The following is a 69566-nucleotide window of genomic DNA, read 5'->3' as shown; positions in this document are numbered from 1 at the left end:
ACTCAAACCTCAACGCTAGGAAGGAAAATCAGCCTATGGTTGGGGATGGTCTCATGGAAATAGCAGTGGAGGCAGCCAAGTTGTGTCACATTTGCCCTCCCTTTCGGATGCCTTGAACAGCTGCAGTGTGCCTGGAGCACAGGGCTTTCTGGTTTTAAAAGTCCTAGGCCTAAGCTTAACAGTAACCCTAGGAAGGTAAATCAGCCGGGTATGAGGGTTCTTCCAAAGGAAAAAGCTGTGAAAGCAGCCATGTTGTGTCACTTCTGCGCTCCCTTTGGGATGCCTTTGGCAGCTGCAGTAAGCCTGGAACTCAGGGCTTCCTGATTCAAAAAATCCTAGCCCTAGGCTGAACCCTAACCCTAACCCTAACCCTAGGCAGATAAATCAGCCTAGGTATAGGGATGGTGCAAAGGAAAAAGCTGTGAAAGCAGCCATGTGGTGGCACTTTTGCACTCCCTTTTGGATGCCTTTCACAGCTCCAGTGTGCCTGGAGGTCTGGGCTTCCTGATTTTAAAGTCCTAGGCCTAAGCCTAATAGAAACCCTACGTAGGTAAATCAGCCGGGTCTGAGGGTTCCTCCTAAGGAAAAAGCTGTGTAAGCAGCCATGTTGTGGCATTTCTGAGCTCACTTTGGGATGCCTTTGGCAGCTGCAGTAAGCCTGGAACTCAGGGCTTCCTGGTTCAAAATATCCTAGCCCTAGGCTGAACCCTAACCCTAACCCTAGGCAGATAAATCAGCCTAGGTATAGGGATGGTGCCAAGGAAAAAGCTGTGAAAGCAGCCATGTTGTGGCACTTTTGCACTCCCTTTTGGATGCCTTTCACAGCTCCAGTGTGCCTGGAGGTCTGGGCTTCCTGATTTTAAAAATCCTAGCACAAGTCCTACCTAACCCCAGCCCGACGACGAGAAAGGCAAATCAGCCAGGAATTAGGGATGTCCCCAAGGAAATAGCTGTGGAGGCAGGCATGTTGTGGTACTTTTGTGCTCTTCTTGGGTAGTCCTTCGCAGCTGCTGTGTTCTTGGAACTCAGGGCTTTCAGGTTAAAAGAACCCTAACCCTAGGCCTAACTCAAACCTCAACGCTAGGAAGGAAAATCAGCCTATGGTTGGGGATGGTCTCATGGAAATAGCAGTGGAGGCAGCCAAGTTGTGTCACTTTTGCGCTGCCCTTGGGATGAATTGAACAGCTGCAGTGTGCCTGGAGCACAGGGCTTCCTGGTTTTAAAAGTCCTAGGCCGAAGCCTAACAGTAACCCTAGGAAGGTAAATCAGCCGGGTATTAGGGTTCTTCCTAAGGAAAAAGCTGTGAAAGCAGCCATGTTGTGTCACTTCTGCGCTCCCTTTGGGATGCCTTTGGCAGCTCCAGTAAGCCTGGAACTCAGGGCTTCCTGATTCAAAAAATCCTAGCCCTAGGCTGAAACCTAACCCTAACCCTAGGCAGATAAATCAGCCTAGGTATAGGGATGGTGCCAAAGAGAAAGCTGTGAAAGCAGCCATGTTGTGGCACTTTTGCACTCCCTTTTGGATGCCTTTCACAGCTCCAGTGTGCCTGGAGGTCTGGGCTTCCTGATTTTAAAAATCCTAGCACAAGGCCTACCTAACCCCAACCCGACGACGAGAAAGGCAAATCAGCCAGGAATTAGGGATGTCCCCAAGGAAATCGCTGTGGAGGCAGGCATGTTGTGGTACTTTTGTGCTCTTCTTGGGTGTACTTTCGCAGCTGCTGTGTTCTTGGAACTCAGGGCTTTCAGGTTAAAAGAACCCTAACCCTAGGCCTAACTCAAACCTCAACGCTAGGAAGGAAAATCAGCCTATGGTTGGGGATGGTCTCATGGAAATAGCAGTGGAGGCAGCCAAGTTGTGTCACTTTTGCCCTCCCTTTCGGATGCCTTGAACAGCTGCAGTGTGTCTGGAGCACAGGGCTTCCTGGTTTTAAAAGTCCTAGGCCTAAGCCTAACAGTAACCCTAGGAAGGTAAATCAGCCGGGTATGAGGGTTCTTCCTAAGGAAAAAGCCGTGAAAGCAGCCATGTTGTGGCACTTCTGCGCTCCCTTTGGGATGCCTTTGGCAGCTGCAGTAAGCCTGGAACTCAGGGCTTCCTGGTTCAAAAAATCCTAGCCCTAGGCTGAACCCTAACCCTAACCCTAGGCAGATAAATCAGCCTAGGTATAGGGATGGTGCCAACGAAAAAGCTGTGAAAGCAGCCATGTTGTGGCACTTTTGCACTCCCTTTTGGATGCCTTTCACAGCTCCAGTGTGCCTGGAGGTCTGGGCTTCCTGATTTTAAAAATCCTAGCACAAGTCCTACCTAACCCCAACCTGACGACGAGAATGGCAAATCAGCCAGGAATTAGGCATGTCCCCAAGGAAATCGCTGTGGAAGCAGGCATGTTGTGGTACTTTTGTGCACTTCTTGGGTAGTCCTTCGCAGCTGCTGTGTTCTTGGAACTCAGGGCTTTCTGGTTAAAAGAACACTAACCCTAGGCCGAACTCAAACCTCAACGCTAGAAAGGAAAATCAGCCTATGGTTGGGGATGGTTTCATGGATATAGCAGTGGAGGCAGCCAAGTTGTGTCACTTTTGCCCTCCCTTTCGGATGCCTTGAACAGCTGCAGTGTGCCTGGAGCACAGGGCTTCCTGGTTTTAAATGTCCTAGGCCTAAGCCTAACAGTAACCCTAGGAAGGTAAATCAGCCGGGTATGAGGGTTCTTCCAAAGGAAAAAGCTGTGAAAGCAGCCATGTTGTGGCATATCTGAGCTCCCTTTGGGATGCCTTTGGCAGCTGCAGTAAGCCTGGAACTCAGGGCTTCCTGGTTCAAAAAATCCTAGCCCTAGGCTGAACCCAAACCCTAACCCTAGGCAGATAAATCAGCCTAGGTATAGGGATGGTGCCAAGAAAAAAGCTGTGAAAGCAGCCATGTGGTGGCACTTTTGCACTCCCTTTTGGATGCCTTTCACAGCTCCAGTGTGCCTGGAGGTCTGGGCTTCCTGATTTTAAAGTCCGAGGCCTAAGCCTAGCACTAACCCTGGGAAGGTAAATCAGCCGGGTATGAGGGTTCTTCCTAAGGAAAAAGCTGTGAAAGCAACCATGTTGTGGCACTTCTGCGCTCCCTTTGGGATGCCTTTGGCAGCTGCAGTAAGCCTGGAACTCAGGGCTTCCTGGTTCAAAAAATCCTAGCCCTAGGCTGAAGCCTAACCCTAACCCTAGGCAGATAAATCAGCCTAGGTATAGGGATGGTGCAAAGGAAAAAGCTGTGAAACCAGCCATGTGGTGGCACTTTTGCACTCCCTTTTGGATGCCTTTCACAGCTCCAGTGTGCCTGGAGGTCTGGGCTTCCTGATTTTAAAAATCCTAGCACAAGGCCTACCTAACCCCAACCCGACGACGAGAAAGGCAAATCAGCCAGGAATTAGGGATGTCCCCAAGGAAATTGCTGTGGATGCAGGCATGTTGTGGTACTTTTGTGCTCTTCTTGGGTAGTCCTTCGCAGCTGCTGTGTTCTTGGAACTCAGGGCTTTCTGGTTAAAAGAACCCTAACCCTACGCCTAACTCAAACCTCAACGCTAGGAAGGAAAATCAGCGTATGGTTGGGGATGGTCTCATGGAAATAGCAGTGGAGGCAGCCAAGTTGTGTCACTTTTGTGCTGCCCTTGGGATGAATTGAACAGCTGCAGTGTGCCTGGAGCACAGGGCTTCCTGGTTTTAAATGTCCTAGGCCTAAGCCTAACAGTAACCCTGGGAAGGTAAATCAGCCGGGTATTAGGGTTCTTCCTAAAGAAAAAGCTGTGAAAGCAGCCATGTTGTGGCACTTCTGCGCTCCCTTTGGGATGCCTTTGGCAGCTGCAGGAAGCCTGGAACTCAGGGCTTCCTGGTTCAAAAAATCCTAGCCCTAGGCTGAAGCCTAACCCTAACCCTAGGCAGATAAATCAGCCTAGGTATAGGGATGGTGCCAACGAAAAAGCTGTGAAAGCAGCCATGTTGTGGCACTTTTGCACTCCCTTTTTGATGCCTTTCACAGCTCCAGTGTGCCTGGAGGTCTGGGCTTCCTGATTTTAAAAATCCTAGCACAAGTCCTACCTAACCCCAACCTGACGACGAGAAAGGCAAATCAGCCAGGAATTAGGGATGTCCCCAAGGAAATCGCTGTGGAGGCAGGCATGTTGTGGTACTTTTGTGCTATTCTTGGGTAGTCCTTCGCAGCTGCTGTGTTCTTGGAACTCAGGGCTTTCTGGTTAAAAGAACACTAACCCTAGGCCTAACTCAAACCTCAACGCTAGGAAGGAAAATCAGCCTATGGTTGGGGATGGTCTCATGGAAATAGCAGTGGAGGCAGCCAAGTTGTGTCACATTTGCCCTCCCTTTCGGATGCCTTGAACAGCTGCAGTGTGCCTGGAGCACAGGGCTTTCTGGTTTTAAAAGTCCTAGGCCTAAGCTTAACAGTAACCCTAGGAAGGTAAATCAGCCGGGTATGAGGGTTCTTCCAAAGGAAAAAGCTGTGAAAGCAGCCATGTTGTGTCACTTCTGCGCTCCCTTTGGGATGCCTTTGGCAGCTGCAGTAAGCCTGGAACTCAGGGCTTCCTGATTCAAAAAATCCTAGCCCTAGGCTGAACCCTAACCCTAACCCTAACCCTAGGCAGATAAATCAGCCTAGGTATAGGGATGGTGCAAAGGAAAAAGCTGTGAAAGCAGCCATGTGGTGGCACTTTTGCACTCCCTTTTGGATGCCTTTCACAGCTCCAGTGTGCCTGGAGGTCTGGGCTTCCTGATTTTAAAGTCCTAGGCCTAAGCCTAATAGAAACCCTACGTAGGTAAATCAGCCGGGTCTGAGGGTTCCTCCTAAGGAAAAAGCTGTGTAAGCAGCCATGTTGTGGCATTTCTGAGCTCACTTTGGGATGCCTTTGGCAGCTGCAGTAAGCCTGGAACTCAGGGCTTCCTGGTTCAAAATATCCTAGCCCTAGGCTGAACCCTAACCCTAACCCTAGGCAGATAAATCAGCCTAGGTATAGGGATGGTGCCAAGGAAAAAGCTGTGAAAGCAGCCATGTTGTGGCACTTTTGCACTCCCTTTTGGATGCCTTTCACAGCTCCAGTGTGCCTGGAGGTCTGGGCTTCCTGATTTTAAAAATCCTAGCACAAGTCCTACCTAACCCCAGCCCGACGACGAGAAAGGCAAATCAGCCAGGAATTAGGGATGTCCCCAAGGAAATAGCTGTGGAGGCAGGCATGTTGTGGTACTTTTGTGCTCTTCTTGGGTAGTCCTTCGCAGCTGCTGTGTTCTTGGAACTCAGGGCTTTCAGGTTAAAAGAACCCTAACCCTAGGCCTAACTCAAACCTCAACGCTAGGAAGGAAAATCAGCCTATGGTTGGGGATGGTCTCATGGAAATAGCAGTGGAGGCAGCCAAGTTGTGTCACTTTTGCGCTGCCCTTGGGATGAATTGAACAGCTGCAGTGTGCCTGGAGCACAGGGCTTCCTGGTTTTAAAAGTCCTAGGCCGAAGCCTAACAGTAACCCTAGGAAGGTAAATCAGCCGGGTATTAGGGTTCTTCCTAAGGAAAAAGCTGTGAAAGCAGCCATGTTGTGTCACTTCTGCGCTCCCTTTGGGATGCCTTTGGCAGCTCCAGTAAGCCTGGAACTCAGGGCTTCCTGATTCAAAAAATCCTAGCCCTAGGCTGAAACCTAACCCTAACCCTAGGCAGATAAATCAGCCTAGGTATAGGGATGGTGCCAAAGAGAAAGCTGTGAAAGCAGCCATGTTGTGGCACTTTTGCACTCCCTTTTGGATGCCTTTCACAGCTCCAGTGTGCCTGGAGGTCTGGGCTTCCTGATTTTAAAAATCCTAGCACAAGTCCTACCTAACCCCAACCTGACGACGAGAAAGGCAAATCAGCCAGGAATTAGGGATGTCCCCAAGGAAATCGCTGTGGAGGCAGGCATGTAGTGGTACTTGTGTGCTCTTCTTGGGTAGTCCTTCGCAGCTGCTGTGTTCTTGGAACTCAGGGCTTTCTGGTTAAAAGAACCCTAACCCTAGGCCTAACTCAAACCTCAACGCTAGGAAGGAAAATCAGCCTATGGTTGGGGATGGTCTCATGGAAATAGCAGTGGAGGCAGCCAAGTTGTGTCACTTTTGCCCTCCCTTTCGGATGCCTTGAACAGCTGCAGTGTGTCTGGAGCACAGGGCTTCCTGGTTTTAAAAGTCCTAGGCCTAAGCCTAACAGTAACCCTAGGAAGGTAAATCAGCCGGGTATGAGGGTTCTTCCTAAGGAAAAAGCCGTGAAAGCAGCCATGTTGTGGCACTTCTGCGCTCCCTTTGGGATGCCTTTGGCAGCTGCAGTAAGCCTGGAACTCAGGGCTTCCTGGTTCAAAAAATCCTAGCCCTAGGCTGAACCCTAACCCTAACCCTAGGCAGATAAATCAGCCTAGGTATAGGGATGGTGCAAAGGAAAAAGCTGTGAAAGCAGCCATGTTGTGGCACTTTTGCACTCCCTTTTGGATGCCTTTCACAGCTCCAGTGTGCCTGGAGGTCTGGGCTTCCTGATTTTCAAGTCCTAGGCCTAAGCCTAGCACTAACCCTAAGAAGGTAAATCAGCCGGGTATTAGGGTTCTTCCTAAGGAAAAAGCTGTGAAAGCAGCCATGTTGTGGCACTTCTGCGCTCCCTTTGGGATGCCTTTGGCAGCTGCAGTAAGCCTGGAACTCAGGGCTTCCTGATTCAAAAAATCCTAGCCCTAGGCTGAACCCTAACCCTAACCCTAGGCAGATAAATCAGCTTAGGTATAGGGATGGTGCCAACGAAAAAGCTGTGAAAGCAGCCATGTTGTGGCACTTTTGCACTCCCTTTTGGATGCCTTTCACAGCTCCAGTGTGCCTGGAGGTCTGGGCTTCCTGATTTTAAAAATCCTAGCACAAGTCCTACCTAACCCCAACCTGACGACGAGAATGGCAAATCAGCCAGGAATTAGGCATGTCCCCAAGGAAATCGCTGTGGAAGCAGGCATGTTGTGGTACTTTTGTGCACTTCTTGGGTAGTCCTTCGCAGCTGCTGTGTTCTTGGAACTCAGGGCTTTCTGGTTAAAAGAACACTAACCCTAGGCCGAACTCAAACCTCAACGCTAGAAAGGAAAATCAGCCTATGGTTGGGGATGGTTTCATGGATATAGCAGTGGAGGCAGCCAAGTTGTGTCACTTTTGCCCTCCCTTTCGGATGCCTTGAACAGCTGCAGTGTGCCTGGAGCACAGGGCTTCCTGGTTTTAAATGTCCTAGGCCTAAGCCTAACAGTAACCCTAGGAAGGTAAATCAGCCGGGTATGAGGGTTCTTCCAAAGGAAAAAGCTGTGAAAGCAGCCATGTTGTGGCATATCTGAGCTCCCTTTGGGATGCCTTTGGCAGCTGCAGTAAGCCTGGAACTCAGGGCTTCCTGGTTCAAAAAATCCTAGCCCTAGGCTGAACCCAAACCCTAACCCTAGGCAGATAAATCAGCCTAGGTATAGGGATGGTGCCAAGAAAAAAGCTGTGAAAGCAGCCATGTGGTGGCACTTTTGCACTCCCTTTTGGATGCCTTTCACAGCTCCAGTGTGCCTGGAGGTCTGGGCTTCCTGATTTTAAAGTCCGAGGCCTAAGCCTAGCACTAACCCTGGGAAGGTAAATCAGCCGGGTATGAGGGTTCTTCCTAAGGAAAAAGCTGTGAAAGCAACCATGTTGTGGCACTTCTGCGCTCCCTTTGGGATGCCTTTGGCAGCTGCAGTAAGCCTGGAACTCAGGGCTTCCTGGTTCAAAAAATCCTAGCCCTAGGCTGAAGCCTAACCCTAACCCTAGGCAGATAAATCAGCCTAGGTATAGGGATGGTGCAAAGGAAAAAGCTGTGAAACCAGCCATGTGGTGGCACTTTTGCACTCCCTTTTGGATGCCTTTCACAGCTCCAGTGTGCCTGGAGGTCTGGGCTTCCTGATTTTAAAAATCCTAGCACAAGGCCTACCTAACCCCAACCCGACGACGAGAAAGGCAAATCAGCCAGGAATTAGGGATGTCCCCAAGGAAATTGCTGTGGATGCAGGCATGTTGTGGTACTTTTGTGCTCTTCTTGGGTAGTCCTTCGCAGCTGCTGTGTTCTTGGAACTCAGGGCTTTCTGGTTAAAAGGACCCTAACCCTACGCCTAACTCAAACCTCAACGCTAGGAAGGAAAATCAGCGTATGGTTGGGGATGGTCTCATGGAAATAGCAGTGGAGGCAGCCAAGTTGTGTCACTTTTGTGCTGCCCTTGGGATGAATTGAACAGCTGCAGTGTGCCTGGAGCACAGGGCTTCCTGGTTTTAAATGTCCTAGGCCTAAGCCTAACAGTAACCCTAGGAAGGTAAATCAGCCGCGTATGAGGGTACTTCCTAAGGAAAAAGCTGTGAAAGCAGCCATGTTGTGGCACTTCTGCGCACCCTTTGGGATGCCTTTGGCAGCTGCAGTAAGCCTGGAACTCAGGGCTTCCTGATTCAAAAAATCCTAGCCCTAGGCTGAACCCTAACCCTAACCCTAGGCAGATAAATCAGCCTAGGTATAGGGATGGTGCCAAGGAAAAAGCTGTGAAAGCAGCCATGTTGTGGCACTTTTGCACTCCCTTTTGGATGCCTTTCACAGCTCCAGTGTGCCTGGAGGTCTGGGCTTCCTGATTTTAAAAATCCTAGCACAAGTCCTACCTAACCCCAACCTGACGACGAGAAAGGCAAATCAGCCAGGAATTAGGGATGTCCCCAAGGAAATCGCTGTGGAGGCAGGCATGTTGTGGTACTTTTGTGCTCTTCTTGGGTAGTCCTTCGCAGCTGCTGTGTTCTTGGAACTCAGGGCTTTCTGGTTAAAAGAACACTAACCCTCGGCCTAACTCAAACCTCAACGCTAGGAAGGAAAATCAGCCTATGGTTGGGGATGGTCTCATGGAAATAGCAGTGGAGGCAGCCAAGTTGTGTCACTTTTGCGCTGCCCTTGGGATGAATTGAACAGCTGCAGTGTGCCTGGAGCACAGGGCTTCCTGGTTTTAAAAGTCCTAGGCCTAAGCCTAACAGTAACCCTAGGAAGGTAAATCAGCCGGGTATGAGGGTTCTTCCTAAGGAAAAAGCTGTGAAAGCAGCCATGTTGTGTCACTTCTGCGCTCCCTTTGGGATGCCTTTGGCAGCTGCAGTAAGCCTGGAACTCAGGGCTTCCTGGCTCAAAATATCCTAGCCCTAGCCTTAACCCTAACCCTAACCCTAGGCAGATAAATCAGCCTAGGTATAGGGATGGTGCAAAGGAAAAAGCTGTGAAAGCAGCCATGTTGTGGCACTTTTGCACTCCCTTTTGGATGCCTTTCACAGCTCCAGTGTGCCTGGAGGTCTGGGCTTCCTGATTTTAAAAATCCTAGCACAAGTCCTACCTAACCCCAACCTGACGACGAGAATGGCAAATCAGCCAGGAATTAGGCATGTCCCCAAGGAAATCGCTGTGGAAGCAGGCATGTTGTGGTACTTTTGTGCACTTCTTGGGTAGTCCTTCGCAGCTGCTGTGTTCTTGGAACTCAGGGCTTTCTGGTTAAAAGAACACTAACCCTAGGCCGAACTCAAACCTCAACGCTAGAAAGGAAAATCAGCCTATGGTTGGGGATGGTTTCATGGATATAGCAGTGGAGGCAGCCAAGTTGTGTCACTTTTGCCCTCCCTTTCGGATGCCTTGAACAGCTGCAGTGTGCCTGGAGCACAGGGCTTCCTGGTTTTAAATGTCCTAGGCCTAAGCCTAACAGTAACCCTAGGAAGGTAAATCAGCCGGGTATGAGGGTTCTTCCAAAGGAAAAAGCTGTGAAAGCAGCCATGTTGTGGCATATCTGAGCTCCCTTTGGGATGCCTTTGGCAGCTGCAGTAAGCCTGGAACTCAGGGCTTCCTGGTTCAAAAAATCCTAGCCCTAGGCTGAACCCAAACCCTAACCCTAGGCAGATAAATCAGCCTAGGTATAGGGATGGTGCCAAGAAAAAAGCTGTGAAAGCAGCCATGTGGTGGCACTTTTGCACTCCCTTTTGGATGCCTTTCACAGCTCCAGTGTGCCTGGAGGTCTGGGCTTCCTGATTTTAAAGTCCGAGGCCTAAGCCTAGCACTAACCCTGGGAAGGTAAATCAGCCGGGTATGAGGGTTCTTCCTAAGGAAAAAGCTGTGAAAGCAACCATGTTGTGGCACTTCTGCGCTCCCTTTGGGATGCCTTTGGCAGCTGCAGTAAGCCTGGAACTCAGGGCTTCCTGGTTCAAAAAATCCTAGCCCTAGGCTGAAGCCTAACCCTAACCCTAGGCAGATAAATCAGCCTAGGTATAGGGATGGTGCAAAGGAAAAAGCTGTGAAACCAGCCATGTGGTGGCACTTTTGCACTCCCTTTTGGATGCCTTTCACAGCTCCAGTGTGCCTGGAGGTCTGGGCTTCCTGATTTTAAAAATCCTAGCACAAGGCCTACCTAACCCCAACCCGACGACAAGAAAGGCAAATCAGCCAGGAATTAGGGATGTCCCCAAGGAAATTGCTGTGGATGCAGGCATGTTGTGGTACTTTTGTGCTCTTCTTGGGTAGTCCTTCGCAGCTGCTGTGTTCTTGGAACTCAGGGCTTTCTGGTTAAAAGAACCCTAACCCTACGCCTAACTCAAACCTCAACGCTAGGAAGGAAAATCAGCGTATGGTTGGGGATGGTCTCATGGAAATAGCAGTGGAGGCAGCCAAGTTGTGTCACTTTTGCACTCCCGTTGGGATGCCTTGAACAGCTGCAGTGTGCCTGGAGCACAGGGCTTCCTGGTTTTAAAAGTCCTAGGCCTAAGCCTAACAGTAACCCTAGGAAGGTAAATCAGCCGGGTATGAGGGTTCTTCCTAAGGAAAAAGCTGTGAAAGCAGCCATGTTGTGTCACTTCTGCGCTCCCTTTGGGATGCCTTTGGCAGCTGCAGTAAGCCTGGAACTCAGGGCTTCCTGGCTCAAAATATCCTAGCCCTAGCCTTAACCCTAACCCTAACCCTAGGCAGATAAATCAGCCTAGGTATAGGGATGGTGCAAAGGAAAAAGCTGTGAAAGCAGCCATGTTGTGGCACTTTTGCACTCCCTTTTGGATGCCTTTCACAGCTCCAGTGTGCCTGGAGGTCTGGGCTTCCTGATTTTAAAAATCCTAGCACAAGTCCTACCTAACCCCAACAGGACGACGAGAAAGGCAAATCAGCCAGGAATTAGGGATGTCCCCAAGAAATAGCTGTGGAGGCAGGCATGTTGTGGTACTTTTGTGCTCTTCTTGGGTAGTCCTTCGCAGCTGCTGTGTTCTTGGAACTCAGGGCTTTCAGGTTAAAAGAACCCTAACCCTAGGCCTAACTCAAACCTCAACGCTAGGAAGGAAAATCAGCCTATGGTTGGGGATGGTCTCATGGAAATAGCAGTGGAGGCAGCCAAGTTGTGTCACTTTTGCGCTGCCCTTGGGATGAATTGAACAGCTGCAGTGTGCCTGGAGCACAGGGCTTCCTGGTTTTAAACGTCCTAGGCCTAATCCTAACAGTAACCCTAGGAAGGTAAATCAGGCGGGTATTAGGGTTCTTCCTAAGGAAAAAGCTGTGAAAGCAGCCATGTTGTGTCACTTCTGCGCTCCCTTTGGGATGCTTTTGGCAGCTCCAGTAAGCCTGGAACTCAGGGCTTCCTGATTCAAAAAATCCTAGCCCTAGGCTGAAACCTAACCCTAACCCTAGGCAGATAAATCAGCCTAGGTATAGGGATGGTGCCAAAGAGAAAGCTGTGAAAGCAGCCATGTTGTGGCACTTTTGCACTCCCTTTTGGATGCCTTTCACAGCTCCAGTGTGCCTGGAGGTCTGGGCTTCCTGATTTTAAAAATCCTAGCACAAGTCCTACCTAACCCCAACCTGACGACGAGAAAGGCAAATCAGCCAGGAATTAGGGATGTCCCCAAGGAAATCGCTGTGGAGGCAGGCATGTTGTGGTACTTGTGTGCTCTTCTTGGGTAGTCCTTCGCAGCTGCTGTGTTCTTGGAACTCAGGGCTTTCTGGTTAAAAGAACACTAACCCTAGGCCTAACTCAAACCTCAACGCTAGGAAGGAAAATCAGCCTATGGTTGGGGATGGTCTCATGGAAATAGCAGTGGAGGCAGCCAAGTTGTGTCACTTTTGCCCTCCCTTTCGGATGCCTTGAACAGCTGCAGTGTGCCTGGAGCACAGGGCTTCCTGGTTTTAAATGTCCTAGGCCTAAGCCTAACAGTAACCCTAGGAAGGTAAATCAGCCGGGTATGAGGGTTCTTCCAAAGGAAAAAGCTGTGAAAGCAGCCATGTTGTGCCACTTCTGCGCTCCCTTTGGGATGCCTTTGGCAGCTGCAGTAAGCCTGGAACTCAGGGCTTCCTGGTTCAAAAAATCCTTGCCCTAGCCTTAACCCAAAGCCTAACCCTAGGCAGATAAATCAGCCTAGGTATAGGGATGGTGCAAAGGAAAAAGCTGTGAAAGCAGCCATGTGGTGGCACTTTTGCACTCCCTTTTGGATGCCTTTCACAGCTCCAGTGTGCCTGGAGGTCTGGGCTTCCTGATTTTAAAGTCCGAGGCCTAAGCCTAGCACTAACCCTGGGAAGGTAAATCAGCCGGGTATTAGGGTTCTTCCTAAGGAAAAAGCTGTGAAAGCAGCCATGTTGTGGCACTTCTGCGCTCCCTTTGGGATGCCTTTGGCAGCTGCAGTAAGCCTGGAACTCAGGGCTTCCTGGTTCAAAAAATCCTAGCCCTAGGCTGAACCCTAACCCTAACCCTAGGCAGATAAATCAGCCTAGGTATAGGGATGGTGCCAAGGAAAAAGCTGTGAAAGCAGCCATGTTGTGGCACTTTTGCACTCCCTTTTGGATGCCTTTCACAGCTCCAGTGTGCCTGGAGGTCTGGGCTTCCTGATTTTAAAAATCCTAGCACAAGGCCTACCTAACCCCAGCCCGACGACGAGAAAGGCAAATCAGCCAGGAATTAGGGATGTCCCCAAGGAAATAGCTGTGGAGGCAGGCATGTTGTGGTACTTTTGTGCTCTTCTTGGGTAGTCCTTCGCAGCTGCTGTGTTCTTGGAACTCAGGGCTTTCAGGTTAAAAGAACCCTAACCCTAGTCCTAACTCAAACCTCAACGCTAGGAAGGAAAATCAGCCTATGGTTGGGGATGGTCTCATGGAAATAGCAGTGGAGGCAGCCAAGTTGTGTCACTTTTGCACTCCCGTTGGGATGCCTTGAACAGCTGCAGTGTGCCTGGAGCACAGGGCTTCCTGGTTTTCAAAGTCCGAGGCCTAAGCCTAGCACTAACCCTGGGAAGGTAAATCAGCCGGGTATTAGGGTTCTTCCTAAAGAAAAAGCTGTGAAAGCAGCCATGTTGTGGCACTTCTGCGCTCCCTTTGGGATGCCTTTGGCAGCTGCAGTAAGCCTGGAACTCAGGGCTTCCTGGTTCAAAAAATCCTAGCCCTAGGCTGAACCCTAACCCTAACCCTAGGCAGATAAATCAGCCTAGGTATAGGGATGGTGCCAACGAAAAAGCTGTGAAAGCAGCCATGTTGTGGCACTTTTGCACTCCCTTTTTGATGCCTTTCACAGCTCCAGTGTGCCTGGAGGTCTGGGCTTCCTGATTTTAAAAATCCTAGCACAAGTCCTACCTAACCCCAACCTGACGACGAGAAAGGCAAATCAGCCAGGAATTAGGGATGTCCCCAAGGAAATAGCTGTGGAGGCAGGCATGTTGTGGTACTTTTGTGCTCTTCTTGGGTAGTCCTTCGCAGCTGCTGTGTTCTTGGAAATCAGGGCTTTCTGGTTAAAAGAACACTAACCCTAGGCCTAACTCAAACCTCAACGCTAGGAAGGAAAATCAGCCTATGGTTGGGGATGGTCTCATGGAAATAGCAGTGGAGGCAGGCAAGTTGTGTCACATTTGCCCTCCCTTTCGGATGCCTTGAACAGCTGCAGTGTGCCTGGAGCACAGGGCTTCCTGGTTTTAAAAGTCCTAGGCCTAAGCCTAACAGTAACCCTAGGAAGGTAAATCAGCCGGGTATGAGGGTTCTTCCAAAGGAAAAAGCTGTGAAAGCAGCCATGTTGTGTCACTTCTGCGCTCCCTTTGGGATGCCTTTGGCAGCTGCAGTAAGCCTGGAACTCAGGGCTTCCTGATTCAAAAAATCCTAGCCCTAGGCTGAACCCTAACCCTAACCCTAGGCAGATAAATCAGCCTAGGTATAGGGATGGTGCCAAGGAAAAAGCTGTGAAAGCAGCCATGTTGTGGCACTTTTGCACTCCCTTTTGGATGCCTTTCACAGCTCCAGTGTGCCTGGAGGTCTGGGCTTCCTGATTTTAAAGTCCTAGGCCTAAGCCTAATAGAAACCCTACGTAGGTAAATCAGCCGGGTCTGAGGGTTCCTCCTAAGGAAAAAGCTGTGTAAGCAGCCATGTTGTGGCATTTCTGAGCTCACTTTGGGATGCCTTTGGCAGCTGCAGTAAGCCTGGAACTCAGGGCTTCCTGGTTCAAAATATCCTAGCCCTAGGCTGAACCCTAACCCTAACCCTAGGCAGATAAATCAGCCTAGGTATAGGGATGGTGCCAAGGAAAAAGCTGTGAAAGCAGCCATGTTGTGGCACTTTTGCACTCCCTTTTGGATGCCTTTCACAGCTCCAGTGTGCCTGGAGGTCTGGGCTTCCTGATTTTAAAAATCCTAGCACAAGTCCTACCTAACCCCAGCCCGACGACGAGAAAGGCAAATCAGCCAGGAATTAGGGATGTCCCCAAGGAAATAGCTGTGGAGGCAGGCATGTTGTGGTACTTTTGTGCTCTTCTTGGGTAGTCCTTCGCAGCTGCTGTGTTCTTGGAACTCAGGGCTTTCAGGTTAAAAGAACCCTAACCCTAGGCCTAACTCAAACCTCAACGCTAGGAAGGAAAATCAGCCTATGGTTGGGGATGGTCTCATGGAAATAGCAGTGGAGGCAGCCAAGTTGTGTCACTTTTGCGCTGCCCTTGGGATGAATTGAACAGCTGCAGTGTGCCTGGAGCACAGGGCTTCCTGGTTTTAAAAGTCCTAGGCCGAAGCCTAACAGTAACCCTAGGAAGGTAAATCAGCCGGGTATTAGGGTTCTTCCTAAGGAAAAAGCTGTGAAAGCAGCCATGTTGTGTCACTTCTGCGCTCCCTTTGGGATGCCTTTGGCAGCTCCAGTAAGCCTGGAACTCAGGGCTTCCTGATTCAAAAAATCCTAGCCCTAGGCTGAAACCTAACCCTAACCCTAGGCAGATAAATCAGCCTAGGTATAGGGATGGTGCCAAAGAGAAAGCTGTGAAAGCAGCCATGTTGTGGCACTTTTGCACTCCCTTTTGGATGCCTTTCACAGCTCCAGTGTGCCTGGAGGTCTGGGCTTCCTGATTTTAAAAATCCTAGCACAAGTCCTACCTAACCCCAACCTGACGACGAGAAAGGCAAATCAGCCAGGAATTAGGGATGTCCCCAAGGAAATCGCTGTGGAGGCAGGCATGTAGTGGTACTTGTGTGCTCTTCTTGGGTAGTCCTTCGCAGCTGCTGTGTTCTTGGAACTCAGGGCTTTCTGGTTAAAAGAACACTAACCCTAGGCCTAACTCAAACCTCAACGCTAGGAAGGAAAATCAGCCTATGGTTGGGGATGGTCTCATGGAAATAGCAGTGGAGGCAGCCAAGTTGTGTCACTTTTGCCCTCCCTTTCGGATGCCTTGAACAGCTGCAGTGTGCCTGGAGCACAGGGCTTCCTGGTTTTAAATGTCCTAGGCCTAAGCCTAACAGTAACCCTAGGAAGGTAAATCAGCCGGGTATGAGGGTTCTTCCTAAGGAAAAAGCTGTGAAAGCAGCCATGTTGTGCCACTTCTGCGCTCCCTTTGGGATGCCTTTGGCAGCTGCAGTAAGCCTGGAACTCAGGGCTTCCTGGTTCAAAAAATCCTAGCCCTAGCCTTAACCCAAAGCCTAACCCTAGGCAGATAAATCAGCCTAGGTATAGGGATGGTGCAAAGGAAAAAGCTGTGAAAGCAGCCACGTTGTGGCACTTTTGCACTCCCTTTTGGATGCCTTTCACAGCTCCAGTGTGCCTGGAGGTCTGGGCTTCCTGATTTTAAAAATCCTAGCACAAGGCCTACCTAACTCCAACCCGACGACGAGAAAGGCAAATCAGCCAGGAATTAGGGATGTCCCCAAGGAAATCGCTGTGGAGGCAGGCATGTTGTGGTACTTTTGTGCTCTTCTTGGGTGTACTTTCGCAGCTGCTGTGTTCTTGGAACTCAGGGCTTTCGGGTTAAAAGAACACTAACCCTAGGCCTAACTCAAACCTCAACGCTAGGAAGGAAAATCAGCCTATTGTTGGGGATGGTCTCATGGAAATAGCAGTGGAGGCAGCCAAGTTGTTTCACTTTTGCGCTCCCCTTTGGATGCCTTGAACAGCTGCAGTGTGCCTGGAGCACAGGGCTTCCTGGTTTTAAAAGTCCTAGTCCTAAGCCAAACAGTAACCCTAGGAAGGTAAATCAGCCGGGTATGAGGGTTCTTCCTAAGGAAAAAGCTGTGAAAGCAACCATGTTGTGTCACTTCTGCGCTCCCTTTGGGATGCCTTTGGCAGCTGCAGTAAGCCTGGAACTCAGGGCTTCCTGGTTCAAAAAATCCTAGCCCTAGGCTGAAGCCTAACCCTAACCCTAGGCAGATAAATCAGCCTAGGTATAGGGATGGTGCAAAGGAAAAAGCTGTGAAACCAGCCATGTGGTGGCACTTTTGCACTCCCTTTTGGATGCCTTTCACAGCTCCAGTGTGCCTGGAGGTCTGGGCTTCCTGATTTTAAAAATCCTAGCACAAGGCCTACCTAACCCCAACCCGACGACGAGAAAGGCAAATCAGCCAGGAATTAGGGATGTCCCCAAGGAAATTGCTGTGGATGCAGGCATGTTGTGGTACTTTTGTGCTCTTCTTGGGTAGTCCTTCGCAGCTGCTGTGTTCTTGGAACTCAGGGCTTTCTGGTTAAAAGAACCCTAACCCTACGCCTAACTCAAACCTCAACGCTAGGAAGGAAAATCAGCCTATGGTTGGGGATGGTCTCATGGAAATAGCAGTGGAGGCAGCCAAGTTGTGTCACTTTTGCGCTGCCCTTGGGATGAATTGAACAGCTGCAGTGTGCCTGGAGCACAGGGCTTCCTGGTTTTAAAAGTCCTAGGCCTAAGCCTAACAGTAACCCTAGGAAGGTAAATCAGCTGGGTATGAGGGTTCTTCCTAAGGAAAAAGCTGTGAAAGCAGCCATGTTGTGTCACTTCTGCGCTCCCTTTGGGATGCCTTTGGCAGCTGCAGTAAGCCTGGAACTCAGGGCTTCCTGATTCAAAAAATCCTAGCCCTAGGCTGAACCCTAACCCTAACCCTAGGCAGATAAATCAGCCTAGGTATAGGGATGGTGCCAAAGAGAAAGCTGTGAAAGCAGCCATGTTGTGGCACTTTTGCACTCCCTTTTGGATGCCTTTCACAGCTCCAGTGTGCCTGGAGGTCTGGGCTTCCTGATTTTAAAAATCCTAGCACAAGTCCTACCTAACCCCAACCTGACGACGAGAAAGGCAAATCAGCCAGGAATTAGGGATGTCCCCAAGGAAATCGCTGTGGAGGCAGGCATGTTGTGGTACTTTTGTGCTCTTCTTGGGTAGTCCTTCGTAGCTGCTGTGTTCTTGGAACTCAGGGCTTTCTGGTTAAAAGAACCCTAACCCTAGGCCTAACTCAAACGTCAACGCTAGGAAGGAAAATCAGCCTATGGTTGGGGATGGTCTCATGGAAATAGCAGTGGAGGCAGCCAAGTTGTGTCACTTTTGCCCTCCCTTTCGGATGCCTTGAACAGCTGCAGTGTGCCTGGAGCACAGGGCTTCCTGGTTTTAAAAGTCCTAGGCCTAAGCCTAACAGTAACCCTAGGAAGGTAAATCAGCCGGGTATGAGGGTTCTTCCAAAGGAAAAAGCTGTGAAAGCAGCCATGTTGTGGCATTTCTGAGCTCCCTTTGGGATGCCTTTGGCAGCTGCAGTAAGCCTGGAACTCAGGGCTTCCTGGTTCAAAAAATCCTAGCCCTAGGCTGAACCCTAACCCTAACCCTAACCCTAGGCAGATAAATCAGCCTAGGTATAGGGATGGTGCAAAGGAAAAAGCTGTGAAACCAGCCATGTGGTGGCACTTTTGCACTCCCTTTTGGATGCCTTTCACAGCTCCAGTGTGCCTGGAGGTCTGGGCTTCCTGATTTTAAAGTCCTAGGCCTAAGCCTAATAGAAACCCTACGTAGGTAAATCAGCCGGGTCTGAGGGTTCTTCCTAAGGAAAAAGCTGTGTAAGCAGCCATGTTGTGGCATTTCTGAGCTCACTTTGGGATGCCTTTGGCAGCTGCAGTAAGCCTGGAACTCAGGGCTTCCTGGTTCAAAATATCCTAGCCCTAGGCTGAACCCTAACCCTAACCCTAGGCAGATAAATCAGCCTAGGTGTAGGGATGGTGCCAAGGAAAAAGCTGTGAAAGCAGCCATGTTGTGGCACTTTTGCACTCCCTTTTGGATGCCTTTCACAGCTCCAGTGTGCCTGGAGGTCTGGGCTTCCTGATTTTAAAAATCCTAGCACAAGTCCTACCTAACCCCAACCTGACGACGAGAAAGGCAAATCAGCCAGGAATTAGGGATGTCCCCAAGGAAATAGCTGTGGAGGCAGGCATGTTGTGGTACTTTTGTGCTCTTCTTGGGTAGTCCTTCGCAGCTGCTGTGTTCTTGGAACTCAGGGCTTTCTGGTTAAAAGAACACTAACCCTCGGCCTAACTCAAACCTCAACGCTAGGAAGGAAAATCAGCCTATGGTTGGGGATGGTCTCATGGAAGTAGCAGTGGAGGCAGCCAAGTTGTGTCACTTTTGCCCTCCCTTTCGGATGCCTTGAACAGCTGCAGTGTGCCTGGAGCACAGGGCTTCCTGGTTTTAAATGTCCTAGGCCTAAGCCTAACAGTAACCCTAGGAAGGTAAATCAGCCGGGTATGAGGGTTCTTCCAAAGGAAAAAGCTGTGAAAGCAGCCATGTTGTGGCATTTCTGAGCTCCCTTTGGGATGCCTTTGGCAGCTGCAGTAAGCCTGGAACTCAGGGCTTCCTGGTTCAAAATATCCTAGCCCTAGGCTGAACCCTAACCCTAACCCTAGGCAGATAAATCAGCCTAGGTATAGGGATGGTGCCAAGGAAAAAGCTGTGAAAGCAGACATGTTGTGGCACTTTTGCACTCCCTTTTGGATGCCTTTCACAGCTCCAGTGTGCCTGGAGGTCTGGGCTTCCTGATTTTAAAAGTCCTAGCACAAGTCCTACCTAACCCCAGCCCGACGACGAGAAAGGCAAATCAGCCAGGAATTAGGGATGTCCCCAAGGAAATAGCTGTGGAGGCAGGCATGTTGTGGTACTTTTGTGCTCTTCTTGGGTAGTCCTTCGCAGCTGCTGTGTTCTTGGAACTCAGGGCTTTCAGGTTAAAAGAACCCTAACCCTAGGCCTAACTCAAACCTCAACGCTAGGAAGGAAAATCAGCCTATGGTTGGGGATGGTCTCATGGAAATAGCAGTGGAGGCAGCCAAGTTGTGTCACTTTTGCGCTGCCCTTGGGATGAATTGAACAGCTGCAGTGTGCCTGGAGCACAGGGCTTCCTGGTTTTAAAAGTCCTAGGCCTAAGCCTAACAGTAACCCTAGGAAGGTAAATCAGCCGGGTATGAGGGTTCTTCCTAAGGAAAAAGCTGTGAAAGCAGCCATGTTGTGTCACTTCTGCGCTCCCTTTGGGATGCCTTTGGCAGCTGCAGTAAGCCTGGAACTCAGGGCTTCCTGGTTCAAAAAATCCTAGCCCTAGGCTGAACCCTAACCCTAACCCTAGGCAGATAAATCAGCCTAGGTATAGGGATGGTGCCAAGGAAAAAGCTGTGAAAGCAGCCATGTTGTGGCACTTTTGCACTCCCTTTTGGATGCCTTTCACAGCTCCAGTGTGCCTGGAGGTCTGGGCTTCCTGATTTTAAAAATCCTAGCACAAGTCCTACCTAACCCCAACCTGACGACGAGAAAGGCAAATCAGCCAGGAATTAGGGATGTCCCCAAGGAAATCGCTGTGGAGGCAGGCATGTTGTGGTACTTTTGTGCTCTTCTTGGGTAGTCCTTCGCAGCTGCTATGTTCTTGGAACTCAGGGCTTTCTGGTTAAAAGAACACTAACCCTCGGCCTAACTCAAACCTCAACGCTAGGAAGGAAAATCAGCCTATGGTTGGGGATGGTCTCATGGAAATAGCAGTGGAGGCAGCCAAGTTGTGTCACTTTTGCCCTCCCTTTCGGATGCCTTGAACAGCTGCAGTGTGCCTGGAGCACAGGGCTTCCTGGTTTTCAAAGTCCTAGGCCTAAGCCTAACAGTAACCCTAGGAAGGTAAATCAGCCGGGTATGAGGGTTCTTCCAAAGGAAAAAGCTGTGAAAGCAGCCATGTTGTGGCATTTCTGAGCTCCCTTTGGGATGCCTTTGGCAGCTGCAGTAAGCCTGGAACTCAGGGCTTCCTGGTTCAAAAAATCCTAGCCCTAGGCTGAACCCTAACCCTAACCCTAACCCTAGGCAGATAAATCAGCCTAGGTATAGGGATGGTGCAAAGGAAAAAGCTGTGAAAGCAGCCATGTGGTGGCACTTTTGCACTCCCTTTTGGATGCCTTTCACAGCTCCAGTGTGCCTGGAGGTCTGGGCTTCCTGATTTTAAAGTCCTAGGCCTAAGCCTAATAGAAACCCTACGTAGGTAAATCAGCCGGGTCTGAGGGTTCCTCCTAAGGAAAAAGCTGTGTAAGCAGCCATGTTGTGGCATTTCTGAGCTCACTTTGGGATGCCTTTGGCAGCTGCAGTAAGCCTGGAACTCAGGGCTTCCTGGTTCAAAATATCCTAGCCCTAGGCTGAACCCTAACCCTAACCCTAGGCAGATAAATCAGCCTAGGTGTAGGGATGGTGCCAAGGAAAAAGCTGTGAAAGCAGCCATGTTGTGGCACTTTTGCACTCCCTTTTGGATGCCTTTCACAGCTCCAGTGTGCCTGGAGGTCTGGGCTTCCTGATTTTAAAAATCCTAGCACAAGTCCTACCTAACCCCAACCTGACGACGAGAAAGGCAAATCCGCCAGGAATTAGGGATGTCCCCAAGGAAATCGCTGTGGAGGCAGGCATGTTGTGGTACTTTTGTGCTCTTCTTGGGTAGTCCTTCGCAGCTGCTATGTTCTTGGAACTCAGGGCTTTCTGGTTAAAAGAACACTAACCCTCGGCCTAACTCAAACCTCAACGCTAGGAAGGAAAATCAGCCTATGGTTGGGGATGGTCTCATGGAAATAGCAGTGGAGGCAGCCAAGTTGTGTCACTTTTGCCCTCCCTTTCGGATGCCTTGAACAGCTGCAGTGTGCCTGGAGCACAGGGCTTCCTGGTTTTAAAAGTCCTAGGCCTAAGCCTAACAGTAACCCTAGGAAGGTAAATCAGCCGGGTATGAGGGTTCTTCCAAAGGAAAAAGCTGTGAAAGCAGCCATGTTGTGGCATTTCTGAGCTCCCTTTGGGATGCCTTTGGCAGCTGCAGTAAGCCTGGAACTCAGGGCTTCCTGGTTCAAAAAATCCTAGCCCTAGGCTGAACCCTAACCCTAGGCAGATAAATCAGCCTAGGTATAGGGATGGTGCCAAGTAAAAAGCTGTGAAAGCAGCCATGTTGTGGCACTTTTGCACTCCCTTTTGGATGCCTTTCACAGCTCCAGTGTGCCTGGAGGTCTGGGCTTCCTGATTTTAAAAGTCCTTGCACAAGTCCTACCTAACCCCAGCCCGACGACGAGAAAGGCAAATCAGCCAGGAATTAGGGATGTCCCCAAGGAAATAGCTGTGGAGGCAGGCATGTTGTGGTACTTTTGTGCTCTTCTTGGGTAGTCCTTCGCAGCTGCTGTGTTCTTGGAACTCAGGGCTTTCAGGTTAAAAGAACACTAACCCTAGGCCTAACTCAAACCTCAACGCTAGGAAGGAAAATCAGCCTATGGTTGGGGATGGTCTCATGGAAATAGCAGTGGAGGCAGCCAAGTTGTGTCACTTTTGCGCTGCCCTTGGGATGAATTGAACAGCTGCAGTGTGCCTGGAGCACAGGGCTTCCTGGTTTTAAAAGTCCTAGGCCTAAGCCTAACAGTAACCCTAGGAAGGTAAATCAGCCGGGTATGAGGGTTCTTCCTAAGGAAAAAGCTGTGAAAGCAGCCATGTTGTGTCACTTCTGCGCTCCCTTTGGGATGCCTTTGGCAGCTGCAGTAAGCCTGGAACTCAGGGCTTCCTGGTTCAAAACATCCTAGCCCTAGGCTGAACCCTAACCCTAACCCTAGGCAGATAAATCAGCCTAGGTATAGGGATGGTGCCAAGGAAAAAGCTGTGAAAGCAGCCATGTTGTGGCACTTTTGCACTCCCTTTTGGATGCCTTTCACAGCTCCAGTGTGCCTGGAGGTCTGGGCTTCCTGATTTTAAAAATCCTAGCACAAGTCCTACCTAACCCCAACCTGACGACGAGAGAGGCAAATCAGCCAGGAATTAGGGATGTCCCCAAGGAAATCGCTGTGGAGGCAGGCATGTTGTGGTACTTTTGTGCTCTTCTTGGGTAGTCCTTCGCAGCTGCTATGTTCTTGGAACTCAGGGCTTTCTGGTTAAAAGAACACTAACCCTCGGCCTAACTCAAACCTCAACGCTAGGAAGGAAAATCAGCCTATGGTTGGGGATGGTCTCATGGAAATAGCAGTGGAGGCAGCCAAGTTGTGTCACTTTTGCCCTCCCTTTCGGATGCCTTGAACAGCTGCAGTGTGCCTGGAGCACAGGGCTTCCTGGTTTTAAAAGTCCTAGGCCTAAGCCTAACAGTAACCCTAGGAAGGTAAATCAGCCGGGTATGAGGGTTCTTCCAAAGGAAAAAGCTGTGAAAGCAGCCATGTTGTGGCATTTCTGAGCTCCCTTTGGGATGCCTTTGGCAGCTGCAGTAAGCCTGGAACTCAGGGCTTCCTGGTTCAAAAAATCCTAGCCCTAGGCTGAACCCTAACCCTAACCCTAACCCTAGGCAGATAAATCAGCCTAGGTATAGGGATGGTGCAAAGGAAAAAGCTGTGAAAGCAGCCATGTGGTGGCACTTTTGCACTCCCTTTTGGATGCCTTTCACAGCTCCAGTGTGCCTGGAGGTCTGGGCTTCCTGATTTTAAAGTCCTAGGCCTAAGCCTAATAGAAACCCTACGTAGGTAAATCAGCCGGGTCTGAGGGTTCCTCCTAAGGAAAAAGCTGTGTAAGCAGCCATGTTGTGGCATTTCTGAGCTCACTTTGGGATGCCTTTGGCAGCTGCAGTAAGCCTGGAACTCAGGGCTTCCTGGTTCAAAAGATCCTAGCCCTAGGCTGAACCCTAACCCTATCCCTAGGCAGATAAATCAGCCTAGGTGTAGGGATGGTGCCAAGGAAAAAGCTGTGAAAGCAGCCATGTTGTGGCACTTTTGCACTCCCTTTTGGATGCCTTTCACAGCTCCAGTGTGCCTGGAGGTCTGGGCTTCCTGATTTTAAAAATCCTAGCACAAGTCCTACCTAACCCCAGCCCGACGACGAGAAAGGCAAATCAGCCAGGAATTAGGGATGTCCCCAAGGAAATAGCTGTGGAGGCAGGCATGTTGTGGTACTTTTGTGCTCTTCTTGGGTAGTCCTTCGCAGCTGCTGTGTTCTTGGAACTCAGGGCTTTCAGGTTAAAAGAACCCTAACCCTAGGCCTAACTCAAACCTCAACGCTAGGAAGGAAAATCAGCCTATGGTTGGGGATGGTCTCATGGAAATAGCAGTGGAGGCAGCCAAGTTGTGTCACTTTTGCGCTGCCCTTGGGATGAATTGAACAGCTGCAGTGTGCCTGGAGCACAGGGCTTCCTGGTTTTAAAAGTCCTAGGCCTAAGCCTAACAGTAACCCTAGGAAGGTAAATCAGCCGGGTATGAGGGTTCCTCCTAAGGAAAAAGCTGTGAAAGCAGCCATGTTGTGTCACTTCTGCGCTCCCTTTGGGATGCCTTTGGCAGCTGCAGTAAGCCTGGAACTCAGGGCTTCCTGGTTCAAAAGATCCTAGCCCTAGGCTGAACCCTAACCCTAACCCTAGGCAGATAAATCAGCCTAGGTATAGGGATGGTGCCAAGGAAAAAGCTGTGAAAGCAGCCATGTTGTGGCACTTTTGCACTCCCTTTTGGATGCCTTTCACAGCTCCAGTGTGCCTGGAGGTCTGGGCTTCCTGATTTTAAAAATCCTAGCACAAGTCCTACCTAACCCCAACCTGACGACGAGAAAGGCAAATCAGCCAGGAATTAGGGATGTCCCCAAGGAAATCGCTGTGGAGGCAGGCATGTTGTGGTACTTTTGTGCTCTTCTTGGGTAGTCCTTCGCAGCTGCTGTGTTCTTGGAACTCAGGGCTTTCTGGTTAAAAGAACACTAACCCTCGGCCTAACTCAAACCTCAACGCTAGGAAGGAAAATCAGCCTATGGTTGGGGATGGTCTCATGGAAATAGCAGTGGAGGCAGCCAAGTTGTGTCACTTTTGCCCTCCCTTTCGGATGCCTTGAACAGCTGCAGTGTGCCTGGAGCACAGGGCTTCCTGGTTTTAAAAGTCCTAGGCCTAAGCCTAACAGTAACCCTAGGAAGGTAAATCAGCCGGGTATGAGGGTTCTTCCAAAGGAAAAAGCTGTGAAAGCAGCCATGTTGTGGCATTTCTGAGCTCCCTTTGGGATGCCTTTGGCAGCTGCAGTAAGCCTGGAACTCAGGGCTTCCTGGTTCAAAAAATCCTAGCCCTAGGCTGAACCCTAACCCTAGGCAGATAAATCAGCCTAGGTATAGGGATGGTGCCAAGGAAAAAGCTGTGAAAGCAGCCATGTTGTGGCACTTTTGCACTCCCTTTTGGATGCCTTTCACAGCTCCAGTGTGCCTGGAGGTCTGGGCTTCCTGATTTTAAAAGTCCTAGCACAAGTCCTACCTAACCCCAGCCCGACGACGAGAAAGGCAAATCAGCCAGGAATTAGGGATGTCCCCAAGGAAATAGCTGTGGAGGCAGGCATGTTGTGGTACTTTTGTGCTCTTCTTGGGTAGTCCTTCGCAGCTGCTGTGTTCTTGGAACTCAGGGCTTTCAGGTTAAAAGAACCCTAACCCTAGGCCTAACTCAAACCTCAACGCTAGGAAGGAAAATCAGCCTATGGTTGGGGATGGTCTCATGGAAATAGCAGTGGAGGCAGCCAAGTTGTGTCACTTTTGCGCTGCCCTTGGGATGAATTGAACAGCTGCAGTGTGCCTGGAGCACAGGGCTTCCTGGTTTTAAAAGTCCTAGGCCTAAGCCTAACAGTAACCCTAGGAAGGTAAATCAGCCGGGTATGAGGGTTCTTCCTAAGGAAAAAGCTGTGAAAGCAGCCATGTTGTGTCATTTCTGCGCTCCCTTTGGGATGCCTTTGGCAGCTGCAGTAAGCCTGGAACTCAGGGCTTCCTGGTTCAAAACATCCTAGCCCTAGGCTGAACCCTAACCCTAACCCTAGGCAGATAAATCAGCCTAGGTATAGGGATGGTGCCAAGGAAAAAGCTGTGAAAGCAGCCATGTTGTGGCACTTTTGCACTCCCTTTTGGATGCCTTTCACAGCTCCAGTGTGCCTGGAGGTCTGGGCTTCCTGATTTTAAAAATCCTAGCACAAGTCCTACCTAACCCCAACCTGACGACGAGAAAGGCAAATCAGCCAGGAATTAGGGATGTCCCCAAGGAAATCGCTGTGGAGGCAGGCATGTTGTGGTACTTTTGTGCTCTTCTTGGGTAGTCCTTCGCAGCTGCTGTGTTCTTGGAACTCAGGGCTTTCTGGTTAAAAGAACCCTAACCCTACGCCTAACTCAAACCTCAACGCTAGGAAGGAAAATCAGCCTATGGTTGGGGATGGTCTCATGGAAATAGCAGTGGAGGCAGCCAAGTTGTGTCACTTTTGCCCTCCCTTTCGGATGCCTTGAACAGCTGCAGTGTGCCTGGAGCACAGGGCTTCCTGGTTTTAAAAGTCCTAGGCCTAAGCCTAACAGTAACCCTAGGAAGGTAAATCAGCCGGGTATGAGGGTTCTTCCAAAGGAAAAAGCTGTGAAAGCAGCCATGTTGTGGCATTTCTGAGCTCACTTTGGGATGCCTTTGGCAGCTGCAGTAAGCCTGGAACTCAGGGCTTCCTGGTTCAAAATATCCTAGCCCTAGGCTGAACCCTAACCCTAACCCTAGGCAGATAAATCAGCCTAGGTGTAGGGATGGTGCCAAGGAAAAAGCTGTGAAAGCAGCCATGTTGTGGCACTTTTGCACTCCCTTTTGGATGCCTTTCACAGCTCCAGTGTGCCTGGAGGTCTGGGCTTCCTGATTTTAAAAATCCTAGCACAAGTCCTACCTAACCCCAGCCCGACGACGAGAAAGGCAAATCAGCCAGGAATTAGGGATGTCCCCAAGGAAATAGCTGTGGAGGCAGGCATGTTGTGGTACTTTTGTGCTCTTCTTGGGTAGTCCTTCGCAGCTGCTGTGTTCTTGGAACTCAGGGCTTTCAGGTTAAAAGAACACTAACCCTAGGCCTAACTCAAACCTCAACGCTAGGAAGGAAAATCAGCCTATGGTTGGGGATGGTCTCATGGAAATAGCAGTGGAGGCAGCCAAGTTGTGTCACTTTTGCCCTCCCTTTCGGATGCCTTGAACAGCTGCAGTGTGCCTGGAGCACAGGGCTTCCTGGTTTTAAATGTCCTAGGCCTAAGCCTAACAGTAACCCTAGGAAGGTAAATCAGCCGGGTATGAGGGTTCTTCCTAAGGAAAAAGCTGTGAAAGCAACCATGTTGTGGCACTTCTGCGCTCCCTTTGGGATGCCTTTGGCAGCTGCAGTAAGCCTGGAACTCAGGGCTTCCTGGTTCAAAATATCCTAGCCCTAGGCTGAACCCTAACCCTAACCCTAGGCAGATAAATCAGCCTAGGTATAGGGATGGTGCAAAGGAAAAAGCTGTGAAAGCAGCCATGTGGTGGCACTTTTGCACTCCCTTTTGGATGCCTTTCACAGCTCCAGTGTGCCTGGAGGTCTGGGCTTCCTGATTTTAAAAATCCTAGCACAAGGCCTACCTAACCCCAACCCGACGACGAGAAAGGCAAATCAGCCAGGAATTAGGGATGTCCCCAAGGAAATTGCTGTGGATGCAGGCATGTTGTGGTACTTTTCTGCTCTTCTTGGGTAGTCCTTCGCAGCTGCTGTGTTCTTGGAACTCAGGGCTTTCTGGTTAAAAGAACACTAACCCTCGGCCTAACTCAAACCTCAACGCTAGGAAGGAAAATCAGCCTATGGTTGGGGATGGTCTCATGGAAATAGCAGTGGAGGCAGCCAAGTTGTGTCACTTTTGCGCTGCCCTTGGGATGAATTGAACAGCTGCAGTGTGCCTGGAGCACAGGGCTTCCTGGTTTTAAAAGTCCTAGGCCTAAGCCTAACAGTAACCCTAGGAAGGTAAATCAGCCGGGTATGAGGGTTCTTCCAAAGGAAAAAGCTGTGAAAGCAGCCATGTTGTGGCATTTCTGAGCTCCCTTTGGGATGCCTTTGGCAGCTGCAGTAAGCCTGGAACTCAGGGCTTCCTGGTTCAAAAAATCCTAGCCCTAGGCTGAACCCTAACCCTAACCCTAACCCTAGGCAGATAAATCAGCCTAGGTATAGGGATGGTGCAAAGGAAAAAGCTGTGAAACCAGCCATGTGGTGGCACTTTTGCACTCCCTTTTGGATGCCTTTCACAGCTCCAGTGTGCCTGGAGGTCTGGGCTTCCTGATTTTAAAGTCCTAGGCCTAAGCCTAATAGAAACCCTACGTAGGTAAATCAGCCGGGTCTGAGGGTTCCTCCTAAGGAAAAAGCTGTGTAAGCAGCCATGTTGTGGCATTTCTGAGCTCACTTTGGGATGCCTTTGGCAGCTGCAGTAAGCCTGGAACTCAGGGCTTCCTGGTTCAAAATATCCTAGCCCTAGGCTGAACCCTAACCCTAACCCTAGGCAGATAAATCAGCCTAGGTGTAGGGATGGTGCCAAGGAAAAAGCTGTGAAAGCAGCCATGTGGTGGCACTTTTGCACTCCCTTTTGGATGCCTTTCACAGCTCCAGTGTGCCTGGAGGTCTGGGCTTCCTGATTTTAAAAATCCTAGCACAAGGCCTACCTAACCCCAACCCGACGACGAGAAAGGCAAATCAGCCAGGAATTAGGGATGTCCCCAAGGAAATTGCTGTGGATGCAGGCATGTTGTGGTACTTTTGTGCTCTTCTTGGGTAGTCCTTCGCAGCTGCTGTGTTCTTGGAACTCAGGGCTTTCTGGTTAAAAGAACCCTAACCCTACGCCTAACTCAAACCTCAACGCTAGGAAGGAAAATCAGCCTATGGTTGGGGATGGTCTCATGGAAATAGCAGTGGAGGCAGCCAAGTTGTGTCACTTTTGCGCTGCCCTTGGGATGAATTGAACAGCTGCAGTGTGCCTGGAGCACAGGGCTTCCTGGTTTTAAATGTCCTAGGCCTAAGCCTAACAGTAACCCTAGGAAGGTAAATCAGCCGGGTATGAGGGTTCCTCCTAAGGAAAAAGCTGTGAAAGCAGCCATGTTGTGTCACTTCTGCGCTCCCTTTGGGATGCCTTTGGCAGCTGCAGTAAGCCTGGAACTCAGGGCTTCCTGGTTCAAAATATCCTAGCCCTAGGCTGAACCCTAACACTAACCCTAGGCAGATAAATCAGCCTAGGTATAGGGATGGTGCCAAGGAAAAAGCTGTGAAAGCAGCCATGTTGGGGCACTTTTGCACTCCCTTTTGGATGCCTTTCACAGCTCCAGTGTGCCTGGAGGTCTGGGCTTCCTGATTTTAAAAATATTAGCACAAGTCCTACCTAACCCCAACCTGACGACGAGAAAGGCAAATCAGCCAGGAATTAGGGATGTCCCCAAGGAAATCGCTGTGGAGGCAGGCATGTTGTGGTACTTTTGTGCTCTTCTTGGGTAGTCCTTCGCAGCTGCTGTGTTCTTGGAACTCAGGGCTTTCTGGTTAAAAGAACACTAACCCTAGGCCTAACTCAAACCTCAACGCTAGGAAGGAAAATCAGCCTATGGTTGGGGATGGTCTCATGGAAATAGCAGTGGAGGCAGCCAAGTTGTGTCACTTTTGCCCTCCCTTTCGGATGCCTTGAACAGCTGCAGTGTGCCTGGAGCACAGGGCTTCCTGGTTTTAAAAGTCCTAGGCCTAAGCCTAACAGTAACCCTAGGAAGGTAAATCAGCCGGGTATGAGGGTTCTTCCAAAGGAAAAAGCTGTGAAAGCAGCCATGTTGTGGCATTTCTGAGCTCCCTTTGGGATGCCTTTGGCAGCTGCAGTAAGCCTGGAACTCAGGGCTTCCTGGTTCAAAACATCCTAGCCCTAGGCTGAACCCTAACCCTAACCCTAGGCAGATAAATCAGCCTAGGTATAGGGATGGTGCCAAGGAAAAAGCTGTGAAAGCAGCCATGTTGTGGCACTTTTGCACTCCCTTTTGGATGCCTTTCACAGCTCCAGTGTGCCTGGAGGTCTGGGCTTCCTGATTTTAAAAGTCCTAGCACAAGTCCTACCTAACCCCAGCCCGACGACGAGAAAGGCAAATCAGCCAGGAATTAGGGATGTCCCCAAGGAAATAGCTGTGGAGGCAGGCATGTGGTGGTACTTTTGTGCTCTTCTTGGGTAGTCCTTCGCAGCTGCTGTGTTCTTGGAACTCAGGGCTTTCAGGTTAAAAGAACCCTAACCCTAGGCCTAACTCAAACCTCAACGCTAGGAAGGAAAATCAGCCTATGGTTGGGGATGGTCTCATGGAAATAGCAGTGGAGGCAGCCAAGTTGTGTCACTTTTGCCCTCCCTTTCGGATGCCTTGAACAGCTGCAGTGTGCCTGGAGCACAGGGCTTCCTGGTTTTAAAAGTCCTAGGCCTAAGCCTAACAGTAACCCTAGGAAGGTAAATCAGCCGGGTATGAGGGTTCTTCCAAAGGAAAAAGCTGTGAAAGCAGCCATGTTGTGGCATTTCTGAGCTCCCTTTGGGATGCCTTTGGCAGCTGCAGTAAGCCTGGAACTCAGGGCTTCCTGGTTCAAAAAATCCTAGCCCTAGGCTGAACCCTAACCCTAACCCTAGGCAGATAAATCAGCCTAGGTATAGGGATGGTGCAAAGGAAAAAGCTGTGAAACCAGCCATGTGGTGGCACTTTTGCACTCCCTTTTGGATGCCTTTCACAGCTCCAGTGTGCCTGGAGGTCTGGGCTTCCTGATTTTAAAGTCCTAGGCCTAAGCCTAATAGAAACCCTACGTAGGTAAATCAGCCGGGTCTGAGGGTTCCTCCTAAGGAAAAAGCTGTGTAAGCAGCCATGTTGTGGCATTTCTGAGCTCACTTTGGGATGCCTTTGGCAGCTGCAGTAAGCCTGGAACTCAGGGCTTCCTGGTTCAAAATATCCTAGCCCTAGGCTGAACCCTAACCCTAACCCTAGGCAGATAAATCAGCCTAGGTATAGGGATGGTGCCAAGGAAAAAGCTGTGAAAGCAGCCATGTTGTGGCACTTTTGCACTCCCTTTTGGATGCCTTTCACAGCTCCAGTGTGCCTGGAGGTCTGGGCTTCCTGATTTTAAAAATCCTAGCACAAGTCCTACCTAACCCCAGCCCGACGACGAGAAAGGCAAATCAGCCAGGAATTAGGGATGTCCCCAAGGAAATAGCTGTGGAGGCAGGCATGTTGTGGTACTTTTGTGCTCTTCTTGGGTAGTCCTTCGCAGCTGCTGTGTTCTTGGAACTCAGGGCTTTCAGGTTAAAAGAACCCTAACCCTAGGCCTAACTCAAACCTCAACGCTAGGAAGGAAAATCAGCCTATGGTTGGGGATGGTCTCATGGAAATAGCAGTGGAGGCAGCCAAGTTGTGTCACTTTTGCGCTGCCCTTGGGATGAATTGAACAGCTGCAGTGTGCCTGGAGCACAGGGCTTCCTGGTTTTAAAAGTCCTAGGCCTAAGCCTAACAGTAACCCTAGGAAGGTAAATCAGCCGGGTATGAGGGTTCCTCCTAAGGAAAAAGCTGTGAAAGCAGCCATGTTGTGTCACTTCTGCGCTCCCTTTGGGATGCCTTTGGCAGCTGCAGTAAGCCTGGAACTCAGGGCTTCCTGGTTCAAAACATCCTAGCCCTAGGCTGAACCCAAACCCTAACCCTAGGCAGATAAATCAGCCTAGGTATAGGGATGGTGCCAAGGAAAAAGCTGTGAAAGCAGCCATGTTGTGGCACTTTTGCACTCCCTTTTGGATGCCTTTCACAGCTCCAGTGTGCCTGGAGGTCTGGGCTTCCTGATTTTAAAAATCCTAGCACAAGTCCTACCTAACCCCAACCTGACGACGAGAGAGGCAAATCAGCCAGGAATTAGGGATGTCCCCAAGGAAATCGCTGTGGAGGCAGGCATGTTGTGGTACTTTTGTGCTCTTCTTGGGTAGTCCTTCGCAGCTGCTGTGTTCTTGGAACTCAGGGCTTTCTGGTTAAAAGAACACTAACCCTCGGCCTAACTCAAACCTCAACGCTAGGAAGGAAAATCAGCCTATGGTTGGGGATGGTCTCATGGAAATAGCAGTGGAGGCAGCCAAGTTGTGTCACTTTTGCCCTCCCTTTCGGATGCCTTGAACAGCTGCAGTGTGCCTGGAGCACAGGGCTTCCTGGTTTTAAAAGTCCTAGGCCTAAGCCTAACAGTAACCCCAGGAAGGTAAATCAGCCGGGTATTAGGGTTCTTCCTAAGGAAAAAGCTGTGAAAGCAGCAATGTTGTGGCACTTTTGCACTCCCTTTTGGATGCCTTTCACAGCTCTAGTGTGCCTGGAGGTCTGGGCTTCCTGATTTTCAAAATCCTAGCACAAGGCCTACCTAACCCCAACCCGACGATGAGAAAGGCAAATCAGCCAGGAATTAGGGATGGGAGCCAAGGAAATAGCTGTGGAGGCAGGCATGTTGTGGTACTTTTGTGCTCTTCTTGGGTAGTCCTTGGCAGCTGCTGTGTTCTTGGAACTCAGGACTTTCAGGTTCAAAGAACACTAACCATAGGCCTAACTCAAACTTCAACGCTAGGAAGGAAAATCAGCCTATGGTTGGGGATGGTCTCATGGAAATAGCAGTGGAGGCAGCCAAGTTGTGTCACTTTTGCACTCCCGTTTCGGATGCCTTTAACATCTCCAGTGTGCCTGGAGCACAGGGCTTCCTGGTTTTAAAAGTCCTAGGCCTAAGCCTAACAGTAACCCTAGGAAGGCAAATCAGCCGGGTATGAGGGTTCTTCCTAAGGAAAAAGCTGTGAAAGCAGTCATGTTGTGGCACTTCTCCGCTCATTTTGGGATGCCTTTGGCAGCTGCAGTAAGCCTGGAACTCAGGGCTTCCTGGTTCAAATAATCCTAGCCCTAGGCTGAAGCCTAACCCTAACCCTAGGCAGATAAATCAGCCTAGGTATAGGGATGGTGCCAAGGAAAAAGCTTTGAAAGCAGCATGTTGTGGCACTTTTGCACTCCCTTTTGGATGCCTTTCACATCTCCAGTGTGCCTGGAGGTCTGGGCATCCTGGTTTTAAAATCCTAGCCCTAAGCCTAATAGTAACCCTACGAAGGTAAATCAGCCGGGTATTAGGGGTCTTCCTAAGTAAAAAGCTGAGAAAGCAGCCATGTTGTGGCATTTCTGAGCTCCCTTTGGGATGCATTTGGCAGCTGCAGTAAGCCTGGAACTCAGGGCTTCCTGGTTCAAAAAATCCTAGCCCTAGGCTGAACCCTAACCCTAACCCTAGGCAGATAAATCAGCCTATGTATAGGGTTGGTGCCAAGGAAAAAGCTGTGAAAGCAGCCATGTTGTGGCACTTTTGCACTCCCTTTTGGATGCCTTTCACAGCTCCAGTGTGCCTGGAGGTCTGGGCTTCCTGATTTTAAAAATCCTAGCACAAGTCCTACCTAACCCCAATCCGACGACGAGAAAGGCAAATCAGCCAGGAATTAGGGATGTCCCCAAGGAAATCGCTGTGGAGGCAGGCATGTTGTGGTACTTTTGTGCTCTTCTTGGGTAGTCCTTCGCAGCTGCTGTGTTCTTGGAACTCCGGACTTTCAGGTTCAAAGAACACTAACCATAGGCCTAACTCAAACCTCAACGCTAGGAAGGAAAATCAGCCTATGATTCGGGATGGTCTCATGGAAATAGCAGTGGAGGCAGCCAAGTTGTGTCACTTTTGCGCTGCCCTTGGGATGAATTGAACAGCTGCAGTGTGCTTGGAACACAGGGCTTCCTGGTTTAAAAGTCCTAGGCCTAAGCCTAACAGTAACCCTAGGAAGGTAAATCAGCCGGGTATTAGGGTTCTTCCTAAGGAAAAAGCTGTGAAAGCAGCCATGTTGTGGCACTTCTGCGCTCATTTTGGGATGCCTTTGGCAGCTGCAGTAAGCCTGGAACTCAGGGCTTCCTGGTTCAAAATATCCTAGCCCTAGGCTGAACCCTAACCCTAACCATAGGCAGATAAATCAGCCTAGGTATAGGGATGGTGCCAAGGAAAAAGCTGTGAAAGCAGCCATGTTGTGGCACTTTTGCACTCCCTTTTGGATGCCTTTCACAGCTCCAGTGTGCCTGGAGGTCTGGGCTTCCTGATTTTAAAAATCCTATCACAAGGCCTACCTAACCCCAACCCGACGACGAGAAAGGAAAATCAGCCAGGTATTTGGGATGTCCCCAAGGAAATAGCTATGGAGGCAGGCATGTGGTGGTACTTTTGTGCAGTTCTTCAGTAGTCCTTCGCAGCTGCTGTGTTCTTGCAACTCAGGGCTTTCAGGTTAAAAGTACACTAACCCTAGGCCTAACTCAAACCTCAACGCTAGGAAGGAAAATCAGCCTATGATTCGGGATGGTCTCATGGAAATAGCAGTGGAGGCAGCCAAGTTGTGTCACGTTTGCGCTGCCCTTTGGATGCCTTGAACAGCTGCAGTGTGCCTGGAGCACAGGGCTTCCTGGTTTTAAAAGTCCTAGGCCTAAGCCTAACAGTAACCCTAGGAAGGCAAATCAGCCGGGTATGAGGGTTCTTCCTAAGGAAAAAGCTGTGAAAGCAGCCATGTTGTGGCACTTTTGCACTCCCTTTTGGATGCCTTTCACAGCTCCAGTGTGCCTGGAGGTCTGGGCTTCCTGATTTTAAAAATCCTAGCCCTAGGCCTACCTAACCCCAACCCGACGATGAGAAAGGCAAATCAGCCAGGAATTAGGGATGGTGCCAAGTAAATAGCTGTGGAGGCAGGCATGTTGTGGTACTTTTGTGCTCTTCTTGGGTAGTCCTTCGCAGCTGCTGTGTTCTTGGAACTCAGGGCTTTCAGGTTAAAAGAACACTAACCCTAGGCCTAACTCAAACCTCAACGCTAGGAAGGAAAATCAGCCTATGGTTGGGGATGGTCTCATGGAAATAGCAGTGGAGGCAGCCAAGTTGTGTCACTTTTGCACTCCCGTTTTGGTGCCTTCAACTGCTGCAGTGTGCCTGGAGCACAGGGCTTCCTGGTTTTAAAAGTCCTAGGCCTAATCCTAACAGTAACCCTAGGAAGGTAAATCAGCCGGGTATGAGGGTTCTTCCTAAGGAAAAAGCTGTGAAAGCAGCCATGTTGTGGCATTTCTGAGCTCCCTTTGGGATGCCTTTGGCAGCTGCAGTAAGCCTGGAATTCAGGGCTTCCTGGTTCAAAAAATCCTAGCCCTAGGTTGAAACCTAAACGTAACCTTAGGCAGATAAATCAGCTTAGGTATAGGGATGGTGCCAAGGAAAAGGCTGTTAAAGCAGCCATGTTGTGGCACTTTTGCACTCCCTTTTGGATGCCTTTCACAGCTCCAGTGTGCCTGGAGGTCTGGGCTTCCTGATTTTAAAAATCCTAGCACAAGGCCTACCTAACCCCAACCCGACGACGAGAAAGGCAAATCAGCCAGGAATTAGGGATGTCCCCAAGGAAATAGCTGTGGAGGCAGGCATGTGGTGGTACCTTTGTGCACTTCTTGGGTAGTCCTTCGCAGCTGCTGTGTTCTTGCAACTCAGGGCTTTCAGGTTAAATGAACCCTAACCCTAGGCCAAACTCAAACCTCAACTCTAGGAAGGAAAATCAGCCTATGATTCGGGATGGTCTCATGGAAATAGCAGTGGAGGCAGCCAAGTTGTGTCACTTTTGCTCTCCCCTTTGGATGCCTTGAATAGCTGCAGTGTGCCTGGAGCACAGGGCTTCCTGGTTTTAAAAGTTCCAGGCCTAAGCCTAACAGTAACCCTAGGAAGGTAAATCAGCCGGGTATGAGGGTTCTTCCTAAGGAAAAAGCTGTGAAAGCAGCCATGTTGTGGCACCTTTGCACTACCTTTAGGATGCCTTTCACAGCTCCAGTGTGCCTGGAGGTCTGGGCTTCCTGATTTTCAAAATCCTAGCACAAGGCCTACCTAACCCCAACCGGAGGATGAGAACGGCAAATCAGCCAGGAATTAGGGATGTCCCCAAGGAAATAGCTGTGGAGGCAGGCATGTTGTGGTACTTTTGTGCTCTTCTTGGGTAGCCCTTCGCAGCTGCTGTGTTCTTGCAACTCAGGGCTTTCAGGTTAAAAGAACCCTAACCCTAGGCCGAACTCAAACCTCAACGCTAGGAAGGAAAATCAGCCTGTGATTCGGGATGGTCTCATGGAAATAGCAGTGGAGGCAGCCAAGTTGTGTCACTTTTGCGCTGCCCTTGGGATGAATTGAACAGCTGCAGTGTGCCTGGAGCACAGGGCTTCCTGGTTTTAAAAGTCCTAGGCGTAAGCCTAACAGTAACCCTAGGAAGGCAAATCAGCCGGGTATGAGGGTTCTTCCAAAGGAAAAAGCTGTGAAAGCAGCCATGTTGTGGCATTTCTGAGCTCCCTTTTGGATGCCTTTGGCAGCTGCAGTAAGCCTGGAACTCAGGGCTTCCTGGTTCAAAAAATCCTAGCCCTAGGCTGAACCCTAACCCTAGGCAGATAAATCAGCCTAGGTATAGGGATGGTGCCAAGTAAAAAGCTGTGAAAGCAGCCATGTTGTGGCACTTTTGCACTCCCTTTTGGATGCCTTTCACAGCTCCAGTGTGCCTGGAGGTCTGGGCTTCCTGATTTTAAAAGTCCTTGCACAAGTCCTACCTAACCCCAGCCCGACGACGAGAAAGGCAAATCAGCCAGGAATTAGGGATGTCCCCAAGGAAATAGCTGTGGAGGCAGGCATGTTGTGGTACTTTTGTGCTCTTCTTGGGTAGTCCTTCGCAGCTGCTGTGTTCTTGGAACTCAGGGCTTTCAGGTTAAAAGAACCCTAACCCTAGGCCTAACTCAAACCTCAACGCTAGGAAGGAAAATCAGCCTATGGTTGGGGATGGTCTCATGGAAATAGCAGTGGAGGCAGCCAAGTTGTGTCACTTTTGCACTGCCCTTGGGATGAATTGAACAGCTGCAGTGTGCCTGGAGCACAGGGCTTCCTGGTTTTAAAAGTCCTAGGCCTAAGCCTAACAGTAACCCTAGGAAGGTAAATCAGCCGGGTATGAGGGTTCTTCCTAAGGAAAAAGCTGTGAAAGCAGCCATGTTGTGTCACTTCTGCGCTCCCTTTGGGATGCCTTTGGCAGCTGCAGTAAGCCTGGAACTCAGGGCTTCCTGGTTCAAAACATCCTAGCCCTAGGCTGAACCCTAACCCTAACCCTAGGCAGATAAATCAGCCTAGGTATAGGGATGGTGCCAAGGAAAAAGCTGTGAAAGCAGCCATGTTGTGGCACTTTTGCACTCCCTTTTGGATGCCTTTCACAGCTCCAGTGTGCCTGGAGGTCTGGGCTTCCTGATTTTAAAAATCCTAGCACAAGTCCTACCTAACCCCAACCTGACGACGAGAGAGGCAAATCAGCCAGGAATTAGGGATGTCCCCAAGGAAATCGCTGTGGAGGCAGGCATGTTGTGGTACTTTTGTGCTCTTCTTGGGTAGTCCTTCGCAGCTGCTATGTTCTTGGAACTCAGGGCTTTCTGGTTAAAAGAACACTAACCCTCGGCCTAACTCAAACCTCAACGCTAGGAAGGAAAATCAGCCTATGGTTGGGGATGGTCTCATGGAAATAGCAGTGGAGGCAGCCAAGTTGTGTCACTTTTGCCCTCCCTTTCGGATGCCTTGAACAGCTGCAGTGTGCCTGGAGCACAGGGCTTCCTGGTTTTAAAAGTCCTAGGCCTAAGCCTAACAGTAACCCTAGGAAGGTAAATCAGCCGGGTATGAGGGTTCTTCCAAAGGAAAAAGCTGTGAAAGCAGCCATGTTGTGGCATTTCTGAGCTCCCTTTGGGATGCCTTTGGCAGCTGCAGTAAGCCTGGAACTCAGGGCTTCCTGGTTCAAAAAATCCTAGCCCTAGGCTGAACCCTAACCCTAACCCTAACCCTAGGCAGATAAATCAGCCTAGGTATAGGGATGGTGCAAAGGAAAAAGCTGTGAAAGCAGCCATGTGGTGGCACTTTTGCACTCCCTTTTGGATGCCTTTCACAGCTCCAGTGTGCCTGGAGGTCTGGGCTTCCTGATTTTAAAGTCCTAGGCCTAAGCCTAATAGAAACCCTACGTAGGTAAATCAGCCGGGTCTGAGGGTTCCTCCTAAGGAAAAAGCTGTGTAAGCAGCCATGTTGTGGCATTTCTGAGCTCACTTTGGGATGCCTTTGGCAGCTGCAGTAAGCCTGGAACTCAGGGCTTCCTGGTTCAAAATATCCTAGCCCTAGGCTGAACCCTAACCCTAACCCTAGGCAGATAAATCAGCCTAGGTGTAGGGATGGTGCCAAGGAAAAAGCTGTGAAAGCAGCCATGTTGTGGCACTTTTGCACTCCCTTTTGGATGCCTTTCACAGCTCTAGTGTGCCTGGAGGTCTGGGCTTCCTGATTTTCAAAATCCTAGCACAAGGCCTACCTAACCCCAACCCGACGATGAGAAAGGCAAATCAGCCAGGAATTAGGGATGGGAGCCAAGGAAATAGCTGTGGAGGCAGGCATGTTGTGGTACTTTTGTGCTCTTCTTGGGTAGTCCTTGGCAGCTGCTGTGTTCTTGGAACTCAGGACTTTCAGGTTCAAAGAACACTAACCATAGGCCTAACTCAAACTTCAACGCTAGGAAGGAAAATCAGCCTATGGTTGGGGATGGTCTCATGGAAATAGCAGTGGAGGCAGCCAAGTTGTGTCACTTTTGCACTCCCGTTTCGGATGCCTTTAACATCTCCAGTGTGCCTGGAGCACAGGGCTTCCTGGTTTTAAAAGTCCTAGGCCTAAGCCTAACAGTAACCCTAGGAAGGCAAATCAGCCGGGTATGAGGGTTCTTCCTAAGGAAAAAGCTGTGAAAGCAGTCATGTTGTGGCACTTCTCCGCTCATTTTGGGATGCCTTTGGCAGCTGCAGTAAGCCTGGAACTCAGGGCTTCCTGGTTCAAATAATCCTAGCCCTAGGCTGAAGCCTAACCCTAACCCTAGGCAGATAAATCAGCCTAGGTATAGGGATGGTGCCAAGGAAAAAGCTTTGAAAGCAGCATGTTGTGGCACTTTTGCACTCCCTTTTGGATGCCTTTCACATCTCCAGTGTGCCTGGAGGTCTGGGCATCCTGGTTTTAAAATCCTAGCCCTAAGCCTAATAGTAACCCTACGAAGGTAAATCAGCCGGGTATTAGGGGTCTTCCTAAGTAAAAAGCTGAGAAAGCAGCCATGTTGTGGCATTTCTGAGCTCCCTTTGGGATGCATTTGGCAGCTGCAGTAAGCCTGGAACTCAGGGCTTCCTGGTTCAAAAAATCCTAGCCCTAGGCTGAACCCTAACCCTAACCCTAGGCAGATAAATCAGCCTAGGTATAGGGATGGTGCCAAGGAAAAAGCTGTGAAAGCAGCCATGTTGTGGCACTTTTGCACTCCCTTTTGGATGCCTTTCACAGCTCCAGTGTGCCTGGAGGTCTGGGCTTCCTGATTTTAAAAATCCTAGCACAAGTCCTACCTAACCCCAATCCGACGACGAGAAAGGCAAATCAGCCAGGAATTAGGGATGTCCCCAAGGAAATCGCTGTGGAGGCAGGCATGTTGTGGTACTTTTGTGCTCTTCTTGGGTAGTCCTTCGCAGCTGCTGTGTTCTTGGAACTCCGGACTTTCAGGTTCAAAGAACACTAACCATAGGCCTAACTCAAACCTCAACGCTAGGAAGGAAAATCAGCCTATGATTCGGGATGGTCTCATGGAAATAGCAGTGGAGGCAGCCAAGTTGTGTCACTTTTGCGCTGCCCTTGGGATGAATTGAACAGCTGCAGTGTGCTTGGAACACAGGGCTTCCTGGTTTAAAAGTCCTAGGCCTAAGCCTAACAGTAACCCTAGGAAGGTAAATCAGCCGGGTATTAGGGTTCTTCCTAAGGAAAAAGCTGTGAAAGCAGCCATGTTGTGGCACTTCTGCGCTCATTTTGGGATGCCTTTGGCAGCTGCAGTAAGCCTGGAACTCAGGGCTTCCTGGTTCAAAATATCCTAGCCCTAGGCTGAACCCTAACCCTAACCATAGGCAGATAAATCAGCCTAGGTATAGGGATGGTGCCAAGGAAAAAGCTGTGAAAGCAGCCATGTTGTGGCACTTTTGCACTCCCTTTTGGATGCCTTTCACAGCTCCAGTGTGCCTGGAGGTCTGGGCTTCCTGATTTTAAAAATCCTATCACAAGGCCTACCTAACCCCAACCCGACGACGAGAAAGGAAAATCAGCCAGGTATTTGGGATGTCCCCAAGGAAATAGCTATGGAGGCAGGCATGTGGTGGTACTTTTGTGCAGTTCTTCAGTAGTCCTTCGCAGCTGCTGTGTTCTTGCAACTCAGGGCTTTCAGGTTAAAAGTACACTAACCCTAGGCCTAACTCAAACCTCAACGCTAGGAAGGAAAATCAGCCTATGATTCGGGATGGTCTCATGGAAATAGCAGTGGAGGCAGCCAAGTTGTGTCACGTTTGCGCTGCCCTTTGGATGCCTTGAACAGCTGCAGTGTGCCTGGAGCACAGGGCTTCCTGGTTTTAAAAGTCCTAGGCCTAAGCCTAACAGTAACCCTAGGAAGGCAAATCAGCATGGTATGAGGGTTCTTCCTAAGGAAAAAGCTGTGAAAGCAGCCATGTTGTGGCACTTTTGCACTCCCTTTTGGATGCCTTTCACAGCTCCAGTGTGCCTGGAGGTCTGGGCTTCCTGATTTTAAAAATCCTAGCCCTAGGCCTACCTAACCCCAACCCGACGATGAGAAAGGCAAATCAGCCAGGAATTAGGGATGGTGCCAAGTAAATAGCTGTGGAGGCAGGCATGTTGTGGTACTTTTGTGCTCTTCTTGGGTAGTCCTTCGCAGCTGCTGTGTTCTTGGAACTCAGGGCTTTCAGGTTAAAAGAACACTAACCCTAGGCCTAACTCAAACCTCAACGCTAGGAAGGAAAATCAGCCTATGGTTGGGGATGGTCTCATGGAAATAGCAGTGGAGGCAGCCAAGTTGTGTCACTTTTGCACTCCCGTTTTGGTGCCTTCAACTGCTGCAGTGTGCCTGGAGCACAGGGCTTCCTGGTTTTAAAAGTCCTAGGCCTAATCCTAACAGTAACCCTAGGAAGGTAAATCAGCCGGGTATGAGGGTTCTTCCTAAGGAAAAAGCTGTGAAAGCAGCCATGTTGTGGCATTTCTGAGCTCCCTTTGGGATGCCTTTGGCAGCTGCAGTAAGCCTGGAATTCAGGGCTTCCTGGTTCAAAAAATCCTAGCCCTAGGTTGAAACCTAACCCTAACCTTAGGCAGATAAATCAGCTTAGGTATAGGGATGGTGCCAAGGAAAAGGCTGTTAAAGCAGCCATGTTGTGGCACTTTTGCACTCCCTTTTGGATGCCTTTCACAGCTCCAGTGTGCCTGGAGGTCTGGGCTTCCTGATTTTAAAAATCCTAGCACAAGGCCTACCTAACCCCAACCCGACGACGAGAAAGGCGAATCAGCCAGGAATTAGGGATGTCCCCAAGGAAATAGCTGTGGAGGCAGGCATGTGGTGGTACCTTTGTGCACTTCTTGGGTAGTCCTTCGCAGCTGCTGTGTTCTTGCAACTCAGGGCTTTCAGGTTAAATGAACCCTAACCCTAGGCCAAACTCAAACCTCAACTCTAGGAAGGAAAATCAGCCTATGATTCGGGATGGTCTCATGGAAATAGCAGTGGAGGCAGCCAAGTTGTGTCACTTTTGCTCTCCCCTTTGGATGCCTTGAATAGCTGCAGTGTGCCTGGAGCACAGGGCTTCCTGGTTTTAAAAGTTCCAGGCCTAACCCTAACAGTAACCCTAGGAAGGTAAATCAGCCGGGTATGAGGGTTCTTCCTAAGGAAAAAGCTGTGAAAGCAGCCATGTTGTGGCACCTTTGCACTACCTTTTGGATGCCTTTCACAGCTCCAGTGTGCCTGGAGGTCTGGGCTTCCTGATTTTCAAAATCCTAGCACAAGGCCTACCTAACCCCAACCGGAGGATGAGAACGGCAAATCAGCCAGGAATTAGGGATGTCCCCAAGGAAATAGCTGTGGAGGCAGGCATGTTGTGGTACTTTTGTGCTCTTCTTGGGTAGCCCTTCGCAGCTGCTGTGTTCTTGCAACTCAGGGCTTTCAGGTTAAAAGAACCCTAACCCTAGGCCGAACTCAAACCTCAACGCTAGGAAGGAAAATCAGCCTGTGATTCGGGATGGTCTCATGGAAATAGCAGTGGAGGCAGCCAAGTTGTGTCACTTTTGCGCTGCCCTTGGGATGAATTGAACAGCTGCAGTGTGCCTGGAGCACAGGGCTTCCTGGTTTTAAAAGTCCTAGGCGTAAGCCTAACAGTAACCCTAGGAAGGCAAATCAGCCGGGTATGAGGGTTCTTCCAAAGGAAAAAGCTGTGAAAGCAGCCATGTTGTGGCATTTCTGAGCTCCCTTTTGGATGCCTTTGGCAGCTGCAGTAAGCCTGGAACTCAGGGCTTCCTGGTTCAAAAAATCCTAGCCCTAGGCTGAACCCTAACCCTTGGCAGATAAATCAGCCTAGGTATAGGGATGGTGCCAAGTAAAAAGCTGTGAAAGCAGCCATGTTGTGGCACTTTTGCACTCCCTTTTGGATGCCTTTCACAGCTCCAGTGTGCCTGGAGGTCTGGGCTTCCTGATTTTAAAAGTCCTAGCACAAGTCCTACCTAACCCCAGCCCGACGACGAGAAAGGCAAATCAGCCAGGAATTAGGGATGTCCCCAAGGAAATAGCTGTGGAGGCAGGCATGTTGTGGTACTTTTGTGCTCTTCTTGGGTAGTCCTTCGCAGCTGCTGTGTTCTTGGAACTCAGGGCTTTCAGGTTAAAAGAACCCTAACCCTAGGCCTAACTCAAACCTCAACGCTAGGAAGGAAAATCAGCCTATGGTTGGGGATGGTCTCATGGAAATAGCAGTGGAGGCAGCCAAGTTGTGTCACTTTTGCGCTGCCCTTGGGATGAATTGAACAGCTGCAGTGTGCCTGGAGCACAGGGCTTCCTGGTTTTAAAAGTCCTAGGCCTAAGCCTAACAGTAACCCTAGGAAGGTAAATCAGCCGGGTATGAGGGTTCTTCCTAAGGAAAAAGCTGTGAAAGCAGCCATGTTGTGTCACTTCTGCGCTCCCTTTGGGATGCCTTTGGCAGCTGCAGTAAGCCTGGAACTCAGGGCTTCCTGGTTCAAAACATCCTAGCCCTAGGCTGAACCCTAACCCTAACCCTAGGCAGATAAATCAGCCTAGGTATAGGGATGGTGCCAAGGAAAAAGCTGTGAAAGCAGCCATGTTGTGGCACTTTTGCACTCCCTTTTGGATGCCTTTCACAGCTCCAGTGTGCCTGGAGGTCTGGGCTTCCTGATTTTAAAAATCCTAGCACAAGTCCTACCTAACCCCAACCTGACGACGAGAGAGGCAAATCAGCCAGGAATTAGGGATGTCCCCAAGGAAATCGCTGTGGAGGCAGGCATGTTGTGGTACTTTTGTGCTCTTCTTGGGTAGTCCTTCGCAGCTGCTATGTTCTTGGAACTCAGGGCTTTCTGGTTAAAAGAACACTAACCCTCGGCCTAACTCAAACCTCAACGCTAGGAAGGAAAACCAGCCTAATGTTGGGGATGGTCTCATGGAAATAGCAGTGGAGGCAGCCAAGTTGTGTCACTTTTGCCCTCCCTTTCGGATGCCTTGAACAGCTGCAGTGTGCCTGGAGCACAGGGCTTCCTGGTTTTAAAAGTCCTAGGCCTAAGCCTAACAGTAACCCTAGGAAGGTAAATCAGCCGGGTATGAGGGTTCTTCCAATGGAAAAAGCTGTGAAAGCAGCCATGTTGTGGCATTTCTGAGCTCCCTTTGGGATGCCTTTGGCAGCTGCAGTAAGCCTGGAACTCAGGGCTTCCTGGTTCAAAAAATCCTAGCCCTAGGCTGAACCCTAACCCTAACCCTAACCCTAGGCAGATAAATCAGCCTAGGTATAGGGATGGTGCAAAGGAAAAAGCTGTGAAAGCAGCCATGTGGTGGCACTTTTGCAGTCCCTTTTGGATGCCTTTCACAGCTCCAGTGTGCCTGGAGGTCTGGGCTTCCTGATTTTAAAGTCCTAGGCCTAAGCCTAATAGAAACCCTACGTAGGTAAATCAGCCGGGTCTGAGGGTTCCTCCTAAGGAAAAAGCTGTGTAAGCAGCCATGTTGTGGCATTTCTGAGCTCACTTTGGGATGCCTTTGGCAGCTGCAGTAAGCCTGGAACTCAGGGCTTCCTGGTTCAAAATATCCTAGCCCTAGGCTGAACCCTAACCCTAACCCTAGGCAGATAAATCAGCCTAGGTGTAGGGATGGTGCCAAGGAAAAAGCTGTGAAAGCAGCCATGTTGTGGCACTTTTGCACTCCCTTTTGGATGCCTTTCACAGCTCCAGTGTGCCTGGAGGTCTGGGCTTCCTGATTTTAAAAATCCTAGCACAAGTCCTACCTAACCCCAGCCCGACGACGAGAAAGGCAAATCAGCCAGGAATTAGGGATGTCCCCAAGGAAATAGCTGTGGAGGCAGGCATGTTGTGGTACTTTTGTGCTCTTCTTGGGTAGTCCTTCGCAGCTGCTGTGTTCTTGGAACTCAGGGCTTTCAGGTTAAAAGAACCCTAACCCTAGGCCTAACTCAAACCTCAACGCTAGGAAGGAAAATCAGCCTATGGTTGGGGATGGTCTCATGGAAATAGCAGTGGAGGCAGCCAAGTTGTGTCACTTTTGCGCTGCCCTTGGGATGAATTGAACAGCTGCAGTGTGCCTGGAGCACAGGGCTTCCTGGTTTTAAAAGTCCTAGGCCTAAGCCTAACAGTAACCCTAGGAAGGTAAATCAGCCGGGTATGAGGGTTCCTCCTAAGGAAAAAGCTGTGAAAGCAGCCATGTTGTGTCACTTCTGCGCTCCCTTTGGGATGCCTTTGGCAGCTGCAGTAAGCCTGGAACTCAGGGCTTCCTGGTTCAAAAGATCCTAGCACTAGGCTGAACCCTAACCCTAACCCTAGGCAGATAAATCAGCCTAGGTATAGGGATGGTGCCAAGGAAAAAGCTGTGAAAGCAGCCATGTTGTGGCACTTTTGCACTCCCTTTTGGATGCCTTTCACAGCTCCAGTGTGCCTGGAGGTCTGGGCTTCCTGATTTTAAAAATCCTAGCACAAGTCCTACCTAACCCCAACCTGACGACGAGAAAGGCAAATCAGCCAGGAATTAGGGATGTCCCCAAGGAAATCGCTGTGGAGGCAGGCATGTTGTGGTACTTTTGTGCTCTTCTTGGGTAGTCCTTCGCAGCTGCTGTGTTCTTGGAACTCAGGGCTTTCTGGTTAAAAGAACACTAACCCTCGGCCTAACTCAAACCTCAACGCTAGGAAGGAAAATCAGCCTATGGTTGGGGATGGTCTCATGGAAATAGCAGTGGAGGCAGCCAAGTTGTGTCACTTTTGCCCTCCCTTTCGGATGCCTTGAACAGCTGCAGTGTGCCTGGAGCACAGGGCTTCCTGGTTTTAAAAGTCCTAGGCCTAAGCCTAACAGTAACCCTAGGAAGGTAAATCAGCCGGGTATGAGGGTTCTTCCAAAGGAAAAAGCTGTGAAAGCAGCCATGTTGTGGCATTTCTGAGCTCCCTTTGGGATGCCTTTGGCAGCTGCAGTAAGCCTGGAACTCAGGGCTTCCTGGTTCAAAAAATCCTAGCCCTAGGCTGAACCCTAACCCTAGGCAGATAAATCAGCCTAGGTATAGGGATGGTGCCAAGGAAAAAGCTGTGAAAGCAGCCATGTTGTGGCACTTTTGCACTCCCTTTTGGATGCCTTTCACAGCTCCAGTGTGCCTGGAGGTCTGGGCTTCCTGATTTCAAAAGTCCTAGCACAAGTCCTACCTAACCCCAGCCCGACGACGAGAAAGGCAAATCAGCCAGGAATTAGGGATGTCCCCAAGGAAATAGCTGTGGAGGCAGGCATGTTGTGGTACTTTTGTGCTCTTCTTGGGTAGTCCTTCGCAGCTGCTGTGTTCTTGGAACTCAGGGCTTTCAGGTTAAAAGAACCCTAACCCTAGGCCTAACTCAAACCTCAACGCTAGGAAGGAAAATCAGCCTATGGTTGGGGATGGTCTCATGGAAATAGCAGTGGAGGCAGCCAAGTTGTGTCACTTTTGCGCTGCCCTTGGGATGAATTGAACAGCTGCAGTGTGCCTGGAGCACAGGGCTTCCTGGTTTTAAAAGTCCTAGGCCTAAGCCTAACAGTAACCCTAGGAAGGTAAATCAGCCGGGTATGAGGGTTCTTCCTAAGGAAAAAGCTGTGAAAGCAGCCATGTTGTGTCACTTCTGCGCTCCCTTTGGGATGCCTTTGGCAGCTGCAGTAAGCCTGGAACTCAGGGCTTCCTGGTTCAAAATATCCTAGCCCTAGGCTGAACCCTAACCCTAACCCTAGGCAGATAAATCAGCCTAGGTGTAGGGATGGTGCCAAGGAAAAAGCTGTGAAAGCAGCCATGTTGTGGCACTTTTGCACTCCCTTTTGGATGCCTTTCACAGCTCCAGTGTGCCTGGAGGTCTGGGCTTCCTGATTTTAAAAATCCTAGCACAAGTCCTACCTAACCCCAGCCCGACGACGAGAAAGGCAAATCAGCCAGGAATTAGGGATGTCCCCAAGGAAATAGCTGTGGAGGCAGGCATGTTGTGGTACTTTTGTGCTCTTCTTGGGTAGTCCTTCGCAGCTGCTGTGTTCTTGGAACTCAGGGCTTTCAGGTTAAAAGAACCCTAACCCTAGGCCTAACTCAAACCTCAACGCTAGGAAGGAAAATCAGCCTATGGTTGGGGATGGTCTCATGGAAATAGCAGTGGAGGCAGCCAAGTTGTGTCACTTTTGCCCTCCCTTTCGGATGCCTTGAACAGCTGCAGTGTGCCTGGAGCACAGGGCTTCCTGGTTTTAAAAGTCCTAGGCCTAAGCCTAACAGTAACCCTAGGAAGGTAAATCAGCCGGGTATGAGGGTTCTTCCTAAGGAAAAAGCTGTGAAAGCAGCCATGTTGTGGCATTTCTGAGCTCCCTTTGGGATGCCTTTGGCAGCTGCAGTAAGCCTGGAACTCAGGGCTTCCTGGTTCAAAATATCCTAGCCCTAGGCTGAACCCTAACCCTAACCCTAGGCAGATAAATCAGCCTAGGTGTAGGGATGGTGCCAAGGAAAAAGCTGTGAAAGCAGCCATGTTGTGGCACTTTTGCACTCCCTTTTGGATGCCTTTCACAGCTCCAGTGTGCCTGGAGGTCTGGGCTTCCTGATTTTAAAAATCCTAGCACAAGTCCTACCTAACCCCAGCCCGACGACGAGAAAGGCAAATCAGCCAGGAATTAGGGATGTCCCCAAGGAAATAGCTGTGGAGGCAGGCATGTTGTGGTACTTTTGTGCTCTTCTTGGGTAGTCCTTCGCAGCTGCTGTGTTCTTGGAACTCAGGGCTTTCAGGTTAAAAGAACCCTAACCCTAGGCCTAACTCAAACCTCAACGCTAGGAAGGAAAATCAGCCTATGGTTGGGGATGGTCTCATGGAAATAGCAGTGGAGGCAGCCAAGTTGTGTCACTTTTGCCCTCCCTTTCGGATGCCTTGAACAGCTGCAGTGTGCCTGGAGCACAGGGCTTCCTGGTTTTAAATGTCCTAGGCCTAAGCCTAACAGTAACCCTAGGAAGGTAAATCAGCCGGGTATGAGGGTTCTTCCTAAGGAAAAAGCTGTGAAAGCAAACATGTTGTGGCACTTCTGCGCTCCCTTTGGGATGCCTTTGGCAGCTGCAGTAAGCCTGGAACTCAGGGCTTCCTGGTTCAAAAAATCCTAGCCCTAGGCTGAAGCCTAACCCTAACCCTAGGCAGATAAATCAGCCTAGGTATAGGGATGGTGCAAAGGAAAAAGCTGTGAAAGCAGCCATGTGGTGGCACTTTCGCACTCCCTTTTGGATGCCTTTCACAGCTCCAGTGTGCCTGGAGGTCTGGGCTTCCTGATTTTAAAAATCCTAGCACAAGGCCTACCTAACCCCAACCCGACGACGAGAAAGGCAAATCAGCCAGGAATTAGGGATGTCCCCAAGGAAATTGCTGTGGATGCAGGCATGTTGTGGTACTTTTGTGCTCTTCTTGGGTAGTCCTTCGCAGCTGCTGTGTTCTTGGAACTCAGGGCTTTCTGGTTAAAAGAACCCTAACCCTAGGCCTAACTCAAACCTCAACGCTAGGAAGGAAAATCAGCCTATGGTTGGGGATGGTCTCATGGAAATAGCAGTGGAGGCAGCCAAGTTGTGTCACTTTTGCGCTGCCCTTGGGATGAATTGAACAGCTGCAGTGTGCCTGGAGCACAGGGCTTCCTGGTTTTAAAAGTCCTAGGCCTAAGCCTAACAGTAACCCTAGGAAGGTAAATCAGCCGGGTATGAGGGTTCTTCCTAAGGAAAAAGCTGTGAAAGCAGCCATGTTGTGTCACTTCTGCGCTCCCTTTGGGATGCCTTTGGCAGCTGCAGTAAGCCTGGAACTCAGGGCTTCCTGATTCAAAAAATCCTAGCCCTAGGCTGAACCCTAACCCTAACCCTAGGCAGATAAATCAGCCTAGGTATAGGGATGGTGCCAAGGAAAAAGCTGTGAAAGCAGCCATGTTGTGGCACTTTTGCACTCCCTTTTGGATGCCTTTCACAGCTCCAGTGTGCCTGGAGGTCTGGGCTTCCTGATTTTAAAAATACTAGCACAAGTCCTACCTAACCCCAACCTGACGACGAGAAAGGCAAATCAGCCAGGAATTAGGGATGTCCCCAAGGAAATCGCTGTGGAGGCAGGCATGTTGTGGTACTTTTGTGCTCTTCTTGGGTAGTCCTTCGCAGCTGCTGTGTTCTTGGAACTCAGGGCTTTCTGGTTAAAAGAACCCTAACCCTAGGCCTAACTCAAACCTCAACGCTAGGAAGGAAAATCAGCCTATGGTTGGGGATGGTCTCATGGAAATAGCAGTGGAGGCAGCCAAGTTGTCTCACTTTTGCCCTCCCTTTCGGATGCCTTGAACAGCTGCAGTGTGCCTGGAGCACAGGGCTTCCTGGTTTTAAAAGTCCTAGGCCTAAGCCTAACAGTAACCCTAGGAAGGTAAATCAGCCGGGTATGAGGGTTCTTCCAAAGGAAAAAGCTGTGAAAGCAGCCATGTTGTGGCATTTCTGAGCTCCCTTTGGGATGCCTTTGGCAGCTGCAGTAATCCTGGAACTCAGGGCTTCCTGGTTCAAAAAATCCTAGCCCTAGGCTGAACCCTAACCCTAACCCTAACCCTAGGCAGATAAATCAGCCTAGGTATAGGGATGGTGCAAAGGAAAAAGCTGTGAAACCAGCCATGTGGTGGCACTTTTGCACTCCCTTTTGGATGCCTTTCACAGCTCCAGTGTGCCTGGAGGTCTGGGCTTCCTGATTTTAAAGTCCTAGACCTAAGCCTAATAGAAACCCTACGTAGGTAAATCAGCCGGGTCTGAGGGTTCCTCCTAAGGAAAAAGCTGTGTAAGCAGCCATGTTGTGGCATTTCTGAGCTCCCTTTGGGATGCCTTTGGCAGCTGCAGTAAGCCTGGAACTCAGGGCTTCCTGGTTCAAAATATCCTAGCCCTAGGCTGAACCCTAACCCTAACCCTAGGCAGATAAATCAGCCTAGGTGTAGGGATGGTGCCAAGGAAAAAGCTGTGAAAGCAGCCATGTTGTGGCACTTTTGCACTCCCTTTTGGATGCCTTTCACAGCTCCAGTGTGCCTGGAGGTCTGGGCTTCCTGATTTTAAAAATCCTAGCACAAGTCCTACCTAACCCCAGCCCGACGACGAGAAAGGCAAATCAGCCAGGAATTAGGGATGTCCCCAAGGAAATAGCTGTGGAGGCAGGCATGTTGTGGTACTTTTGTGCTCTTCTTGGGTAGTCCTTCGCAGCTGCTGTGTTCTTGGAACTCAGGGCTTTCAGGTTAAAAGAACCCTAACCCTAGGCCTAACTCAAACCTCAACGCTAGGAAGGAAAATCAGCCTATGGTTGGGGATGGTCTCATGGAAATAGAAGTGGAGGCAGCCAAGTTGTGTCACTTTTGCGCTGCCCTTGGGATGAATTGAACAGCTGCAGTGTGCCTGGAGCACAGGGCTTCCTGGTTTTAAGAGTCCTAGGCCTAAGCCTAACAGTAACCCTAGGAAGGTAAATCAGACGGGTATGAGGGTTCCTCCTAAGGAAAAAGCTGTGAAAGCAGCCATGTTGTGTCACTTCTGCGCTCCCTTTGGGATGCCTTTGGCAGCTGCAGTAAGCCTGGAACTCAGGGCTTCCTGGTTCAAAATATCCTAGCCCTAGGCTGAACCCTAACCCTAACCCTAGGCAGATAAATCAGCCTAGGTGTAGGGATGGTGCCAAGGAAAAAGCTGTGAAAGCAGCCATGTTGGGGCACTTTTGCACTCCCTTTTGGATGCCTTTCACAGCTCCAGTGTGCCTGGAGGTCTGGGCTTCCTGATTTTAAAAATCCTAGCACAAGTCCTACCTAACCCCAACCTGACGACGAGAAAGGCAAATCAGCCAGGAATTAGGGATGTCCCCAAGGAAATCGCTGTGGAGGCAGGCATGTTGTGGTACTTTTGTGCTCTTCTTGGGTAGTCCTTCGCAGCTGCTGTGTTCTTGGAACTCAGGGCTTTCTGGTTAAAAGAACACTAACCCTAGGCCTAACTCAAACCTCAACGCTAGGAAGGAAAATCAGCCTATGGTTGGGGATGGTCTCATGGAAATAGCAGTGGAGGCAGCCAAGTTGTGTCACTTTTGCCCTCCCTTTCGGATGCCTTGAACAGCTGCAGTGTGCCTGGAGCACAGGGCTTCCTGGTTTTAAAAGTCCTAGGCCTAAGCCTAACAGTAACCCTAGGAAGGTAAATCAGCCGGGTATGAGGGTTCTTCCAAAGGAAAAAGCTGTGAAAGCAGCCATGTTGTGGCATTTCTGAGCTCCCTTTGGGATGCCTTTGGCAGCTGCAGTAAGCCTGGAACTCAGGGCTTCCTGGTTCAAAATATCCTAGCCCTAGGCTGAAGCCTAACCCTAACCCTAGGCAGATAAATCAGCCTAGGTATAGGGATGGTGCCAAGGAAAAAGCTGTGAAAGCAGCCATGTTGTGGCACTTTTGCACTCCCTTTTGGATGCCTTTCACAGCTCCAGTGTGCCTGGAGGTCTGGGCTTCCTGATTTTAAAAATCCTAGCACAAGTCCTACCTAACCCCAGCCCGACGACGAGAAAGGCAAATCAGCCAGGAATTAGGGATGTCCCCAAGGAAATAGCTGTGGAGGCAGGCATGTGGTGGTACTTTTGTGCTCTTCTTGGGTAGTCCTTCGCAGCTGCTGTGTTCTTGGAACTCAGGGCTTTCAGGTTAAAAGAACCCTAACCCTAGGCCTAACTCAAACCTCAACGCTAGGAAGGAAAATCAGCCTGTGATTCGGGATGGTCTCATGGAAATAGCAGTGGAGGCAGCCAAGTTGTGTCACTTTTGCGCTGCCCTTGGGATGAATTGAACAGCTGCAGTGTGCCTGGAGCACAGGGCTTCCTGGTTTTAAAAGTCCTAGGCCTAAGCCTAACAGTAACCCTAGGAAGGTAAATCAGCCGGGTATGAGGGTTCTTCCTAAGGAAAAAGCTGTGAAAGCAGCCATGTTGTGTCACTTCTGCGCTCCCTTTGGGATGCCTTTGGCAGCTGCAGTAAGCCTGGAACTCAGGGCTTCCTGGTTCAAAACATCCTAGCCCTAGGCTGAAGCCTAACCCTAACCCTAGGCAGATAAATCAGCCTAGGTATAGGGATGGTGCCAAGGAAAAAGCTGTGAAAGCAGCCATGTTGTGGCACTTTTGCACTCCCTTTTGGATGCCTTTCTCAGCTCCAGTGTGCCTGGAGGTCTGGGCTTCCTGATTTTAAAAATCCTAGCACAAGTCCTACCTAACCCCAACCTGACGACGAGAAAGGCAAATCAGCCAGGAATTAGGGATGTCCCCAAGGAAATCGCTGTGGAGGCAGGCATGTTGTGGTACTTTTGTGCTCTTCTTGGGTAGTCCTTCGCAGCTGCTATGTTCTTGGAACTCAGGGCTTTCTGGTTAAAAGAACACTAACCCTAGGCCTAACTCAAACCTCAACGCTAGGAAGGAAAATCAGCCTATGGTTGGGGATGGTCTCATGGAAATAGCAGTGGAGGCAGCCAAGTTGTGTCACTTTTGCCCTCCCTTTCGGATGCCTTGAACAGCTGCAGTGTGCCTGGAGCACAGGGCTTCCTGGTTTTAAAAGTCCTAGGCCTAAGCCTAACAGTAACCCTAGGAAGGTAAATCAGCCGGGTATCAGGGTTCTTCCAAAGGAAAAAGCTGTGAAAGCAGCCATGTTGTGGCATTTCTGAGCTCCCTTTGGGATGCCTTTGGCAGCTGCAGTAAGCCTGGAACTCAGGGCTTCCTGGTTCAAAAAATCCTAGCCCTAGGCTGAACCCTAACCCTAACCCTAACCCTAGGCAGATAAATCAGCCTAGGTATAGGGATGGTGCAAAGGAAAAAGCTGTGAAAGCAGCCATGTGGTGGCACTTTTGCACTCCCTTTTGGATGCCTTTCACAGCTCCAGTGTGCCTGGAGGTCTGGGCTTCCTGATTTTAAAGTCCTAGGCCTAAGCCTAATAGAAACCCTACGTAGGTAAATCAGCCGGGTCTGAGGGTTCCTCCTAAGGAAAAAGCTGTGTAAGCAGCCATGTTGTGGCATTTCTGAGCTCCCTTTGGGATGCCTTTGGCAGCTGCAGTAAGCCTGGAACTCAGGGCTTCCTGGTTCAAAATATCCTAGCCCTAGGCTGAACCCTAACCCTAACCCTAGGCAGATAAATCAGCCTAGGTGTAGGGATGGTGCCAAGGAAAAAGCTGTGAAAGCAGCCATGTTGTGGCACTTTTGCACTCCCTTTTGGATGCCTTTCACAGCTCCAGTGTGCCTGGAGGTCTGGGCTTCCTGATTTTAAAAATCCTAGCACAAGTCCTACCTAACCCCAGCCCGACGACGAGAAAGGCAAATCAGCCAGGAATTAGGGATGTCCCCAAGGAAATAGCTGTGGAGGCAGGCATGTTGTGGTACTTTTGTGCTCTTCTTGGGTAGTCCTTCGCAGCTGCTGTGTTCTTGGAACTCAGGGCTTTCAGATTAAAAGAACCCTAACCCTAGGCCTAACTCAAACCTCAACGCTAGGAAGGAAAATCAGCCTATGGTTGGGGATGGTCTCATGGAAATAGCAGTGGAGGCAGCCAAGTTGTGTCACTTTTGCGCTGCCCTTGGGATGAATTGAACAGCTGCAGTGTGCCTGGAGCACAGGGCTTCCTGGTTTTAAAAGTCCTAGGCCTAAGCCTAACAGTAACCCTAGGAAGGTAAATCAGCCGGGTATGAGGGTTCTTCCTAAGGAAAAAGCTGTGAAAGCAGCCATGTTGTGTCACTTCTGCGCTCCCTTTGGGATGCCTTTGGCAGCTGCAGTAAGCCTGGAACTCAGGGCTTCCTGGTTCAAAACATCCTAGCCCTAGGCTGAAGCCTAACCCTAACCCTAGGCAGATAAATCAGCCTAGGTATAGGGATGGTGCCAAGGAAAAAGCTGTGAAAGCAGCCATGTTGTGGCACTTTTGCACTCCCTTTTGGATGCCTTTCTCAGCTCCAGTGTGCCTGGAGGTCTGGGCTTCCTGATTTTAAAAATCCTAGCACAAGTCCTACCTAACCCCAACCTGACGACGAGAAAGGCAAATCAGCCAGGAATTAGGGATGTCCCCAAGGAAATCGCTGTGGAGGCAGGCATGTTGTGGTACTTTTGTGCTCTTCTTGGGTAGTCCTTCGCAGCTGCTATGTTCTTGGAACTCAGGGCTTTCTGGTTAAAAGAACACTAACCCTAGGCCTAACTCAAACCTCAACGCTAGGAAGGAAAATCAGCCTATGGTTGGGGATGGTCTCATGGAAATAGCAGTGGAGGCAGCCAAGTTGTGTCACTTTTGCCCTCCCTTTCGGATGCCTTGAACAGCTGCAGTGTGCCTGGAGCACAGGGCTTCCTGGTTTTAAAAGTCCTAGGCCTAAGCCTAACAGTAACCCTAGGAAGGTAAATCAGCCGGGTATCAGGGTTCTTCCAAAGGAAAAAGCTGTGAAAGCAGCCATGTTGTGGCATTTCTGAGCTCCCTTTGGGATGCCTTTGGCAGCTGCAGTAAGCCTGGAACTCAGGGCTTCCTGGTTCAAAAAATCCTAGCCCTAGGCTGAACCCTAACCCTAACCCTAACCCTAGGCAGATAAATCAGCCTAGGTATAGGGATGGTGCAAAGGAAAAAGCTGTGAAAGCAGCCATGTGGTGGCACTTTTGCACTCCCTTTTGGATGCCTTTCACAGCTCCAGTGTGCCTGGAGGTCTGGGCTTCCTGATTTTAAAGTCCTAGGCCTAAGCCTAATAGAAACCCTACGTAGGTAAATCAGCCGGGTCTGAGGGTTCCTCCTAAGGAAAAAGCTGTGTAAGCAGCCATGTTGTGGCATTTCTGAGCTCACTTTGGGATGCCTTTGGCAGCTGCAGTAAGCCTGGAACTCAGGGCTTCCTGGTTCAAAATATCCTAGCCCTAGGCTGAACCCTAACCCTAACCCTAACCCTAGGCAGATAAATCAGCCTAGGTGTAGGGATGGTGCCAAGGAAAAAGCTGTGAAAGCAGCCATGTTGTGGCACTTTTGCACTCCCTTTTGGATGCCTTTCACAGCTCCAGTGTGCCTGGAGGTCTGGGCTTCCTGATTTTAAAAATCCTAGCACAAGTCCTACCTAACCCCAGCCCGACGACGAGAAAGGCAAATCAGCCAGGAATTAGGGATGTCCCCAAGGAAATAGCTGTGGAGGCAGGCATGTTGTGGTACTTTTGTGCTCTTCTTGGGTAGTCCTTCGCAGCTGCTGTGTTCTTGGAACTCAGGGCTTTCAGGTTAAAAGAACCCTAACCCTAGGCCTAACTCAAACCTCAACGCTAGGAAGGAAAATCAGCCTATGGTTGGGGATGGTCTCATGGAAATAGCAGTGGAGGCAGCCAAGTTGTGTCACTTTTGCGCTGCCCTTGGGATGAATTGAACAGCTGCAGTGTGCCTGGAGCACAGGGCTTCCTGGTTTTAAAAGTCCTAGGCCTAAGCCTAACAGTAACCCTAGGAAGGTAAATCAGCCGGGTATGAGGGTTCCTCCTAAGGAAAAAGCTGTGAAAGCAGCCATGTTGTGTCACTTCTGCGCTCCCTTTGGGATGCCTTTGGCAGCTGCAGTAAGCCTGGAACTCAGGGCTTCCTGGTTCAAAACATCCTAGCCCTAGGCTGAACCCTAACCCTAACCCTAGGCAGATAAATCAGCCTAGGTATAGGGATGGTGCCAAAGAGAAAGCTGTGAAAGCAGCCATGTTGTGGCACTTTTGCACTCCCTTTTGGATGCCTTTCACAGCTCCAGTGTGCCTGGAGGTCTGGGCTTCCTGATTTTAAAAATCCTAGCACAAGTCCTACCTAACCCCAACCTGACGACGAGAAATGCAAATCAGCCAGGAATTAGGGATGTCCCCAAGGAAATCGCTGTGGAGGCAGGCATGTTGTGGTACTTTTGTGCTCTTCTTGGGTAGTCCTTCGCAGCTGCTGTGTTCTTGGAACTCAGGGATTTCTGGTTAAAAGAACACTAACCCTCGGCCTAACTCAAACCTCAACGCTAGGAAGGAAAATCAGCCTATGGTTGGGGATGGTCTCATGGAAATAGCAGTGGAGGCAGCCAAGTTGTGTCACTTTTGCGCTGCCCTTGGGATGAATTGAACAGCTGCAGTGTGCCTGGAGCACAGGGCTTCCTGGTTTTAAAAGTCCTAGGCCTAAGCCTAACAGTAACCCTAGGAAGGTAAATCAGCCGGGTATTAGGGTTCTTCCTAAGGAAAAAGCTGTGAAAGCAGCAATGTTGTGGCACTTTTGCACTCCCTTTTGGATGCCTTTAACAGCTCTAGTGTGCCTGGAGGTCTGGGCTTCCTGATTTTAAAAATCCTAGCACAAGGCCTACCTAACCCCAACCCGAGGATGAGAAAGGCAAATCAGCCAGGAATTAGGGATGGGAGCCAAGGAAATAGCTGTGGAGGCAGGCATGTTGTGGTACTTTTGTGCTCTTCTTGGGTAGTCCTTGGCAGCTGCTGTGTTCTTGGAACTCAGGACTTTCAGGTTCAAAGAAGACTAACCATAGGCCTAACTCAAACTTCAACGCTAGGAAGGAAAATCAGCCTATGGTTGGGGATGGTCTCATGGAAATAGCAGTGGAGGCAGCCAAGTTGTGTCACTTTTGCACTCCCGTTTCGGATGCCTTTAACATCTCCAGTGTGCCTGGAGCACAGGGCTTCCTGGTTTTAAAAGTCCTAGGCCTAAGCCTAACAGTAACCCTAGGAAGGCAAATCAGCCGGGTATGAGGGTTCTTCCTAAGGAAAAAGCTGTGAAAGCAGTCATGTTGTGGCACTTCTCCGCTCATTTTGGGATGCCTTTGGCAGCTGCAGTAAGCCTGGAACTCAGGGCTTCCTGGTTCAAATAATCCTAGCCCTAGGCTGAAGCCTAACCCTAACCCTAGGCAGATAAATCAGCCTAGGTATAGGGATGGTGCCAAGGAAAAAGCTTTGAAAGCAGCATGTTGTGGCACTTTTGCACTCCCTTTTGGATGCCTTTCACATCTCCAGTGTGCCTGGAGGTCTGGGCATCCTGGTTTTAAAATCCTAGCCCTAAGCCTAATAGTAACCCTACGAAGGTAAATCAGCCGGGTATTAGGGGTCTTCCTAAGTAAAAAGCTGAGAAAGCAGCCATGTTGTGGCATTTCTGAGCTCCCTTTGGGATGCATTTGGCAGCTGCAGTAAGCCTGGAACTCAGGGCTTCCTGGTTCAAAAAATCCTAGCCCTAGGCTGAAGCCTAACCCTAACCATAGGCAGATAAATCAGCCTAGGTATAGGGATGGTGCCAAGGAAAAAGCTGTGAAAGCAGCCATGTTGTGGCACTTTTGCACTCCCTTTTGGATGCCTTTCACAGCTCCAGTGTGCCTGGAGGTCTGGGCTTCCTGATTTTAAAAATCCTAGCCCTAGGCCTACCTAACCCCAACCCGACGATGAGAAAGGCAAATCAGCCAGGAATTAGGGATGGTGCCAAGTAAATAGCTGTGGAGGCAGGCATGTTGTGGTACTTTTGTGCTCTTCTTGGGTAGTCCTTCGCAGCTGCTGTGTTCTTGGAACTCAGGGCTTTCAGGTTAAAAGAACACTAACCCTAGGCCTAACTCAAACCTCAACGCTAGGAAGGAAAATCAGCCTATGGTTGGGGATGGTCTCATGGAAATAGCAGTGGAGGCAGCCAAGTTGTGTCACTTTTGCACTCCCGTTTTGGTGCCTTCAACTGCTGCAGTGTGCCTGGAGCACAGGGCTTCCTGGTTTTAAAAGTCCTAGGCCTAATCCTAACAGTAACCCTAGGAAGGTAAATCAGCCGGGTATGAGGGTTCTTCCTAAGGAAAAAGCTGTGAAAGCAGCCATGTTGTGGCATTTCTGAGCTCCCTTTGGGATGCCTTTGGCAGCTGCAGTAAGCCTGGAATTCAGGGCTTCCTGGTTCAAAAAATCCTAGCCCTAGGTTGAAACCTAACCCTAACCTTAGGCAGATAAATCAGCTTAGGTATAGGGATGGTGCCAAGGAAAAGGCTGTTAAAGCAGCCATGCTGTGGCACTTTTGCACTCCCTTTTGGATGCCTTTCACAGCTCCAGTGTGCCTGGAGGTCTGGGCTTCCTGATTTTAAAAATCCTAGCACAAGGCCTACCTAACCCCAACCCGACGACGAGAAAGGCGAATCAGCCAGGAATTAGGGATGTCCCCAAGGAAATAGCTGTGGAGGCAGGCATGTGGTGGTACCTTTGTGCACTTCTTGGGTAGTCCTTCGCAGCTGCTGTGTTCTTGCAACTCAGGGCTTTCAGGTTAAATGAACCCTAACCCTAGGCCAAACTCAAACCTCAACGCTAGGAAGGAAAATCAGCCTATGATTCGGGACGGTCTCATGGAAATAGCAGTGGAGGCAGCCAAGTTGTGTCACTTTTGCTCTCCCCTTTGGATGCCTTGAATAGCTGCAGTGTGCCTGGAGCACAGGGCTTCCTGGTTTTAAAAGTTCCAGGCCTAAGCCTAACAGTAACCCTAGGAAGGTAAATCAGCCGGGTATGAGGGTTCTTCCTAAGGAAAAAGCTGTGAAAGCAGCCATGTTGTGGCACCTTTGCACTACCTTTTGGATGCCTTTCACAGCTCCAGTGTGCCTGGAGGTCTGGGCTTCCTGATTTTCAAAATCCTAGCACAAGGCCTACCTAACCCCAACCGGAGGATGAGAACGGCAAATCAGCCAGGAATTAGGGATGTCCCCAAGGAAATAGCTGTGGAGGCAGGCATGTTGTGGTACTTTTGTGCTCTTCTTGGGTAGCCCTTCGCAGCTGCTGTGTTCTTGCAACTCAGGGCTTTCAGGTTAAAAGAACCCTAACCCTAGGCCGAACTCAAACCTCAACGCTAGGAAGGAAAATCAGCCTGTGATTCGGGATGGTCTCATGGAAATAGCAGTGGAGGCAGCCAAGTTGTGTCACTTTTGCGCTGCCCTTGGGATGAATTGAACAGCTGCAGTGTGCCTGGAGCACAGGGCTTCCTGGTTTTAAAAGTCCTAGGCCTAAGCCTAACAGTAACCCTAGGAAGGCAAATCAGCCGGGTATGAGGGTTCTTCCTAAGGAAAAAGCTGTGAAAGCAGCCATGTTCTGGAACTTCTGCGCTCATTTTGGGATGCCTTTGGCAGCTGCAGTAAGCCTGGAACTCAGGGCTTCCTGGTTCAAGAAATCCTAGCCCTAGGCTGAACACTAACCCTAGGCAGATAAATCAGCCTAGGTATAGGGATGGTGCCAAGGAAAAAGCTGTGAAAGCAGCCATGTTGTGGCACTTTTGCACTCCCTTTTGGATGCCTTTCACAGCTCCAGTGTGCCTGGAGGTCTGGGCTTCCTGATTTTAAAAATCCTAGCACAAGTCCTACCTAACCCCAACCTGACGACGAGAAAGGCAAATCAGCCAGGAATTAGGGATGTCCCCAAGGAAATCGCTGTGGAGGCAGGCATGTTGTGGTACTTTTGTGCTCTTCTTGGGTAGTCCTTCGCAGCTGCTATGTTCTTGGAACTCAGGGCTTTCTGGTTAAAAGAACACTAACCCTAGGCCTAACTCAAACCTCAACGCTAGGAAGGAAAATCAGCCTATGGTTGGGGATGGTCTCATGGAAATAGCAGTGGAGGCAGCCAAGTTGTGTCACTTTTGCCCTCCCTTTCGGATGCCTTGAACAGCTGCAGTGTGCCTGGAGCACAGGGCTTCCTGGTTTTAAAAGTCCTAGGCCTAAGCCTAACAGTAACCCTAGGAAGGTAAATCAGCCGGGTATCAGGGTTCTTCCAAAGGAAAAAGCTGTGAAAGCAGCCATGTTGTGGCATTTCTGAGCTCCCTTTGGGATGCCTTTGGCAGCTGCAGTAAGCCTGGAACTCAGGGCTTCCTGGTTCAAAAAATCCTAGCCCTAGGCTGAACCCTAACCCTAACCCTAACCCTAGGCAGATAAATCAGCCTAGGTATAGGGATGGTGCAAAGGAAAAAGCTGTGAAAGCAGCCATGTGGTGGCACTTTTGCACTCCCTTTTGGATGCCTTTCACAGCTCCAGTGTGCCTGGAGGTCTGGGCTTCCTGATTTTAAAGTCCTAGGCCTAAGCCTAATAGAAACCCTACGTAGGTAAATCAGCCGGGTCTGAGGGTTCCTCCTAAGGAAAAAGCTGTGTAAGCAGCCATGTTGTGGCATTTCTGAGCTCACTTTGGGATGCCTTTGGCAGCTGCAGTAAGCCTGGAACTCAGGGCTTCCTGGTTCAAAATATCCTAGCCCTAGGCTGAACCCTAACCCTAACCCTAGGCAGATAAATCAGCCTAGGTGTAGGGATGGTGCCAAGGAAAAAGCTGTGAAAGCAGCCATGTTGTGGCACTTTTGCACTCCCTTTTGGATGCCTTTCACAGCTCCAGTGTGCCTGGAGGTCTGGGCTTCCTGATTTTAAAAATCCTAGCACAAGTCCTACCTAACCCCAGCCCGACGACGAGAAAGGCAAATCAGCCAGGAATTAGGGATGTCCCCAAGGAAATACCTGTGGAGGCAGGCATGTTGTGGTACTTTTGTGCTCTTCTTGGGTAGTCCTTCGCAGCTGCTGTGTTCTTGGAACTCAGGGCTTTCAGGTTAAAAGAACCCTAACCCTAGGCCTAACTCAAACCTCAACGCTAGGAAGGAAAATCAGCCTATGGTTGGGGATGGTCTCATGGAAATAGCAGTGGAGGCAGCCAAGTTGTGTCACTTTTGCGCTGCCCTTGGGATGAATTGAACAGCTGCAGTGTGCCTGGAGCACAGGGCTTCCTGGTTTTAAAAGTCCTAGGCCTAAGCCTAACAGTAACCCTAGGAAGGTAAATCAGCCGGGTATGAGGGTTCCTCCTAAGGAAAAAGCTGTGAAAGCAGCCATGTTGTGTCACTTCTGCGCTCCCTTTGGGATGCCTTTGGCAGCTGCAGTAAGCCTGGAACTCAGGGCTTCCTGGTTCAAAACATCCTAGCCCTAGGCTGAACCCTAACCCTAACCCTAGGCAGATAAATCAGCCTAGGTATAGGGATGGTGCCAAAGAGAAAGCTGTGAAAGCAGCCATGTTGTGGCACTTTTGCACTCCCTTTTGGATGCCTTTCACAGCTCCAGTGTGCCTGGAGGTCTGGGCTTCCTGATTTTAAAAATCCTAGCACAAGTCCTACCTAACCCCAACCTGACGACGAGAAATGCAAATCAGCCAGGAATTAGGGATGTCCCCAAGGAAATCGCTGTGGAGGCAGGCATGTTGTGGTACTTTTGTGCTCTTCTTGGGTAGTCCTTCGCAGCTGCTGTGTTCTTGGAACTCAGGGATTTCTGGTTAAAAGAACACTAACCCTCGGCCTAACTCAAACCTCAACGCTAGGAAGGAAAATCAGCCTATGGTTGGGGATGGTCTCATGGAAATAGCAGTGGAGGCAGCCAAGTTGTGTCACTTTTGCGCTGCCCTTGGGATGAATTGAACAGCTGCAGTGTGCCTGGAGCACAGGGCTTCCTGGTTTTAAAAGTCCTAGGCCTAAGCCTAACAGTAACCCTAGGAAGGTAAATCAGCCGGGTATGAGGGTTCCTCCTAAGGAAAAAGCTGTGAAAGCAGCCATGTTGTGTCACTTCTGCGCTCCCTTTGGGATGCCTTTGGCAGCTGCAGTAAGCCTGGAACTCAGGGCTTCCTGGTTCAAAACATCCTAGCCCTAGGCTGAACCCTAACCCTAACCCTAGGCAGATAAATCAGCCTAGGTATAGGGATGGTGCCAAGGAAAAAGCTGTGAAAGCAGCCATGTTGTGGCACTTTTGCACTCCCTTTTGGATGCCTTTCACAGCTCCAGTGTGCCTGGAGGTCTGGGCTTCCTGATTTTAAAAATCCTAGCACAAGTCCTACCTAACCCCAACCTGACGACGAGAAAGGCAAATCAGCCAGGAATTAGGGATGTCCCCAAGGAAATCGCTGTGGAGGCAGGCATGTTGTGGTACTTTTGTGCTCTTCTTGGGTAGTCCTTCGCAGCTGCTGTGTTCTTGGAACTCAGGGCTTTCTGGTTAAAAGAACACTAACCCTCGGCCTAACTCAAACCTCAACGCTAGGAAGGAAAATCAGCCTATGGTTGGGGATGGTCTCATGGAAATAGCAGGGGAGGCAGCCAAGTTGTGTCACTTTTGCCCTCCCTTTCGGATGCCTTGAACAGCTGCAGTGTGCCTGGAGCACAGGGCTTCCTGGTTTTAAAAGTCCTAGGCCTAAGCCTAACAGTAACCCTAGGAAGGTAAATCAGCCGGGTATTAGGGTTCTTCCTAAGGAAAAAGCTGTGAAAGCAGCAATGTTGTGGCACTTTTGCACTCCCTTTTGGATGCCTTTAACAGCTCTAGTGTGCCTGGAGGTCTGGGCTTCCTGATTTTAAAAATCCTAGCACAAGGCCTACCTAACCCCAACCCGAGGATGAGAAAGGCAAATCAGCCAGGAATTAGGGATGGGAGCCAAGGAAATAGCTGTGGAGGCAGGCATGTTGTGGTACTTTTGTGCTCTTCTTGGGTAGTCCTTGGCAGCTGCTGTGTTCTTGGAACTCAGGACTTTCAGGTTCAAAGAAGACTAACCATAGGCCTAACTCAAACTTCAACGCTAGGAAGGAAAATCAGCCTATGGTTGGGGATGGTCTCATGGAAATAGCAGTGGAGGCAGCCAAGTTGTGTCACTTTTGCACTCCCGTTTCGGATGCCTTTAACATCTCCAGTGTGCCTGGAGCACAGGGCTTCCTGGTTTTAAAAGTCCTAGGCCTAAGCCTAACAGTAACCCTAGGAAGGCAAATCAGCCGGGTATGAGGGTTCTTCCTAAGGAAAAAGCTGTGAAAGCAGTCATGTTGTGGCACTTCTCCGCTCATTTTGGGATGCCTTTGGCAGCTGCAGTAAGCCTGGAACTCAGGGCTTCCTGGTTCAAATAATCCTAGCCCTAGGCTGAAGCCTAACCCTAACCCTAGGCAGATAAATCAGCCTAGGTATAGGGATGGTGCCAAGGAAAAAGCTTTGAAAGCAGCATGTTGTGGCACTTTTGCACTCCCTTTTGGATGCCTTTCACATCTCCAGTGTGCCTGGAGGTCTGGGCATCCTGGTTTTAAAATCCTAGCCCTAAGCCTAATAGTAACCCTACGAAGGTAAATCAGCCGAGTATTAGGGGTCTTCCTAAGTAAAAAGCTGAGAAAGCAGCCATGTTGTGGCATTTCTGAGCTCCCTTTGGGATGCATTTGGCAGCTGCAGTAAGCCTGGAACTCAGGGCTTCCTGGTTCAAAAAATCCTAGCCCTAGGCTGAACCCTAACCCTAACCCTAGGCAGATAAATCAGCCTATGTATAGGGTTGGTGCCAAGGAAAAAGCTGTGAAAGCAGCCATGTTGTGGCACTTTTGCACTCCCTTTTGGATGCCTTTCACAGCTCCAGTGTGCCTGGAGGTCTGGGCTTCCTGATTTTAAAAATCCTAGCACAAGGCCTACCTAACCCCAATCCGACGACGAGAAAGGCAAATCAGCCAGGAATTAGGGATGTCCCCAAGGAAATCGCTGTGGAGGCAGGCATGTTGTGGTACTTTTGTGCTCTTCTTGGGTAGTCCTTCGCAGCTGCTGTGTTCTTGGAACTCAGGACTTTCAGGTTCAAAGAACACTAACCATAGGCCTAACTCAAACCTCAACGCTAGGAAGGAAAATCAGCCTATGATTCGGGATGGTCTCATGGAAATAGCAGTGGAGGCAGCCAAGTTGTGTCACTTTTGCGCTGCCCTTGGGATGAATTGAACAGCTGCAGTGTGCTTGGAACACAGGGCTTCCTGGTTTTAAAAGTCCTAGGCCTAAGCCTAACAGTAACCCTAGGAAGGTAAATCAGCCGGGTATTAGGGTTCTTCCTAAGGAAAAAGCTGTGAAAGCAGCCATGTTGTGCCACTTCTGCGCTCATTTTGGGATGCCTTTGGCAGCTGCAGTAAGCCTGGAACTCAGGGCTTCCTGGTTCAAAAAATCCTAGCCCTAGGCTGAAGCCTAACCCTAACCATAGGCAGATAAATCAGCCTAGGTATAGGGATGGTGCCAAGGAAAAAGCTGTGAAAGCAGCCATGTTGTGGCACTTTTGCACTCCCTTTTGGATGCCTTTCACAGCTCCAGTGTGCCTGGAGGTCTGGGCTTCCTGATTTTAAAAATCCTAGCCCTAGGCCTACCTAACCCCAACCCGACGATGAGAAAGGCAAATCAGCCAGGAATTAGGGATGGTGCCAAGTAAATAGCTGTGGAGGCAGGCATGTTGTGGTACTTTTGTGCTCTTCTTGGGTAGTCCTTCGCAGCTGCTGTGTTCTTGGAACTCAGGGCTTTCAGGTTAAAAGAACACTAACCCTAGGCCTAACTCAAATCTCAACGCTAGGAAGGAAAATCAGCCTATGGTTGGGGATGGTCTCATGGAAATAGCAGTGGAGGCAGCCAAGTTGTGTCACTTTTGCACTCCCGTTTTGGTGCCTTCAACTGCTGCAGTGTGCCTGGAGCACAGGGCTTCCTGGTTTTAAAAGTCCTAGGCCTAATCCTAACAGTAACCCTAGGAAGGTAAATCAGCCGGGTATGAGGGTTCTTCCTAAGGAAAAAGCTGTGAAAGCAGCCATGTTGTGGCATTTCTGAGCTCCCTTTGGGATGCCTTTGGCAGCTGCAGTAAGCCTGGAATTCAGGGCTTCCTGGTTCAAAAAATCCTAGCCCTAGGTTGAAACCTAACCCTAACCTTAGGCAGATAAATCAGCCTAGGTATAGGGATGGTGCCAAGGAAAAGGCTGTTAAAGCAGCCATGTTGTGGCACTTTTGCACTCCCTTTTGGATGCCTTTCACAGCTCCAGTGTGCCTGGAGGTCTGGGCTTCCTGATTTTAAAAATCCTAGCACAAGGCCTACCTAACCCCAACCCGACGACGAGAAAGGCGAATCAGCCAGGAATTAGGGATGTCCCCAAGGAAATCGCTGTGGAGGCAGGCATGTTGTGGTACTTTTGTGCTCTTCTTGGGTAGTCCTTCGCGGCTGCTGTGTTCTTGGAACTCAGGGCTTTCAGGTTAAAAGAACCCTAATCCTAGGCCTAACTCAAACCTCAACGCTAGGAAGGAAAATCAGCCTATGGTTCGGGATGGTCTCATGGAAATAGCAGTGGAGGCAGCCAAGTTGTGTCACTTTTGCGCTGCCCTTGGGATGAATTGAACAGCTGCAGTGTGCCTGGAGCACAGGGCTTCCTGGTTTTAAAAGTCCTAGGCCTAAGCCTAACAGTAACCCTAGGAAGGTAAATCAGCCGGGTATGAGGGTTCTTCCTAAGGAAAAAGCTGTGAAAGCAGCCATGTTGTGTCACTTCTGCGCTCCCTTTGGGATGCCTTTGGCAGCTGCAGTAAGCCTGGAACTCAGGGCTTCCTGGTTCAAAACATCCTAGCCCTAGGCTGAACCCTAACCCTAACCCTAGGCAGATAAATCAGCCTAGGTATAGGGATGGTGCCAAGGAAAAAGCTGTGAAAGCAGCCATGTTGTGGCACTTTTGCACTCCCTTTTGGATGCCTTTCACAGCTCCAGTGTGCCTGGAGGTCTGGGCTTCCTGATTTTAAAAATCCTAGCACAAGTCCTACCTAACCCCAACCTGACGACGAGAAAGGCAAATCAGCCAGGAATTAGGGATGTCCCCAAGGAAATCGCTGTGGAGGCAGGCATGTTGTGGTACTTTTGTGCTCTTCTTGGGTAGTCCTTCGCAGCTGCTATGTTCTTGGAACTCAGGGCTTTCTGGTTAAAAGAACACTAACCCTCGGCCTAACTCAAACCTCAACGCTAGGAAGGAAAATCAGCCTATGGTTGGGGATGGTCTCATGGAAATAGCAGTGGAGGCAGCCAAGTTGTGTCACTTTTGCGCTGCCCTTGGGATGAATTGAATAGCTGCAGTGTGCCTGGAGCACAGGGCTTCCTGGTTTTAAAAGTCCTAGGCCTAAGCCTAACAGTAACCCTAGGAAGGTAAATCAGCCGGGTATGAGGGTTCTTCCAAAGGAAAAAGCTGTGAAAGCAGCCATGTTGTGGCATTTCTGAGCTCCCTTTGGGATGCCTTTGGCAGCTGCAGTAAGCCTGGAACTCAGGGCTTCCTGGTTCAAAAAATCCTAGCCCTAGGCTGAACCCTAACCCTAACCCTAACCCTAGGCAGATAAATCAGCCTAGGTATAGGGATGGTGCAAAGGAAAAAGCTGTGAAAGCAGCCATGTGGTGGCACTTTTGCACTCCCTTTTGGATGTCTTTCACAGCTCCAGTGTGCCTGGAGGTCTGGGCTTCCTGATTTTAAAGTCCTAGGCCTAAGCCTAATAGAAACCCTACGTAGGTAAATCAGCCGGGTCTGAGGGTTCCTCCTAAGGAAAAAGCTGTGTAAGCAGCCATGTTGTGGCATTTCTGAGCTCACTTTGGGATGCCTTTGGCAGCTGCAGTAAGCCTGGAACTCAGGGCTTCCTGGTTCAAAATATCCTAGCCCTAGGCTGAACCCTAACCCTAACCCTAGGCAGATAAATCAGCCTAGGTATAGGGATGGTGCCAAGGAAAAAGCTGTGAAAGCAGCCATGTTGTGGCACTTTTGCACTCCCTTTTGGATGCCTTTCACAGCTCCAGTGTGCCTGGAGGTCTGGGCTTCCTGATTTTAAAAATCCTAGCACAAGTCCTACCTAACCCCAGCCCGACGACGAGAAAGGCAAATCAGCCAGGAATTAGGGATGTCCCCAAGGAAATAGCTGTGGAGGCAGGCATGTTGTGGTACTTTTGTGCTCTTCTTGGGTAGTCCTTCGCAGCTGCTGTGTTCTTGGAACTCAGGGCTTTCAGGTTAAAAGAACTCTAACCCTAGGCCTAACTCAAACCTCAACGCTAGGAAGGAAAATCAGCCTATGGTTGGGGATGGTCTCATGGAAATAGCAGTGGAGGCAGCCAAGTTGTGTCACTTTTGCGCTGCCCTTGGGATGAATTGAACAGCTGCAGTGTGCCTGGAGCACAGGGCTTCCTGGTTTTAAAAGTCCTAGGCCTAAGCCTAACAGTAACCCTAGGAAGGTAAATCAGCCGGGTATGAGGGTTCCTCCTAAGGAAAAAGCTGTGAAAGCAGCCATGTTGTGTCACTTCTGCGCTCCCTTTGGGATGCCTTTGGCAGCTGCAGTAAGCCTGGAACTCAGGGCTTCCTGGTTCAAAACATCCTAGCCCTAGGCTGAACCCTAACCCTAACCCTAGGCAGATAAATCAGCCTAGGTATAGGGATGGTGCCAAGGAAAAAGCTGTGAAAGCAGCCATGTTGTGGCACATTTGCACTCCCTTTTGGATGCCTTTCACAGCTCCAGTGTGCCTGGAGGTCTGGGCTTCCTGATTTTAAAAATCCTAGCACAAGTCCTACCTAACCCCAACCTGACGACGAGAAAGGCAAATCAGCCAGGAATTAGGGATGTCCCCAAGGAAATCGCTGTGGAGGCAGGCATGTTGTGGTACTTTTGTGCTCTTCTTGGGTAGTCCTTCGCAGCTGCTGTGTTCTTGGAACTCAGGGCTTTCTGGTTAAAAGAACACTAACCCTCGGCCTAACTCAAACCTCAACGCTAGGAAGGAAAATCAGCCTATGGTTGGGGATGGTCTCATGGAAATAGCAGTGGAGGCAGCCAAGTTGTGTCACTTTTGCCCTCCCTTTCGGATGCCTTGAACAGCTGCAGTGTGCCTGGAGCACAGGGCTTCCTGGTTTTAAAAGTCCTAGGCCTAAGCCTAACAGTAACCCTAGGAAGGTAAATCAGCCGGGTATTAGGGTTCTTCCTAAGGAAAAAGCTGTGAAAGCAGCAATGTTGTGGCACTTTTGCACTCCCTTTTGGATGCCTTTCACAGCTCTAGTGTGCCTGGAGGTCTGGGCTTCCTGATTTTCAAAATCCTAGCACAAGGCCTACCTAACCCCAACCCGACGATGAGAAAGGCAAATCAGCCAGGAATTAGGGATGTCCCCAAGGAAATAGCTGTGGAGGCAGGCATGTTGTGGTACTTTTGTGCTCTTCTTGGGTAGTCCTTCGCAGCTGCTGTGTTCTTGGAACTCAGGGCTTTCAGGTTAAAAGAACCCTAACCCTAGGCCTAACTCAAACCTCAACGCTAGGAAGGAAAATCAGCCTATGGTTCGGGATGGTCTCATGGAAATAGCAGTGGAGGCAGCCAAGTTGTGTCACTTTTGCGCTGCCCTTGGGATGAATTGAACAGCTGCAGTGTGCCTGGAGCACAGGGCTTCCTGGTTTTAAAAGTCCTAGGCCTAAGCCTAACAGTAACCCTAGGAAGGTAAATCAGCCGGGTATGAGGGTTCCTCCTAAGGAAAAAGCTGTGAAAGCAGCCATGTTGTGTCACTTCTGCGCTCCCTTTGGGATGCCTTTGGCAGCTGCAGTAAGCCTGGAACTCAGGGCTTCCTGGTTCAAAACATCCTAGCCCTAGGCTGAACCCTAACCCTAACCCTAGGCAGATAAATCAGCCTAGGTATAGGGATGGTGCCAAAGAGAAAGCTGTGAAAGCAGCCATGTTGTGGCACTTTTGCACTCCCTTTTGGATGCCTTTCACAGCTCCAGTGTGCCTGGAGGTCTGGGCTTCCTGATTTTAAAAATCCTAGCACAAGTCCTACCTAACCCCAACCTGACGACGAGAAATGCAAATCAGCCAGGAATTAGGGATGTCCCCAAGGAAATCGCTGTGGAGGCAGGCATGTTGTGGTACTTTTGTGCTCTTCTTGGGTAGTCCTTCGCAGCTGCTGTGTTCTTGGAACTCAGGGATTTCTGGTTAAAAGAACACTAACCCTCGGCCTAACTCAAACCTCAACGCTAGGAAGGAAAATCAGCCTATGGTTGGGGATGGTCTCATGGAAATAGCAGTGGAGGCAGCCAAGTTGTGTCACTTTTGCGCTGCCCTTGGGATGAATTGAACAGCTGCAGTGTGCCTGGAGCACAGGGCTTCCTGGTTTTAAAAGTCCTAGGCCTAAGCCTAACAGTAACCCTAGGAAGGTAAATCAGCCGGGTATGAGGGTTCCTCCTAAGGAAAAAGCTGTGAAAGCAGCCATGTTGTGTCACTTCTGCGCTCCCTTTGGGATGCCTTTGGCAGCTGCAGTAAGCCTGGAACTCAGGGCTTCCTGGTTCAAAACATCCTAGCCCTAGGCTGAACCCTAACCCTAACCCTAGGCAGATAAATCAGCCTAGGTATAGGGATGGTGCCAAGGAAAAAGCTGTGAAAGCAGCCATGTTGTGGCACTTTTGCACTCCCTTTTGGATGCCTTTCACAGCTCCAGTGTGCCTGGAGGTCTGGGCTTCCTGATTTTAAAAATCCTATCACAAGGCCTACCTAACCCCAACCCGACGACGAGAAAGGAAAATCAGCCAGGTATTTGGGATGTCCCCAAGGAAATAGCTGTGGAGGCAGGCATGTGGTGGTACTTTTGTGCACTTCTTCGGTAGTCCTTCGCAGCTGCTGTGTTCTTGCAACTCAGGGCTTTCAGGTTAAAAGGACCCTAACCCTAGGCCGAACTCAAACCTCAACGCTAGGAAGGAAAATCAGCCTATGATTCGGGATGGTCTCATGGAAATAGCAGTGGAGGCAGCCAAGTTGTGTCACTTTTGCTCTCCCCTTTGGATGCCTTGAACAGCTGCAGTGTGCCTGGAGCACAGGGCTTCCTGGTTTTAAAAGTCCTAGGCCTAAGCCTAACAGTAACCCTAGGAAGGCAAATCAGCCGGGTATGAGGGTTCTTCCTAAGGAAAAAGCTGTGAAAGCAGCCATGTTGTGGCACTTTTGCACTCCCTTTTGGATGCCTTTCACAGCTCCAGTGTGCCTGGAGGTCTGGGCTTCCTGATTTTAAAAATCCTAGCCCTAGGCCTACCTAACCCCAACCCGACGATGAGAAAGGCAAATCAGCCAGGAATTAGGGATGGTGCCAAGTAAATAGCTGTGGAGGCAGGCATGTTGTGGTACTTTTGTGCTCTTCTTGGGTAGTCCTTCGCAGCTGCTGTGTTCTTGGAACTCAGGGCTTTCAGGTTAAAAGAACACTAACCCTAGGCCTAACTCAAACCTCAACGCTAGGAAGGAAAATCAGCCTATGGTTGGGGATGGTCTCATGGAAATAGCAGTGGAGGCAGCCAAGTTGTGTCACTTTTGCACTCCCGTTTTGGTGCCTTCAACTGCTGCAGTGTGCCTGGAGCACAGGGCTTCCTGGTTTTAAAAGTCCTAGGCCTAATCCTAACAGTAACCCTAGGAAGGTAAATCAGCCGGGTATGAGGGTTCTTCCTAAGGAAAAAGCTGTGAAAGCAGCCATGTTGTGGCATTTCTGAGCTCCCTTTGGGATGCCTTTGGCAGCTGCAGTAAGCCTGGAATTCAGGGCTTCCTGGTTCAAAAAATCCTAGCCCTAGGTTGAAACCTAACCCTAACCTTAGGCAGATAAATCAGCTTAGGTATAGGGATGGTGCCAAGGAAAAGGCTGTTAAAGCAGCCATGTTGTGGCACTT

Source organism: Melospiza georgiana, chromosome 24, assembly GCF_028018845.1.
Source record: "Melospiza georgiana isolate bMelGeo1 chromosome 24, bMelGeo1.pri, whole genome shotgun sequence".
Taxonomy (NCBI): domain Eukaryota; kingdom Metazoa; phylum Chordata; class Aves; order Passeriformes; family Passerellidae; genus Melospiza; species Melospiza georgiana.
Note: the sequence above shows the minus strand (reverse complement) of the source record.